Below are 58698 nucleotides of genomic sequence, written 5' to 3' on the forward strand. Positions count from 1 at the left end.
CAAATAGGACGAAACGCACGTCCTGGATTCTATTGTTCTCCATTAACCAACTTGAATAGAAACTTGTGATCAAATGGCAATATCGGGGCGATTCACTAACGATACACATATAACACAAAAGACTGTTCAATTGTAATCTCTAACATCAGTAACAGGAATATACAAGCTTCTACACATATAGATGTGTTGTTAAGGCGTTGAAAGCAGTATATAGGGAACCGTAGATCTATGTTTCGTGCTATTTCGCACTCGTCAGCAAGGTTTGTCTGTAATTTTAGTGAAGGCGATGTCGAGCCACTTGGACCAACAGGCACATTGCAATTTGATTGATAGAATTCGATCAACGCTAAGAAGGATTTGAAAAACATGACAATATTCACCACCCATTGATTAATCAGCTGTAAATACAAATATGTTTTCTGAAGTAAATCACGAAGATTCATGCTCTATATGATGTAATATCGCTTATTATTATGTAAAATAGAAATATCTCTTTAAATGACCATATCATAATAAGTGGAAAGTCAGGTAATTTCACTTCCATGGGCGTAATAGACATCAAGTTTTAGCCCAATGATATATTTTGGTGCTTAATCTAAAAACTGAAGACAGTGAGAATTTTATTAGTTGAATTCATGAAACTGTATAAACTAGACCACCATCGAAAAGCTGGAAGCACTGGACGGCCCTTTCGTACTTGTATGTCCCTCGGCAACAGTACCCACGATCTCGTACATGGTACTCAAACCCAGGACCTTCGGTTTTGCGCGTGAGAAATGTTGGATTTATTAGTTATTAGATGTTTTAGAAACTTCACTGAAAGACCAGATCACTTGTTACTGTTTACTATTAAAAATGGAGAACTGAATGGATATTCGGGAAAAGTGTTTTGTATCCATAATTTATTCACACAATAAAGTGGAATGTACGAGTTTTCGCACTGATTTTGCTAGAGGATAGGATTCAGCTTTAAAAGAGCGGATTGAAGTGAACGAATCAGAAATGAGTAAACATAAATTAATATGGGAAAGTAGAATGATTCATTATAGACAACTGAAATCGTACCATGGTTAAACTAAGAGATTTAACATGATTAGAAAACGATGTATTTTTAATATGCTAATGAGCAGAAATTGAATTAGCTTGGTTACATAACTTCAAGAACTCACTTTCCTACTTATTAAGGTATTACAAATGTATTATTATCGTTGAGAGATTATTCGAGCAATCACTTAATACATTTGAAAGATGAGCGAGACTCGAATTTATGGACGAGTCAATCAGAGGCGTTTTAGAGGTTTCAGGGTTACGGCGCCAACTTCAGTGCTTAATGCTAACGTGCGATCGGTTCACAGGGAATTTTGTACAAAACGAGATAACTGAGTGGCTATAACAAATAAAACGGTTGAGACTATAATTTGTGGACGAACCAATCAGGTATAAGATAATAGATCTCGGATTTTAACGCGAAAGCCTTTCCATTTGGCCAAATAAATTTCTGGTATTATAGCTGATATCAGTTCGTGATGAAAACCCCACTTATAATTTCTAACTAAGGCAAATTATAACAATTATTGCGAACTGGATAATAAAAGCACCAGTAACACTGGCTGCAGCCAGGTACTACAATATATACGGATGTTTGGAGAACATACAGATTCCTATATAGGCTTGGTTATGTGCATCGTGTCGTTATCCACGAGTAGCATTATGTGCACTCAACAACCGGAGTGCACATAAACAATATTGAAGCTATATGGTCGAGGCTGAAAGAGTTTTTGAGACTTTATCATCGCTCCAGAGGCCGACTGTTCTGTAGCCGTGTGGATGATTTCCTCTACTGTATGCATTACAATTTTAGAACCTCTGAACTTCTTTCTAACCTTGACAAGTTTCTGAACCACGTATAAGAAGTGTGTCCACTTTATTTCCTTGGTTTTGTATAACATATTTTTACTCTATACTTTCTGTTTGCTGATTGACTAATATTTCTCAAGATCACTTAAGATTCTTTCAAAGGTCGTCCATAAACTAGAGTCTCGCCGAAAAATGTCTTTAAAAGATTACAACTGTATGTCTTTTTTTTTATCTAGGTCGATGTTTTCTGGTTCCACATTCTTTGATTTCAATGATTACATAATGAAATTCTCTTTCCAGACATAATTCACTTAGATTTCTTTGAGAATTTAATTACCAGAATTTCTTTTCAAAATGAATTAAACGAAGTAATCTGTTACATTTTTCCATAAAAAAATATATTAATTGATCACGTATTTCTATTCCAGATACTATTTATATTAATACAACCAATCATTGTTCAAGAAATGAACCACTGAACTATGGAAAAATCACTATTATTTCAATAGTATTAACTTATTTCAAAACTGTTCAAGTCGGTAATGTGATAATTACTATTTGTTTTATTGTTAAACAGATATTTCACTGGTTGAAATCATGAGTCAATTAAAGCTAGACCACCATGGAAAACTTGGAAGCACTGGACGGCCGTTTCGTCCTATTGTGGGACTCCTAAACTGATAATTACCATGTGCTCACTAGTGACTAGCTTCGTGAGAAAATTCTCGGAGTTCTGGTGAGAAGCCGTGACCAGTAGAGCTAATCCGCGTCGGGTAGGAACAGGTGTCTACCTCAGTACAATGGAAGATGGTTGCGCAACTTCGTGGATTGGTTGAGGTTAGACATTAACACCACTGGATGTCGGCTCAGTGGTCCGATAAGTTAAGCGTCCGCGAGCGAGACTGAAGGCCTTGGGTCCGAATCCCGCGAGCGAGGTCGTGGGTGGGTACTTCTAGGGAGTCCCACAATAGGACGAAACGGCTATCCAGTGCTTCCAGGTTTTCAATGGTGGTCTAACATCAATCGGTTCATGATCTCAAGTAATTTAATAGTTGAATTCATGAGTCCTGGGTTCGAATCTTGCGAGGTGTGATCGTGGTTGCTTACTGCTGAGGAGTCTCATACTAGGATGAAACGGTCGTCCAATGCTTCCAGGTTTTCATGATGGTCTAGATTCAATTGACTCATGAATTCTGCTATTAAATGACAATTAAACAAAATATAATTCATTCATTCAAACCCATTTGTTAGTGGGAATTAGGACATGTTAAATGTATTCAGTTTATCAGAATGGAGTTTTTATGGAGATTTTAGTAATTTAATAGTTGAATTCATGAGTTAACTGAATCTAGACCATCATGGAAAACCTGGAAGCAATGTTACTGAACATCAATAATAACGGCAAGATATTCCATTGGTCACTTTTCATGATAATACGTAGTCTTAATGATTTTACTTATACGATTATTGTAAATGTTTTTACGTTTCGGAAAACTGATATTCAAATCTAATTATAATCTGAATTGAATTAGTTCACAAGTTCCTGTAAATTGATAATCATCATCTTCAGTGTGGTATAAGCAAAGGAAACGACAATAGATATATTTCCCTTATGATCACAATTCTATCTGTATTTAATTTTGAAAATTACAGAAAAGTTATTGAAGAATATTTTGTTATGTGTTTAGAAGTAGTTGATAGGAAACCCTGTTAGACCTAGACTTCGTGCTAGTTGGTATTCGTCAACAAGGCGTACCTGGAATCATGAGGGAACTGAGGCTTATCAACAAAACTATTGGCTACATTGCGAATCGATCGTTAGGATTCAACCAACAATAAAGAAATAGACAAATATGGTGTCAATTGGCATTCAGTGATCTATCAGTTCTATTTTACTGTTTATCTAAATATATTTTCTGATTATTTGTATTTTGAACCTAATATCTCTTCTGTTAGTCCATTGAGAAAGCTATCTTCAAAATTTACAAACTATCGAAGTTGGTATTTAGGTTTAAATTTTAATTTAAACAACTGAGGGATATTCACTTGATATTGTTTCACTTGAATCTTCCCATTGATATTTAAGACTGAAATTGATCAGTGGATAACGCGATGGCGTTTGAAGCGACCGGTACTGGGTTCGAGTCCCAGAGTGAACATCAACTCTGAGATGCAGGTATATCCAGCTGACGAGTCCGAAATAAGACGAAACGCTCGTCCTGGATTCCACTGCTAACCACTATCCATCTTTGCTTATAACTGGAGGATATGTTGTTGTGCTAAGTATGTGCAAAGCACTTACATTTAACTAATGTTCATTGACTTTTTACACTATGTATAACTTTTGTCCTAATTGAGATACTTCACTTGAAAAATTCCAGCATAAACTATATACATTGTGTTTTACCAGTTATATTTAATTCTACATTCAAATCTGATTGATTGTTTTGTGAGAAACATTAAACTTTCAACAATTGTCATAAACTACTGATAAGTAGTGTGATGGCGTACAAAAATGTTTTAAAGAACATTTTAACCACAGTAGTGTGCAAGTTGAACAGAAATTCTCATACACAAAATGTAACAACGAACTAAGATGGAAGTGTATTCGATAGAGACTCAGATGAGATATCATTTTAAATGGAAAATCTGTATTGTAATTTCAGATTTGCAACTGCCCCCCAAGTTATCTTTTTTGCGTAGGAGGTATTTATGAATTTTCAAATCTGAATTATATTCCATGAGTTAATAACTGTGATATTCTGTCGTAAATAAAACGCCTGACAATTCAACATAAAAATTCATTTAGGTGTACGATTAGAAAACATAGTATTACAATTAGTACAATGTACATTTATTACATAAATTAGACATCATTCAAGTGTATCATCAATTAGAGGCTTATACTTTTAGGAATGAATCACCTCTTTTGTATTATTTTGAATCAGAAGTTAATTTAACCAATATATTTTGTCTTGGTATTCAATGATAGAACTCTATTAGTTAGTTACATCATAGTTCATAAAAGACATTTGAATCATTGTCTAAAATATAAATGATTTTCAAGATGTACAATACACACATGTTAGTGTACTTCTAAAAAAAAACCGTACAATTAAACCAATAACAGTGTACAAACATCATGGACATTAATTGGTCTTCCAACTTTACAAAGTAGTTGTTTATCCTCCTTCTTCTTCTTAGCGTTTCTCTAACGAGTTAGTTTTTTTTCGGGATGGGGTCGCCAACTCCATGCCCAACCCTCCTCCTTTATCCGGGCTTGGGACCGGCAGTAGCCCCCGGAGGAATTCCAGGCGGAGTTAGTTGTCTATTACTTAGCTTAATATTATCTTCATTGATAATGTGATTGTTGGAATTCAATCAATACTGAAGAATACTTGATATAATATTTCTCTTCATTCAATAGACAACCAGTTTGTTTGATCAAATACTTGAGAAAGTTAATAGTTAACCCAATAATTGAAATGATAACATAACAAAAACTGGTTTACTTATAAAAATCTTATTTAGCATGAATCATCTAAATATATTTTCATCCTTTCGTAAAATGACCAGTTTCATGGAGTTTGTAATGGTATTGGTCCTAACCACAATTCTCAAAGCTGAACATGAAATAACTGAGAAAATAGACTTCCAACGTGTAACACTAAGAGAGGGTCAATAATGGTGAACATTCATTCGAAATTCAATCAATTGGATGGCATGGTTCAGCCTTGCAGACGTGGTCATTCTTATTTAACTTATCATTTTTATTCATATTAAGTATATTATTCCATATCCACCTGGAGACCCTCTGGGGCTACGGTCGGTCCCAAGCCCGGATAAAGGAGGAGGGTTGGGCATGGAGTTAGCGACCCCATCCCGTAGAAAACCAACTCGGTAAGAAACGCTAACCAGAAAAAAATTATTCGAACCACTTTAGAAGCTTAAATGTGTTTTGCATCATATTATAGGTGATTGTTACTATACGATGAGTCAGTGTAGACAATGATGTGACTTTCACGTAAGATTTTATAGATTAAGCAGTTACATCATAACAAATCTACAATTTTAGGATTAGGTCTATTATTCTAATAGTACTAATAACGAAGTAGACCATAATTCAACAAGTTAACAGTGAAAAAAGACATTAGGTCTAATGATTTCTACAGATTGAACTTAATCATTATGTAATATAATTAGTATGTAATAAGATATAAAGTCAGTCAACTATAAGTTGACATTATAATTTGATCGATATTACTGATTAAATTAAAACACCGATCATCTATCAAAGATCAATTATTTCTATAGTTAATTACTAAAGAAGTGAAATTTCTTTTCTCTGAAAATCATCATTTATATTTTGTGTCTATTCCGTAAGTGCTAAATTACAAAGAAATCTTTTCTTTTTCTTTACAGTAAAGACTAATTAATCAATCACCTATAATTGAATGCAGACAACCAAGGTGGTATTTTAATCCATCCTACTTTCTATAAGGTATTTCTATAAGGAAATAATCATCAGAAGAAATTTATTGTCTTTATTTTGTTTAAATGTTTAGAAATTTTATTTATTCATACTTTACTACAATCACTACTAATATGGCCCCCAAATGCCCTGGTACGGCCGAGAGTAGGGAGAGTCCGCTCTCCCTCTCGAAATGCTCTCACATGGCCACGCGTATATAGCCTCTGACAGGGAAGACCTACTCACTGCCTTTTCGTGGAGGGGGTGTTGTTTACCAAATTGAGAGGACAAAAAGCGAATGTCCGACGCTTTAACCTGGTTGGTGGACATGTAGAGTCCACCTAGGCGAGTTGAAAAACCTTCATTCCAAACCAATGGTGCACATAGACTCCAGTATCCTGAAGGAACAAATGGCGTATGAACCAATTGTTGGTGACCGGCTACCATGGGAATGCATCTCCTTACGTTGCTCCACTGCCTTGTGAATCAGACTTTCATATCGAAGGCTCCGGGTGTGGCCCCCTAAGAAAACCACCTGATTCGGTTTGAGCACCCTGGCAGTATCACAGCCCTCTCACATATCAAATGAGACCTGTGTGGCGTATATGTATTTGGTGCCTCCTTGTACCAATATCTATGTGTTAAAATAAATAAATAAACTACTAATGTGAATAATAGTGATAATATTAATCAATTAGTAGTAATTACTCGTTTGTCAGGACATCCTCTGAACTATTTCAATTAACATGATCTTTAGATGTAAACCGATATTTATATATTGTCTATCTCTATGTGAATACATCCTAAGTGTATAAATGTTCTGATGTATTAACCTGTGTTTTTATTTGTTTAAATTTGATGAGACTATCATTTATGGACGATCTTTTTTGAACGACACTAAAGTAACTTTGAGAATATTCATCTACTAATTAGGATTAAATGAAAATTATAAAGTAATGTGAAGAATTGGTATTATGATTTCCAGTTATTGGTTAGAGTTAAGAACAAGATTTCAGGTTTTCATCATGAACTGATAACATCTAAAATGATAAAACACTCTTTAGCCAAATGAAGGAATGAATGAATTTCGCGCCAAAATTCAAGACCTTTTATCTTATATCTGATTGGTTCATCCACTAATTATAGTCTCGTCTTAAACGAAAAAAATTTTTAAACAGTATAATACATTTCAGGAATGTAATTTTCGGTGTACTAGAAAGATATCTTTATATGTTTCTTTCTTTTTCTTTGTGCTCTTGAAGAAAAATCCCTGTGAATAATTAATCTTGTTCAGTTTTCATCATTTTTTTTTTGAATATTGTTAGTTACTTAATCATTTTCCTTGTCGGTATGTTTTAGTTCAAGATCATAGACTAAACTTCTGTAAGAAGAATTTCATGGAGATTTTTACGTATATTACTTGAAATTTAGTTCACATAACAACTAATCAATATGAACGGATTCATTCCTACATACAACTTAGTGTGTACGTATATATATATATATATATATATATATATATATATATATATATGTATGAAGATGACTTTTCATTATCACTTTACTGATCTCGGAAAATTGAAAACTAACAGTATGATATTATATATAAGCTTTAGTCGTTTTATATAATACATTGTTCATACAACAAATACACGAACTATGGTCATTAAAACTTTATTTTATACAAATTTAAGGTGTATTAATTTTAATACATTTTAATGTATATTCCCCCTATCTGTGGCAATATAATTGACACATCTTACTTGGAGACATTTTAGCCTTGTTATCTTTTTATATTTTGTCGTAACTAGCACGATAAGACATTCATGTTCAGTGTTTTCATCTATACAGTTCGATTGTTATTGGTGGTTGTATTATCTTTTTACTTTTTTTCATACATCTAATTCTAAAGGAATTACTGTAAGGGGTTTGTGGAAATTGTTATATTCAATAGTTTACATAGCAAGCTAATGTTAATTACTAAACCACCGAAAATCTGGAAATATTTAACAGCCATTTCGTCTTAGTATGAGACTCCTCTGTGGTGGTAAGTATCTAGGACCTCACTGGGGATCAAACCAAGGAACTTCTTGTCCCAATGCGAGCGATTCACCTTTATGCCATTGAATCACCATTCAGTGGTGTACATCACTACTCTCAATTAATTCACGATATTTTATGGCCATTTCTGATTGTCTTTGATAAGTAGCTACATCATACTCGACACGTTTGAACTCCATTGGTCACGGCTTTCCACTAGAATTCCAGAACTACTTCCTGAAATGATCATTAATGAGGACATAGATGTTCTGAGTCAAGTTCCTAGTGAGGTCGTTGATGTCCATTTTTCGGCGTCTTGTAAAAGGACGAAACAGATGATTATTGGTTGCTGGTTTACCGAATTAAATATGGTTTGTGATGTCAACTGTAGAATAAGAATTAATTTAGATGCATTTCATTGAGAATTTCTGAGAAAAAGAATTCAATTTTTAAACCGTTTTCCAAGTTAACTATACAGATGTTAACGCTGAGATAAAGGTATATCCAAGTGATTCAACTGTAAGTCAATCTAATAACAGCGCTGAATATTTACAAACTGTTATATCCCGATAAGAATAATGAGTGGAAAACTTTTGGGATCCATTTATGAACCAATACTATGCGTATATTTTTTATCGTATAACTGTCAAGTGACTAAATTATTCATATTCATGTCCATCTTATTATGAGCTTTATTTTGACCTATAAACTATTATTATACGATTTATCATTCTTGAGTTATGCCCTGTCTACAAATCACTATCTCCCTTATTCACAGCCACTTTTTGGCTAAATCTTGTACAAATGTTGTTTCCTATTTTATGGTACGATGTGGTCTGCTTGATTGGTATATAAACCCCGTATGTTTAAAATAAATGATTCATATCGCAGAGGCTGAGATTGGTGTTATGGACTTAACTGGCTAGGCTAGGCAGGAAGCAGGACAGATAAGAGCTCTAGACTACTCGCACGGGTTTTATGCGTCATTCGTTCGATCGATAATTCACTGCTCTCTAATTGGCAGTATTATCACGTTATACATTAACATGGCACACTGGCTACAAGTTATAACACAAACGATGATGAGAAAATATATTGATTAACTTATTTCAACTAAGCAATACTGAAGTTGGACACATTTATCACCATTCGGTTGACCAGTCAAATAGGAAGTATAAATTCGCCTCACCAACCTATACAATTTTACATTTATAATTAAATTTTAATTATCTTAAATGATACATCTTCAAATTCATAAAAATCTTATAAAGCTCATTACTTACCTACGCCTGTTACTCTCAATGGAACATAGGCCGCCGACCAGCATTATACAGCTTATTACCTATTTGAATAAATTACATTTTATTACACTAGTTTTTTTGTCATAATTGAAGAAAACGTTAATTTACTGAGTTCTCAGAGTAACTATGATGTGTTTCAGTAGTGTATAACAGTTTGAGTCCTTCAGAACACTACCCTTTTAATCATAATAATAATAATAATAATAATAATAATAATAATAATATTGATTATTTATGGATTTATCTATCATAGAATCTTAACACACACACAACACCTAGATCTATGCTTCATGAATAAGAATGTATCGTAATTCTGTTTACTTTTTTAAAAAAACCTGTTATTATGTGTAAATACGTAGTGAACAAAACACGGGTGGGGACAGTAGAATTAGAGCATCTCAATAAAATCTGAGAACCATATATTAAATCGTTAATTTGCAAAATGTCCACCCATTATCTCAAAATGCCTCAAACTTCATTGTCCTTGCATTTTCATACAAATTGCATTCTATTCCCACTCTTGCTTTCTTGATCTTCGCCCATCTTCTGCTGCCGGACATTACATTCCTGACTCGCGTCATATACTACTTATATCAATATAAGTAGCACGCACCACACATACACACACATTTATATGGATAAATGAGATATTGTTTCGTCAGTTTATGTTTTCGTTTTACTTTTTTAAAACAAATAAATCATTTGGCAATTAACTTCTTTAATATAAATGACATGAAAACTAAATCTCTATTATTATTATTATTATTATTACTGATACTACTGTTATTGTCCGGCTTCTTCAGTTTTGTGTATCAGTATGTACTTCATGTTTCTTCTTCTTCTTCTCTTCTTTTTTTTTCTTCTTCAAAACATCCCAATGTTTATTTGATGAATTTCCCTCTTTTCACCTTTTTCTTCCTAAGTTTTACAATAATTTTCACATGTACAATTGTATTTTCTTTTTTTTGTTGTTGTCCATAGTAAAGGTGGTAATAAGAAGAATTATAACAAAGAATTTGGTTAATATGTTATTCATTTTGTCAATGATTATGTATATGTATTTCTTTTTTTTACATTGTGGTTAAATGATAGATGATTAAAATCCTACCTAATTGTCTTTATTCTGTCTACACCAATTATAACAATTGATGTTATCATTACTATTGTCACTATTACTACTACCACCACCACTACTACTACCACTACTACTACTACTACTGCTACTACTACTACTACTACTAGTAGTAGTAGTAGTAGTAGTAGTAGTAGTAGTAGTAGTATTGTTATAATTAATGTTGGTGAGATTTTGTGATTTTCATTGCAGACTGTCATAGCCACCTTTTTCCCCTTCATATTTCCTGATTAGTTGATAAGTCAAACAATGAAAAACCACAAATGTTGAATACAATTAATATATACCATGATTATTATTATTATGATAAGTGTGAATGTCAACGAATAACACAACTATTTAGTCAGGTATTCATAGTGTGGTAGATTTTGCTTTTGTTGTTGTTGTGTTTTTTTTTGTCCAGCGTTTACATTTACACAATTTTAGACAAATTACGATATTCTACTAACATTTTATTAGTTGACATAAACAAGATTATCCTGTCATGATTATCATTGCTTTTATTGTTAGTAGTATAGTTAGTACCATATATGCATAGCTATATGTTCATTTCAATCATATCAGTTAAAAAGTAGTTGAAAGTTGTGAGTAGTTATTATTATTTTAATAATAATAAAGTATACTTCTCACCACCCACCTAACACCATCATCGAATTTTCGTCAGTTTTCATTATTTTATATCAACACCCGCCATACTTCATTAATATCATATTTATCATAACCATCATCATCATCATTACTAATTTCAGTATAAATGATTATCACTATAATACACAAATATTCATGTCATCATAGATATCCTTTCCCATCAAAGCGACAATAGTAACACTGTTCAGTTAACCCTATATATATTAGGATTAATTACCTACATAAGTATATATATATATATATACATACATTCAAACTGTCATACATACTTATTATTCAACTACATGAAAAGCTAATTTAAAAATAATCTCCCTGTTTTCTAATTTATACTTTGACATAATAAAATTTACACAACTTTTTAACACAACCATTTGTAATGCGCGCGTGAAAAAATTTTTTCAAAAAAAATATTGAATTTCACACATATTTAAACATGAACTAGTAGATAATTGGACAACCAACCAGCCAAACAACACAAACGAACGAGTGAATGTAATTTAAAGACAGAATTATTTTATAATTAGTTAGACATTTAATATTCAAATTATGCATAGAATAAATGCATCAATTTCTTATTCCTCTTTTCTTGGAAAAGAAGTTGACTTTCTTACTTACTTACTTTCTTTCTTTCTTTCAAAAATAGAAAAGAATGAAAACAAGATTTTCTCAGGAAAGCCTGCTGAGCTATATATAATATGATTAGATTGGTTATGATATGTAACAAGCAATCGGCACAACAGATTCTTGCTGTCATTAAAAAAAAAATCAAATCTACCTAGGACAGCAACAATTACAACAGTGGTGATAATAATAATAGCATCAATTTCCTTTTGGCTTTCATTATGAAAACATAATTAATGAAAGGTGTTGTAGTAAATTTCAATATTCAGTAATTTGTGTTTTCCATTTTTTTTTTTAAAAAAAAACACAGTTTACATAGTCATGTAAACTCATTTGACATACATACATGTTGAAATGTGTGAATGTACTGTATAGAAGTGGTATTTAAAAATAAGGAGGGGAGGGGTTAGTGGATAGGTGAAGTCATAGAGACAAGATAACAAAATGAATAATTAGAATACTGCTAATCATAACGTCAGCAACAGAGTGAAACAAAAAGTAAATCTATTTATTACAATTAATTCCTAAGACGAAAGTATTAAAGAGTTTACATATATGTAAATGGGTAGACAGTAATTTTCGAAATAATTAGTTATGTTTTCTCTATTTTGTCTGGTTAGTTATATTGAAAAAATATTAGGTGATATATATATATAGAGAGAGAGAAGGAGGAGGAGGGGGAAGAGGAAGCAGAAAAAAAAAGTCAACTACATTGAACAATAATATTGTCTACAACTTCATTATCATTATAATCAATATCTCATCCAATTGTAATACATGTTGTTCAAGATAATTTCTCAGCTGTTTCAACAAATTTTAGTGAAAAAAAAATTAAAACTGCTGACATAGTAATTACAAGATTATCATCGTCTCTTCATAGTGACCGGTATGTGATTTGTCTTAGTAATATAGGATGTATGATAGCCATATAGCACACACATATATATATCTGTATATTTAAAAGAAGAAACTGAAATACAGTCAGAAAATACAAACTATTTAACACTAATTTGTTAACTAAACAGAAAGAACGGTATTGAAAAGTTAATTCTTTTCATTTTAAAGACAAAACCTAATCTCACCCGCTCTCTCTCTATTTCATTCACTCTCTCCATATGGTTGTATTTAAGGGATAATTTCGAAAAGTAATTATTGATAAGTATAATATATCGTATACTGATATTGTGATAACAGTAGTATTTATAGTGATAGATTATAATCAGTAAGAGTTATTTTGTGTTGTTTTTCTTTCCAAGTGTTTATTCTCAATGTTTATATATAGAGAGTTCGCTTGTGTGTGTGTGTGCATATGACAACGACAGAGATATAAGAAGAAACAATGTTAGTGAATATTTATATGATGGAAATCAGTTAAAATTATATCTTGTCAATATAAATTCTAGTTAATTATCATTGTAGTTAATCAAAAGATAATTTTAAGAATACAAGATAGAAAGATCTATATAAAGTGAATAATTGAAAGTAATTGTATGTAATTTATGTATTTACATAAGTAGGAGGGATAGTTAGTCGTTTATTTTTTAAGAATCCTGTTAATTGATTGTAAATATCTCATCATTAGTTTGCTATGCAAGCATGTTCGGGATGCGATTCTTCCCCTCGAAATGTAAAATGTTGCTTCAGGATTGAGTTGCATTGACACCCGAACTAATGATAGGGAGTGAAGTAATTGAACGTGTCGATCGCTTCACTTATCTTGGAAGTCTCATCAGCCCTTGTGGTCTGGTGTGTGACGAAGTCTCAGCACGGATACAGATGGCTCAACTAGCTTTTGCCAACTTGCGTCATTTGTGGCGTAGGCGAGATATCCGTCTACCAACCAAAGGACGGGTTTACTGCACAGCAGTTCGTTCCGTCCTACTTTATGGCAGTGAAACATGGCTGGTAAAAGTAGAGGATATTCGTAGGTTACTAGTATTTGATCATAGGTGTCTTCGAAACAGTGCTCGTATATCCTGAGACCATCGAGTAAGTAACGCAGTTGTCAGGAAACGGGTACTAGGTAAGGATGGCAAATCGACTGATGAAGTAGTGAAACTCCATCAGTTGAGATGGCTGGGACATGTGTTACGTATGCCCAACCACCGACTGACTGCCTCGACGTGCTATGTTCAGTGGTATAGGAGTAGGTTGGAAGAAAGCTAGGGGCGGCCAGACCAAAACATGGCACAAGTCCATGAAGTCACTGACAAGTGGGCTGAGCCATGTTGGTAGGTGTAGACTATCTGGTTGGGGACCGGGAGATGATAGCAACCGATGGTTAGAGACCCTGAATGACATGGCTAAAAATCGTTTGCAATGGCGCAGGTGCATACACTCTTTGTGTTCTCCCAAATTCTAATCTCCTGATTCCTCCTTGTCTCTTTTTTTATCTTTCCAAATTTGTTTCACTGGATTATACTCTTTAAATAACATCTTCAAGCCCTAATGCTTCCGATTACTTCTTATACTCTTACTACCTCTACCACTACGGGACTTGAATCAACAACTGAATCTCTGTGCTAATGTGGTATGGCAACTCGAACTGATGTACGTACGTATGAAGTTCTAAGTTATTACTGACGGACATCATTAGTTTGACTAACTTGTTTACCAATTGCCATCCTAATACATTTGTATTGTATCAGCTTATTGAAAACTAGCTTGGATTGAGGAGTAGTTTTGTCCTAGTTGGAAACTTATACAAAAAAACACTCACCTGAAGTTGCTTATTAGATCTAATCCATTAATTTGAATTTCAGCTATTTACAATAATAGCGAATTCAGTGTATCCATAATATGATAGATACAATGATCATAACATCCTACCGATGAACTGTATCTCGACGTTGATGCTACTGAGCTCCCCCCGATCATGAAACCTTTTTAGAATTTCAATAGAACACTGACAAAAAAGATCCTGAAATTAAATAGAAAGTGTATTCTGAAATCATTTTTCTCCGGTCTTTACTAATAATTTTTTCTTGTAAGATCGTCTTTTTGAATAGTCAAATTTAGAAAGAGGAGAATGAATTACAGTATAGAGGGACATAGACTTTCATATTAATCAGAAACGGATAATATATCTCTCCACTGAGGAGGACAATAAAATTGATTCATATTTACAAATTTGAAGAGAGTGAAAAGATTAATTTGTGTCAATCTTCATTGAATCACTCATCCATGAAATCATTATCAATAATCAATATTAATCAGTTAGAAAAGTCTAATTTGACTTCTGATGATTGTAGGTAATTGGTAAGTAGTTATGATCCAAGGTTTTTTCATATTAAGATTAATATCTTTTGGACTTTTCTCAGCCACTATGATAACTCACAGCTGTCATCATCATCATCAAATCTAGAAGCGCTAAACGACTGTTTCGTCTCACTAGCATGGGACTCCTCGATTTCCGTGTATGCGATCGTGAATGTGCACTACTGAGGGGTTCCATACTAGGACGAAATGTCAATCAAGTGCTACCACCTTTTCATTATTGGTCTAGTTTAGATTGACTCATGAACTCAACTATTAAACTTACCGCAATCTTCAAAAATTCTCATTCTGATAAAAGAAAACTGACAAATTCAACGCTTACTTGTATTTGTTTTTCAAGGTTAAATGATATCTAGAAGCTGAAAGAAACTATCGATTTTTATGATACGATTCTAGTTACCGGAGCAAGTTAACGAATTATTAAGCTTTGAATATTTCATTGTGAAACAATGTTATTTGTTGAATGATTGGAATTCGAGATTAACTGGATAAATATCCCATTTCTTTTAAATTTACATTAGGAACTTCGTGTATCTAGACATTAAAAATCAGGAAAGACTGAAGAGATATTTGATCTAGCATGTAACTGGCATACTCATTTCTCGTTAAAGGAAAGCTACTCTATGCTGACAACATTGCACGACTAATGAAAATTAAGCTCTCCGATGCATGAATCTCAAACTCTGTTGCAGATAGCTTGTTGCTGAAACTCATGATTTTTATCATATTTTGCACTATGAAAAAATTGGATGACGATTTTCTCGTAGAACGAACTGTTAAGGTTCAAAACGTTAACGTTAAGACTGTTAAAATTAGGAAAACCAAGTTTAGAAGTTAGGGTTTTGGGGTGTTAAAGTTAGAAGTACCAAAGTTAAAGCAAGTATTTAAAACTATTAGGTTTAGGAGTTTGAATTAAGAAGATTTAAGGTTAGAGTCTAGGGTTGAGGAGTTGTAGGATTAGGAGTTAAGTTTTAAATGATGTGAGGCTAGAAATTAGTATTTATCATGGTTACAGAGTTTTGGACTAAGGCTTAAGTTATCGTTATTTAGCATTAATAAGTTCAATAATAGTGTTAAAACTCATAATCCTCTGTACTTTTATCATTTTTCTATATTTTTGAGCTCTTATACTAAAGCCGGATCCAGACTGTTTTGATGGGTTAATACTAAAGTCATCCTTAAAATTGTTTAAAGTCGTCGGTATAGCATATTTTCACTCTGATTAATCTCATACCAAGACAAAACGGTTGTTCAATACCTCCTAGTTCCCAATGGTTTCTCATCTACATGTAAACTACAATATTCTGAAATGTTCATTAAACATCCTAATATAAATCTTTCGTTTTATTTTCAAGCTTGTCATAAGTATTTATCCTAGATATTAAAAGTAAATCAACTCAATAATTTCAAACTTCGTTATGAGAAACCTGAAAATTAAGGATGTAGAAGATTTGTAGCTCAGGTGGATGATTTTGATGGAGTTTTGTTCTCTGAGATGGATAGTTTGGTCATGGAGCTTTCATCGTTTTTCTGAACGACATCATCATCACAAAATTCAGATAGAAGTGAAGTGTTCGAATTTCTCCATATGCGTTTCACAGCTTGTTCTGTGAAGTAAACAATGGCAAATTTAAGGTCAATAAGAACCAATCAACGTCGAGGTGTACAGAACAAGCTGTGAAACGCATATGGAGAAACTCGAACACTTCACTTCTATCTGAAGTTTGTGCTGATGATGTCGTTCAGAATAACAATGAAAGCTCCACGACCAAACCATCCAGCCCAGAGAACAAAACTCCATCGAAAATTAAGGATAAAAAAATAAGGTCATAGTCTGTTATTTTGTCAATAACTCTCTAGTTGTTTTTATTTCATGACCAGCATTCTCTTCAATATACACTATAAACTATTCATTTATTAATCAATAATTCATGTTAACAGTCTAACACAGTGATTGTCATTGAAAATATGTTGATTCTGTATAACCAGTGAAGTTCAATCTGTATCGGGTAGAGACAAGTATTTACCTCAGATAATCGATGAATGATCGCACAATCATTCACGGATCAACAGAAGTTAGACAATTAATATTATTGGATATCTAGAGACCCAAGGTCCTGGTTTCGAGTCCCGTATGTTCTATCATTGTGACTGTTTATCATATCCACCATTACACTTAAATCAATTCATTTAATGATCAGTAGAAAAATGCATAAAAGTTTATAAACAAATTGTTGCTTTATGATTTCATGAATTATATTTGAGTTTGTTCACATTTTTACAAATAATTGTTGTTTATCTAAATTCGTTGAATAATCATTGTTTCCACAGCAACAACAAAAAAGAGAATTTAATATAAAAAAACGGAGTTAAAAGAAAAGAAAAAAAGAAAAAGAAGGTTTATTTAACTAATCTCTTGTTCTAATTCTAAGGCAGGGCACCAAATTTTCTGACATTTCTTAAAAGATCTACCCTTATTTATTCCATCATTACTGTTCTTCCTATCATTATTATTATTAGGATTATTGCAGTAGTTGTTTATATGATGATTTAATAAGTGACATTGTTGTTCACTTAAATCCTTATTTCTTTTTAAACATTTCTCATTTAATAGTTTATCACTTATGAATGATTCATTAGTGAATTCATTGAATGGATTAATAAACAAATTCATATTCAATGTTTCATGTGTATTCAATGTTGGTGATGTAAAATGTTTCAATGAAGATATTGAAGGGGATTGTGTTAAATATTGAATTTTATGTGAATTCTCTTCTTTTTCTTTTTGTTCTTGTTCTTCTTGTTCTTCATCATCATCATCATCATCATCGTCGTCGTTGTCGTGGTTATCTCCTTGTTCATCTTCATTATTGATATCTATTTCATCATGATTATGATCAGATAATGAAAGACAAGTAAATTTTTGTTGTTTTTGTTTTTTTAATGCCATTACATCACGTTCAAGTTCTTCAGCTTCTCTTTTTAATTTAGCTCGACGATTTTGAAACCATGTAATAACCTATTTGAAATAGAGAATAATAATAATAATAAACAATATAGTAATTGGGATTTCATAGTTTTTAATAATATTAGGAAAAGTTAAACAGATTACCTGTTAATACAAGGAGATATGTTAAACGTCCGTTGGTTCACTATAAAATCTGTAAATTATTCATTTACCCAAGATATTTGTCTAAATGATTTGAGAATAATAACTTATCTTTTTAGTCTTTTATTTAACATAACCACCTCATCATCTATTAGAACGAATATATTATCTGATTGAATTGTATTTTAAAACATAATAGTCTTATAATAGTAAATTATATTATGTATGATGAATTTAATTGGTTAGTTGACAATTAACGCACCATATTACTTATATTGATTTCAATAGTTGAGATCATGAGTTAGTTGAAGCTAGATCACTATGAAAAATCTGAAAGCACTGGAAGAACCTGAGGAGTCCCACATTGGGACGAAACGGCCGTCCAGTGCTTCCAGGTTTTCCATGGTTGTCTAGCTTCAATTGACTCATGATCTCAACTGTTGAAAAAAATAATAATATAAAGTGCACGAAAACAATGTGATTACCACTCTGGATAATAAATCAGTATTACCAGGTTAGGTAAAGTGTAAGGACAAATTGTTTTTGAACACATAAAGGGGGTTTCAATTTCCGTATAGTCAAGCCTTCAATAAACCTTAGTATACGTCCTTGAAGGCTTTTGTATAACACTACAAATGCTGACTTGATGTCAACCTTATGACCAGTCTCGATCAAATGTTTCTCAATTAAGGATGATGTCTGTCTATCCTGTGATCTTATTAGACAATTGAAATTCATTTGTTTCTGATGATAATATATTTTTGGATAAAAGACTATGCTAACCTTATTATTTATTGAGCTTGTGTTTACTATAATGATATGACTAATTAATATTAACTGGATAATTGTTAAAATATTGGAGAAGGATTAAGCAGTTTTTGGTGAGACTATAATTTATAGACGACCTTTAAGCGACGCCAAAGTGACTTTGAGAGTGTCTACCTACTTACTAAGACTAAATGAGGGTTATAAAACAGTTTTAAGAATAAGGATTATGATTCACAGTTGATGGTTAGGGTTAGGAATTAGATTTACCGTTTTTCATCATGAACTGTCATCAGCTAAAATATCAAGAAGCTATTTGACCAAATGGGTGAGTGATTTTCGCATCAGAATCAGAGACCTATTATTCTAAATGTGATTGGTTCGTCCACAAATTATAGTCTCACCATTCAGATCTTCAACAAGGACAAAACATGACAGTTGTAGACCAGTAAGTTTAAGTTTAGTGTTTCATATTGTCAAATTTAGTTAGTTTGTGCTTCAATAAGATTTGTACACTTACATAATCTCACAACTAAAATGACACTACTTATTGCGTTTTTAAGGCCACTTATCATCATGTGATTTATTCGTCAATCGAAATACAACTTATTCAATCTTAATACTGTGCTAAATCAATGACGTTCGACCGGTATGAGCAGCCTAGCGTCCTTACTGATCCTTTACCCTCCTAGCCCTACCAGTTGAGTCCACACCAGCTTCCACCATACAAATCATTTATTTCAAGCATACCTAGTTTGTATACCAGCCAAACGGACCATATCACGTCATAAAATAGGAAATAACATTTGTACGAGATCTAGCCAGTAAGTGGCTGTGAACGTGGGAGACTTTAATTAATAAACTTGGCATAACTTAAGGACAATAAGTCGTATTCTAATAATCTATAGGGTAAAATGAAGCTTATAATAAGTGGAATATAGATATATATAGTCTAGTTACTGAATAGTTATACAACGAGAATATATATATGTAATATTAGTTCATTATTAGTTCTCAGAAGTTATTCGTAATTTAATCTTCACTAGAATACAACACTACTCATTTATACTGAATCAAATTGATCTCATTCTTTCCTTACATCCATACATACTACATACATACGTACGTACATACATACAATCATTTAAACACTGACTGTCTAGTTAATCCTTTAATATTTTAATCATTAATTCATAAAACTAACAACGATCCATATATGACCATCAAAGGATATGAATATGTAGATGTCTATTGAATTAAGTAATAAATAATAATGGGTATTTTCCTTTCAGTCTCTTTCTCTCCCTCCCTCTCTCTTTAATTTTTCATGGAAAATTTATGATCATCTCTTGCTTTTACTTTTAGCTAAATTATGTCTTAGTGATAAACATTGAAAATAACCTACAAATGAATATCATTCATCATATTAACATTGTTTCATTCAGTTAATCATTATTATTATTATTATTATTATTATTATTATCATCTATGTGATGAATTACAAGATGATGTATATAATAGTTATAACCATTGTGTGATAATGACCAGAAATAATAATATTTTATGACAATAATAATAATAATAAGGATTCGATCACCCAAGTTGGCATTCGAAACAATATGATGATAAAAATTTGATAAATAATTAGTAACTTAATCAACTACTTATAACATTGTTATTAGTATTATAGATCATTTAGTTTCCGCTTTCATTGCAATATTTATTTATTTATTTATTTATCAACTAGTTTACAATTATTTTACTTGAAAGAAAAAATTGGAGGAAACCAGTTAATCTTATCATTTTGATGTTGATCTACATGTACTGTCTTGTATTTTATTATTATTATTATTTTATCTGGATTCTTCCCTTCTACCTCCTACCTTTCTACAGCACTATACATATATACACACTTATACGATGAGAAAATTTGCTTAACTCTTGTAACTAGTTTGAAGTAATCATAATAAACTAACTAAATAACTAAATAACTAATCGACTAACTAACTAAGTAGCTTATTTAGATAACTAAGTTTGTCACACTGGCACAATGAATGGCGCCACATATATATCTTTATGTAACTAATAATGTTGATATTCGGAAATTTAGAAGATTCGTAGATTTGATGTATTTACATCATCACTATACAATATATATATATATATATATATATATATATATATATATATATATATATATATATATATATATATATACACTTTCTGATATAGAAGTATAGAATGTGTTGCTTCGAATGTTGCAATTGTATACCATACATCTCAGTCCTACAGGAGGTCGGTCGCGGCTCGGATAGCTCAGTGATAACGTCTCTGACTGTGAAGCTGGGTGGCACGAGATCGAATCCGCCAGGGATCACCAGTTCCCTCAAGATTACAGGTACACCTTGCTGACGAGTGCCAAGTAGCACGAAACCCGGGTCCAAGGTTTTCTGTCGACTACCTCCAACCACCATCTAATTGTATACCATATTTCTATGTTAATCAAACAGTGAATATCATATTCATACAATATAGTTCACACAAAAAAAATTACCTGTGTATTAGTTAATCCTAAATGTTTAGCAATTCGATCACGATCAGTTGGTGTTAAATAACGTTGACGATTGAAATTATTTTCTAATTCATTTAATTGACAATTAGAAAATGTTGTACGTGTTTTACGACGTTTACGTGTTTGTGAAACTTTATTATAAAATTGAATTGTAGATGATTCATTTAATTCATCTAAATGATGAATAAAAAGATATATAGAAGATAGATATATAGAGAAAGAGTTGTTTTATAGTGAATATCAGACTTTAATTAACAATGATTATTTAACAGTTGAATTGATGAATTGATCTAAGCTAGACTACCATGGAAAACCTCGGAGTACTGAATAGCTGTTTCATCTTGGTATGGGTCTCATGAAATTTTAAACATACTTCAATTTCTAAAAATCCCCATTCTGATAATAATCATGTACTCATTAGTAACTGGCTTCAAGATGATTTCCGAGAGTTCTTGTGAGAAACCGTAACCAATGGAGTTTAATAATATGCGTTGGGTGGAGGTAGTTATCCGCCTCGGAAAATGAATGAAGTGTTGTGCAAAATGACGGATCAATTAAAGTTAAACATTGACACCTTTGGATGCCGGTTTAGTAGTCTAGGGGTTATGCGTTCGCCTGTGAAACTGAAGGTTTAGGGTTTGAGTTTCATGTGTGGGATTATGGATGTGCACTATTAAGGAGTCTCATACTAGGATGAAACGGCCTCTCAGTGCTTCCAGGTTTTCCATACTGGTCTATCTTATATTAACACATGAATTCAATCATTGAAATTACTACAATCCCCACAAATCCCCATTCTGATAATAATTTTTTTTTAATGTTTAGTAATGTTTGTTAATTCGGACTTAATAATGTTTCCATAAAGTTGAATAAATTAAGACCAATGTAAACTGTATGTAGTTTTTAGTAAAATTAACATCAAATAAGATATACTACAGTGTTGAGTCGGTTAGTCTAGTCGTCATATCTTACGATCTCAATAACTTGAAGGTAGAATATTTAACTTTTACTTAATAATTCGTTTATCTATCCATTTTAATTAATGAACAGTTTAATAGTTTCACAGGTAACTTTGGACATCCTAGTGAGTTGTTTACTTTACAGCTATTAAATAACTACCTAATTGTTGACATATGCTTCTGAATAATGTCAGGAAGTACTTATCTTTATCCCATAAGTCTTGTACAATGTATATTTAAATCAATTTCCTTTCTTTTTGCCGTGATAAATCTTCACCTTTAAGTGAACTACAAATTGTTTTACCATGTTATTTCAGTTTAAACAATGTTTCATTGTCAATCTATTTAGATTAATTATAAAATAGGATGGGAATTTTTTGATAAAACAAACTCAATCTATGGTAAAGTATTGATAATTCTATTTTGTACTTCAATCATTGATCACTTGCACTATCGCAAATAATCTATTGTTTTAGCTATATCTTGATGAGTAGGAAAATTTTTAATACAGTGGTTTCGTAACTTAATTTAAGCAACTTCTTCAGACCATATATATGTTGCTAACAATCGACTCAATGTTCAATTTATTTAAAACTATCAAGTTTATACCTTCTGGATGTTTCTACAGTACTTTAGTTTAAGAAAAAAAATTCTTAGTGAATTGTACACTGTTGTAATTATGGAAGCAAGTCATTATTTGATGTACCCAACGATCATGTTTCATAATTTTAAACAAATTTAATCTGTAACTCCTTAACAAATTATAACTAACTTATTGATAATTTACTAAGTGTTGTCAAACAAGTAAGGCGTATTAGTACAAAACTGATTATGCTCAGACAGATTTATCTTTTGTATGTACGAGTATTAGAATAGCTTAGTTACATGATCTTATTCAACTGATAGTTATCCAGAAACACTTCACTGATTGAAATCATGAGTCAATTGAAGCTAGACCACCATGGAAAACCTGGAAGTACTGGACGGCTGTTTCGTCCTAGTATGGGACCCCTCAGCAGTGCGCATCTAGAATCCCGTCTGGCGAGATTAGAACCCAGGACATATCGATTTCGCACGTGTACACTTAACCTCTAAACCACTGAGCTGACATCCAATAATATTGATGTCTAAATTGATTTAATTCACGAAATTGAATGACACATCCACCATTGTCTTCAGTGAGTTACTATCTCAGAACAGAGGAGTCCCACAATAGGACGAAACGGCAATCCAGTGTTTCGAGGTTTTCCATGGTGGTGTAGCTTCAATTGATTCATGATATTAACCATTGAAATATAAATTACTGTTTAAATTTTTAAGATGATGAAAGTGATACAGTATCCAGACGACTTAGAGTTAAAAATCTAAGCAACTATAAAACATATACAGTGGTTAGTAAACGTAATAATAATAAGTTAACTCATTCATCAGATACTTTTTTATGAACCATACTCTAAGTATGAGGGCTAATGATACGATCATTCAAACATATGTAGGTGGAGTGGAGTTCATAGTTGGGACTTAGAGATTGAAAGTCAAACCTATAAACCGCTAAGTCACAACTTCATGAAAATTTTTTTACTCTGACAAATTAAGAATGAAATCTAATGTTTATTGATTTGGAGAAACTATTCATTCATTTTGATCAGTTAATTATTAGTCAGGATATAGTGAAATTCCTCAACGTATTCGGTAATGACTACTTCACTACTGATATGATTCTAGTTTATCAGTCATTACACTACATTAAAAGTTTAGGAACCTAACATATCGTAGATCAACTATCAATGCATGAATATAGTTTAATTTAGTGGTATGTAGAAATTAGTTTAATATGTTAAAAGTATTTATCATAGATTAATATCATTTGACGTACCATCGAAAACCATATATAACTAGATAGCTATTCCGTCCTACTACAAGAGTGAGCTATCTTCATACCATTGAGTTGGTCTATGTTCTTAACTTCTATCAATTCATTGTATAAATTTTGATATGAATAATTACTCAGAAAAGAAAATAATTTCGATAATGTAATAAGATGAAGATTATCAGAACTATGTGATGATATAATAGCGCAATACATTTCAAACAATCTGATCACACATAATATACTTGTTAAGAACATTTATGTATAAAAATAGAACGTCAACTAGACTAGAAATGTAGGGTGTTATACCGAAGTGTAAAACAGCGTATACTAAGGTTTATTAAAGTCTTAGCCATACAAAAATGCAATCCCCCTCCGTGTTTTCAAAAACAGTTTGTTCTCCCATTAAACCTACCCTGGTAATATTAGCTTATTATCCAGAGTGATAAGGTTTCAAATTGTTTCCACATTATTCCCTTTATTATCCTTGTCTCCTCTTACCCTCCGTTTATAGTCAAGTTGACCTTTTGATTTTATAGATAAATGTTCTTAACAAGTATATTGTGTGTGATCAGATTGTTCGAAATGTATTGCGCTATTATATCATCATATAGTTCTGATGATCTTCGTCTTCTTATTACACTAACAAAATGTATCAAAGGGACTAATCGCTTTAATATAATTAATATCTAATCATGTCATAGAATTCAATTCGGTAGGATTATAATTATAATGGACAAACTAATGAAATGAAGGATAATAAGTTTTGAATTTTAGCTTTAGATTCATTCATCCACTTAGCATTATAGCTGATGTTAATTCATGATGAAAACTTTTCCTTTAATACATAATCTTTAATTCCAGCTCTAAATCAACCCTACTCTTAATTCTTTATATTAACTTGTAACTTTCTTTTGACAATCACTAGTAAATAGGCGAATTGTCTCAAAGTCATTCTGATGGAAATTAAATTTCCTTTATATAAATCGAATATGTTTACTGTGTAAAATAGTTAATTATCAAGAAGTGGTTTTGTGAATATTACAGTAATTTGATAATTGACTTCATGAGTCAATTGAAGCTAGACCATCAAAGAAAACCTGGAAGCATTTGAACAGCTGTTTCGTCCCAATGTAGGACTCCTCAACAATGCAACAATCCAACTATTCATTATCCTTTTCATATTAAAGGTTTTGCAAAACGAACAAACTAGATCAGTTTCAAATAGTGTAAGATACTTCTTAACTGAAAACTTATCTCTTTACATTAAAGTTTCATTTCTGTACACAACCACAATGTGAAATGATTATATTTAAAGTAGTGAACTAAAAGTAATTATTATCATAGTTTATTCAATGTATTCAATAATGTGTAAATATTTCATTCTTATCACCAATCATACATTAAATATGTTTGTTTATATAAATACATTTTAGAAAAAGCCAATTGTTGTTATGAAAGGAAAATGGAAATCATCCATAGTAAACAGTTGTTTACTTATTTCGTTTTGTAATGATAAGATGAGGTAAAGTCGTAAATTTCCATACCATATATATATATATATATATATATATTCAACTTCAGCAAGCTACTTTCATACCTACATCAATGAAGTCAATATGTATATGTATATACTAGAAATGATAGTTATGTAAATTTAAAGACATATTATTATCATCATCAATGAAACGTATACTACTTGTAAATATCGAAATTATATCCATTTTAGTAAACGTATATGACTAATTAAACCACCACACATTTTATAAAACGTAAGCTATTCCATTTAGTTTAAAGTTAATAGATATTTTTCCTGAAAATAGAAGATTGTGGAGATTATAGTAATTTAATAGTTGAATTCATAGGTCTATTAAAGCTAGACTATCATAGAAAACCTGGTGCCAATGGACGACCGTTTCATCCTAGTATGAGACTCCTCAGCAGTGTGCATCCACATTAATACTACTGGATGCCAGCTCATTGACCTAGGGATTAAGTGTTCTCGCGTGAAACCGAAAGTCTTCGGTTCGAGTCCTGTGTGCGGTATCATGGATGTGCATTGCTCAGTAGTCCGATACTAGGACGAAACAGTCATCCAATGCTTTCAAATTTTCAATAGTGGTCTAGCTTTAATAAACTCATGAATTCAATTATTAGGTATTTATCCATTAGAAATACGTTGTTCAACAAATTGTGTTATGTTCTTCCTTTTCATTATGTCATATATATATATATATATATATATATATATGCTCAGTGATTGCTTATTCGATATAAGAGTGTTTTATCAATTCATTTCACTGATTACTGAATATTGACTTGAATATTGAATTTTCTACCAATATTATTGTTACTACAAGTGCATTAGCTTCATATTTTTTATTCATTTTTGAATATGCTACTATTCTGTTTATCAGTAGCACATCTACTTAAAGTAACATGCATATATATATTGAATAGATAACTGTTTTGTTTAAATGAACACTGACATTTTCAAATGGAGGATTCAAATGTCAGGTTAGTTGGTTAGAAAGTAAAACATTTCCTTTTAAAAAGTATACTTTCTAACATTTTGCAATAAGATGTTGTGTTAATTAGAAATGTTTATATTAAGTTGAAAAATATTGATATTGATGACAGTTAATGAACTTTTGTTCATTCATAAAGAGGTAAGGGTAATTTTACTAGTGAAGTTTAATCTTTTCAGATGTGAAAAAGTCACCCACAAAAGATAATGGTAGGTGGTGGAGCAATATCATGGAATGATCGAAATTAGACGTGTATGTCATTTGATTCCGGTTCAGAGATCCAAAGGTTAGTGTTTGTGTGCAAGACGTAGTGTCCTGGGATCGATTCCTTTTTCATGGGTTCCTGGGCATGCTCCACTGAAGAGCCTTATACTTTGACGGAATGGACGTCCACTGACCCCAGGTACTCAATGGTTGTCTAGGTTTGATCGGCTTGTAATTTCAGTTACAGTTAAGAAACACTACCGATGATGATTACGTTTACGCCTGTGATAGCAGAAAGATACTATGAGTTATTTCATTAGCATCGGCTATGTGTAGTAAGCTATATTTTTGCAAATTAAATGTTTTACTATTGGAGTTGTCAGACTAATTTAATTTCAATATTTTGCTCAATATCTATTAAGCAAATAATTTGTCAACTTTCAAACTACTGAATTCCATTTAAGTGACTGGTGTTATTCATGGACGACAATTTGGACTATATGATAGTTTAATTCTATACAAAATAGTATTTCCAACTTAAAAATCTGTGAACAACGGTTGATAAATAAAGAATATGAATTTTGTTTTAAAAGTTCCCAATGACATCTACGATCATTTGGTGAGATTATCAAGAATGGAGGAACATAATATGGACTATTCTTCGTTACACTCATCTAGCAGATATGAGATGATATCAACATTGACTAGATATCAATAATTTCGTACTTAAAATTTGTCTGAATGAAGGCCAGAATGCAGATTAATTAGAATCATTACTTTTAATAGTTATATTGTATATTTACTTTGAAAGTGTGAATCATGTAGAATCATAATCAGTATAGAATAAAAGAGTTTCATCTAAGCCCTCGTATTATGTTGTCGGGATTTCTACAAAAAATTTTGGATATCATCATCATTAACAGTACGACCACAATCTATCTGTAGATTATTGTTCAGTCAAACATTTCATAATACTTCGAAGATGTGCTACTTAGTCTTGCTTTCTATTACAATGAATTTCCAATGTCATGTATATTTCACTTAATAAAAACAATAGAAAATGACTTTAATACATAATCTATTGAATAGATACACAGTTTGTTATCCAAAGATCATAGTTTTATAAAATGTTGATCACATCAATTTTATCCATTTAAGAAAACTTTTTATCTATGGTTAAATGTTTAATTCATCTTAGTATTTATTGTTTCAGATGGAGAAGCTCTGGAACAGGCGGAAACCTTCATGTACTTGCGAAGCCTCATCAAAGAACAAGCAAGATCAGATGTAGACAAAAAGTCAAGGATTCGTAAAGAAAGGAAAGCATTTTTATAATTGAAGAACATATGCAACTCAAAACAACTGTCGACTAACATCAAAGTTACAATCTTCAATACGAATGTCAAGACAATTCTACTATAGGGTGATGAAACTTGGAAAACTACTACAACCATCATCAAAAAGACACAAGTATTATTAAAAAAATGTCTACGCAAGATACTCAATGTCCGTCGACAGAATATCATCAGCAACAACCTACTATGGGAGGAAACAAGCCAACTTCGAGATGAAGAGTAAATTAGGAAAAGACACGGGAGATGCATAAGACATACATTGTGGAAATCACCAAACTGCATCACGAGGCAAGCCCAAACTTGGAATCCTGAAGTTAAATGCAAAAGTGGAAGTCCAAGGACACACTATGTCGAGAAGTGGAAGCAGAAATGAAAAGGATGAATAGTAATTGGAAACAACTGGAAAGGATTGTCCAAAATCGAGTTGAATTTTGAATGTTAGTGGGTGGCCTACTCTTTTCCACGAGGGGTAATGGGCATAAGTAAGTAAACATTTGTTGTTTCAAATATCTCTAAAAATCTATGTAGGTAAAAATTTATCAGGATGCAGATTTGCGGAGATTGTTGTAATTCTAATAATTAAATTCATGAGTCGATCTAAGCTAGACTAACATTGAAAACCCAGAAACGCAAAATCAAATGTCCCAGATTAGAGTCCCGTGTGCAGAATCGGGGTTGCGTACCATATTAGTGAAACGAAACGGCCTTCCAGTGCTTCCAGGTTTTCAATAGTGTTCTAATTTAAATCGACTCATGAATTTAACCATTAAAACTGTTCAGTTGTTTCTTCATTGCTGATCTCTAATCATTATTTTGTATTTCCGGAACAAAACAAAATCATAGAAGGTGAAATCATATTTTTTTAATAGAGGAAATCATTTAACGTTTTGATCGAATTACCTTATATTTTCGTAAAATAACATTTTTCTGTATTTATATGATAAACTTAACCTATCGACATTACTATAGTTTATATTCTAACTTGGCGTTAGAATCAGAGACCTATTATTCTAAATGTGATTGGTTCGTCCACAAATTATAGTCTCACCATTCAGATCTTCAACAAGGACAAAACATGACAGTTGTAGACCAGTAAGTTTAAGTTTAGTGTTTCATATTGTCAAATTTAGTTAGTTTGTGCTTCAATAAGATTTGTACACTTACATAATCTCACAACTAAAATGACACTACTTATTGCGTTTTTAAGGCCACTTATCATCATGTGATTTATTCGTCAATCGAAATACAACTTATTCAATCTTAATACTGTGCTAAATCAATGACGTTCGACCGGTATGAGCAGCCTAGCGTCCTTACTGATCCTTTACCCTCCTAGCCCTACCAGTTGAGTCCACACCAGCTTCCACCATACAAATCATTTATTTCAAGCATACCTAGTTTGTATACCAGCCAAACGGACCATATCACGTCATAAAATAGGAAATAACATTTGTACGAGATCTAGCCAGTAAGTGGCTGTGAACGTGGGAGACTTTAATTAATAAACTTGGCATAACTTAAGGACAATAAGTCGTATTCTAATAATCTATAGGGTAAAATGAAGCTTATAATAAGTGGAATATAGATATATATAGTCTAGTTACTGAATAGTTATACAACGAGAATATATATATGTAATATTAGTTCATTATTAGTTCTCAGAAGTTATTCGTAATTTAATCTTCACTAGGATATAACATTGCTACTACGACATTACTATAGCTGATATTCTAACCCTTAATTATTTCACAATTAATATCATATATACAATACTTTACTAAAATAGTCCACATTTTTATTAGAATATCTACTCTACATTTATAGATATAATGTGGTGTGTACTACTTACATCGACATAAGTAGTATATGACACAAGTCAGGTATAGAATATGTAACAGTGGAAGATTAAGAAAATCAAGAAAGGAAGAACATAAACAAAAAGCAATTGATATAGAAATTCAGCAATAAAGATGTCTGAGACAATGAATGAACTTTTTTTTGCAAATGAAGTATTACACTATGGTTTTTTCCTATTTTATCAAGTAACTTTGTAATCTTTGTATTCAATATACTCAGTTATTCTCACTTGTATTGCCCTACACTATTAGAAGAGTAATTATTCTAATCAATAATAACATTTATATAACCTAATTGACTTAATTTGTATTCAAAGAAAAGGGGAGAAGAAACAACAACAAGAAAAAAAACAAGTGAAAACTGAACAACTGTTATTACAGTGTAGGTTTATTTTCTTTCTTTCTTTCTTCTTCCTCTTCTTCTTCTTCTTCTTCTTTTATTATGATAAATTTCTTAAATCTATCAACATTATACATAATACGGTGATAGCAAATTAAACTATTACCATAGTTTCTATTTAATGTTTATTAATTTTTTTTGTACAAAATTCTGAACGGATCTCTAATTCTTTAACAGTTTAAATAGAAAAAAGAGAAAAAAGAAAAAGAAAAAGAAAAAAGAAAATAAATGAAAAATCATTTTTAAACACACACACACACAAAAGAAATAATTATCATTTTATTAGTTAAAATGATACTTTATACATATTTCGTGCATATACATTAACTATATACCTTAACTAATAATAAGTATTAAATCTGAATTCAAATATATTTCAATACTTGAATCTATGTGTATATAGATAATTTTACAGTAAGAAAAAGAAAAAGGAGAAAAAGAATAGAGAGAGGGAGAGAGAGAGAGAGAAGAAAATCTATTATTACCAAACAACTGTTTTCAAATTAGAAATGAATAGATACCATTATGATCGTTTGTTCAAGTTTATAACACTTGTGAATGTTTTAAGTTAGTCAATCAGTAAGTAAGTAAGTAACTAAGCAAGTCAGTAAGTAAGTAACTAATAATTAATAATCTCCCTAGAATAAAGCCAAATTTTTTAGGCTATTCTTAAATTATTGTAAAATGTCACATAGTGTGATACAATTATATTCCTATTATTTTTCTTTAGTTTATAAATGGTTTTAACTTGAAAAAAATGGAATAAAATAGTAGATGAATGAAATATAACCAATTGAAGTTTAAAATGAGAATGTAGAGAAAAAAACTTAAAACGATTAAGTCGAAAAAGAAGAAGGTGGTGGTGGTGGTGGTTATGGTGATTGTGGTTGGTGGTGGTATGGTAACTGAAAATACCTTCACCATGTTTAACAATAATTAATTCATAAAATTTTAACAGAAATATTTTTGTTTCTAGTTGAATACTTTTATTCGTAAAATAGCTTTTCTCCTTTTTCTTCTTTTTTTAAAAAAAAAGAAAAGAAACAAAATGAACCGGTTTGTTTGTAGTTTATACTAATAGAATATGAAATAATTTCAAGTTTTACACTTTATATAATATTAATGTTTGTATTAATGGTAAAAGGTTAGCGTTTTTTTTTCCCAAATCCCAGTGGAGGAAGAAATCAGGAAGAAGAGCTGGAAGTGTACAGGACACACATTGAGGAAAGCACATAACTGTGTCACAAGACAAGCCCTCACATGGAATCCTCAAGGCCAAAGAAACAGAGGAAGACCAAAGAACACATTACGCCGGGAAATGGGGACAGACATGAGAAAATGAACAAGAATTGGATGGAACTAGAAAAGAAGGCCCAGGACAGAATGGGTTGGAGAATGTTGGTCAGCGGCCTATGCTCCATTAGGAGTAACAGGCGTAAGTAAGCAAGTAAGTAATTGATGATAAAGCTTAGACACTTATTTACCGATACATAATATCACACACAGTCTTTGTGATTTTGTAAACTGATCAATGTTAGACAAGTAAACTATAAAATGTTTAAATAATTCGTGAAGACCAAGATTTGTAAAATAATATGAGTGAATATCAACTCTGGGATGCAGGTAAATCGAGCTGGCGAGTTCGAAATAGGACGAAACACGTGTCCTGGATTCCCCTGCTAGCCACCATCCATCCATCTTTGCTTATTATGTTTGTGATTTAAAGCAAAATCGATGTAGAATGCATATAGATGTCAATAAGTAACTGATCAATTATAGTCTTAAACGTCAATGGGAAGACTTAAATAACCAATACAAAAAATGAATTCTAACATGAATTTATTATATTTTCAGGCTTCGTATCAGCTACAAACGACCTAGATTTACACTAGTAATATTATTATGAAAATCGTTTATTATATACCATAATTAATCAAAGGTTAGCTCGAAACAACTTAAGAAACAAGAAAAGAAAACCACATATCTAACATAATAATAGTTAAGATTGATTAGTATTTATATACGGAAGATAAAATCAATAAATAAGAGAAGGGGGGATCAAGTTGTGAATGATAATCAAGAGACAATCAATAAAAACAAACTATTAACAAATGCCAATATAGGGGTTGTGGAGATTGTTAATTTTTTGATTGAGATCATGAACCGATTTATGTTAGACCACCATTGGAAACCTGGAAGCACTGGACGGCCGTTTCGCCCTATTGTGAGACTCATCAGCGGTGTCTATCCAAGATTCCGCTCGCAGGATTCGAACCCAGGGCCTTCGGTCTCGCTCGCGAACGCTTAACTTATTGGACCACTGAGCTGGCATCCAATCGTGTTAATATCTAACCTCAACTAATCCACGAAGTTGCCTGACCACCTTCAATTGTACTGAGGTAGACACCTGTTTCTACCCGACACGGATTAGCTCCACTGGTCACGGCTTCTCACTAGAACTACGAGAATTTTCCCACGAAGCTAATCACTAGTGAGCACAAATGAGTGATAATCAAGGCACCTATTTAACATAAAAAATTAAACTAACATCTTGAATGAATGAGAATAGGATTTCTTTTTACTTTAAGTTAGAAACCATATTAAAGAGATAATGTAACTGAAAAGCATCACCATGACAATGACAAGTTTACCACACTTTCATTCTGTATATAAAAGTCAAGTCAAAAAGACTTGATGGCACTAGTATTTGTAAAACAGAGTAAAAATGGTATTTATTGCTTGTCAATTAATTTGAATACCTTTGTTATGTCCAAGTTGTGTACATTATTCATTGAATGTCTCGTGATCTTACTTGTGAATGCTATACTTTCGTTAAAACAGCTTTCAGGGAATATGTGTAAATGTTCTTATTTCAATGCTTCCTGTGTACTTGCTTCTACAAGTACATGTAAATTAATTTATACATTTGGAGGTGACTTCAGAAAGGTATTGATATACTTTTGATTAGTTTAAAGAATACCAGGTATTATATACCAAAAACTATTTTTTTGGCTCTGCTTTAATCTTTAGATCACTTCTACCTGAAATCTCTTCACATGTGAATGCAAGATGGACAAATAATGGTTTATCGCCAACAGTTGTTCATTTAGGACTTTCCAAAAATATTATTTTCCATGGATATCCACATTTTATAAGATGTATGATATTTCTTCATGAATTTTATCTACAAAACAAAATCCTCAAACCCTGTTCATTGGGGTATTCGTTGGAATCATGAACTGATCTAAATTAGACAACCATTAGAAACTTGGATGGGCTGGACGTCACTTTCGCCTTAGTATGGGGCTCCTCAGCAATGCATATCCATGATCCCGCACCCAGGAGCTGAACCCAACAACTTCGGTTTCACATGCGGGCACAGCGCAGTGGTCTATGGGTTAGAGGCGTAAGACCGAAGGTCCTCGATTCGAGTTCAGAGTGCTGAGCCGTAGGTACTCACTATTGAGGAGTCTTATACAATAAAGAAGCAGTCGTCCAGTGCTATTAGGTTTTCCATAGTTGTCTAACTCCCATTAGTTCACGTTTTAGATGAAATTTACTAATCCCCACAACTCCATTTTTAAAATAGGGTTTTGAATATGCAACGTCAGTAACTTACAATACAACAACTATTATGATTTAAATATTGTCCCACTCACGTTTGCCTACTAAATAAGGTCTTCTCAGTTGTTTTATTGTTCAGGTGTTCAGATCCAAACAGTGTAGTTGGTGATTATATTCATACTTTATAGTCAACTTGATGTTCATATGTGTTTTATTGAACTAGTAAGTTAACCGTGCTATATGATTCCTATTATTACAAATAATAAGATCTACAATTCCATAACCCCATGGTAACATGATCTGTAGATGGGGGGAGTATTTCACCACCATTTTTTGAATTATAAAATAGACATTCTGACGTTTAAATTTATGAACGAGATCAATCTTTAAACCAAATAGATTGTTAAAATTCATTTAAGTAAATAATACTATGAAAAATGTTAGTCTGTGAAATTATTTCAGACTACTTATAAGTAGGTATAGCTAAAGTTAATCATAAGTAAAGCTCTGGTCACATAAGGCCGTACGATTGGTATAGAATATAATCAATATTCATTATCCAGTGGGTTTTTTTACACGTTTAATCAATAATAGTAATAACATTCATCAAATGGCAATCAATATTACCTTTAAATTGATTAGACAATTTTGATGTATAAGTGATTTTTTGTTGAAAGTCAGATACCAATCTACATGGAAGAGAACTTGAAGTCTTTTTTACCCGGTCACTTGCCAAATCTTTTTAATTATTTCTGAAGCATTTAATATAATGGATATTTTATTAAAAGATCATTTCAAAAGTGATTTCAAAAATATCAATATTTTTCTTTAAAATTATGAGACTCAATAGTGTTCTATGTTCCAGTGAATGATAGAATTATGTATAATTACTACTGAGTAGCAAAAATGGATAATGGTTAATAATGAAATCCAGGACGTGCGTTTCATCCTATTTGGGACTCGTCAACTGGATATACCTGCATCCTGGAGTTGATATTTACTCTGAGACGAGAACCTAGCACCATTTACTTCAACATCTCGTTATCCACTTAGCTATTGAGCTCTGATAGCTACTAATTTGTGCAATGAGGTGACTACTAAGTAGTCCTATATTTAGAAAAATGTTATCAATTCATTTCTGATTAATTTCAGTTATTATTTTGTCAATATTACTATTTGATAATAAAATATGGTTGTATAATGATAATTAAAACAATTTGTAACTCATTCTATACAGTAATGAAATATAAATTATTGAATATGTTTAGTAACCAAGACTAATGAGACAAAGCGCTAAAACAGTCAAAGTGTTTCCCTTCAAAATATCTTATGAGGTTGTGTTATATTTCAATTCAAGTAAATTACATTCATGAAATGGAAAAAAAGCAAACAAATCATCTTAACTCTTGATTAGCGTAATATTCATTCATGTGTATGATTGTATTGCATACATACATATGGGTAGATAGATAGATAGATAGATAGATAGATGAATCGAAGCTTCACTCTGCATGAAATTGAATATGTTAGAATAGATTTACAATAGGTAATTTATTCGAATGAATTGACAACCAATAATCTTAACTACCGACAATCTAGGAATTATAAAGAATAACTGTATTGTTCACTAACAAAATAGACAGGTGAATAACTATAAAGAGGAATTTCCTGTTAGTTGAAGATATTCAATACATTATACACATTATCTAGATTTAATGACATACTGAAAATTTACTTTAATGATTAGGAGTGTATGAAATACATGTTATTCTAAAATAGAATACTGTTCTGTTTATGCATTGATTAGAGATTTGATTAGTGAACTGGAAACTGCCTATAAGCCCTTTTAACATATACTATACAGGATTATATATCACCTATTTAAGTAATGACAGTACATAAATAAAACATTAAACCACACAAAATAACTTTTAGGATTTAAGTGGTAGGCTGATCTAAGTTAAACAACCGTTAGAAAGCAGGAAGCACAAGAAAGATGGATTTTAGTATTAGGTCCTTTCGTAGTGGATGCTAGCAACCACACTGAAGGTCGAACCAAAGATTTTTCAGGTTTTGAATAACTTGTAATTTATTATACAATGGTTTTCATTTCTAATTTGAATAAATTCTATTTTTCACTACTGTTTATACGTAACCGCCGTAATCCCGATGTGGTTAAACTCTGATAATTATGTCATCTCACTGCGACAACTAAATGTCCTGGATTTGACTACAGTCCCATCACGCATCCACACAGTTATCTAGGTCTCTTTAGCTTTAGAAGATACCTCAAATGAATACAGTCGGTGGAGACCTCCACAAAACCCTTTCAAATGAAGTAATAATTGACATTTGCCTATACTGAACATAGATTCCTTACAGTAAGCAAACAGTGAGCTAATTAAACACAATACTAAACATTAGTTAATTCAATATTTCTGTTAGAAAACTTAAATTATGAATTAGATGGAGTAATATATCATTTGAATCAAATTATAGAATAAATAAATTTAGCATAATTTAAATTATAATAGTCATCTTGATGAGTTCGAATGAATGTAAATTAGAATCTTAGAGTAAAACAAATTTCAAAAGTTCATATATAAGGTGTCAGCAAATAATATAGTAGTTAGTAAGAGATTATAAAAATCACTCCTGTTCAGTGATCAAATTAGTTATTTAATCAATGGTATAGAACAGAAAATTCGTCTGGAGCCTTTCAATGGTTAATTGAGATCCCAAGACTGGACGAGTGACGGTTTCCAAGTGGTATATCCTGGAGTTTTAGTAAGAAGAAGTGACCAGTGGAGTTCAACCGGGTCTTTTGTGAGATAGTAACTCACTGAAGACAATGGTGGACAGTGGCGCAATTTCGTGGATTGGTTGAAGTTAGACATTAACACCGTTCGACACCGGCTCGTTGGTCTAGAGGTTAGGCATTCGCACGTGACCCCGAGGACCCTGGGTTCGAATTTCACGAGGAGGGATCGTGGATGCTCAGTACTGAGGAGTTCCGTACTAGGACGAAATAGCCTTCCAGTGCTTGCAGGTTTTCCATGGTGGTCTAGCTTCAACTGACTCGTGATTTCAACTAGTAACACATAATAAGGGATTATTTGTTTAGACACTTAAATTGAGATTAAAATAAGACCTGGTAAATTTCTCATGAACTGATAAGTTAGTCATCTTATGGTTTTTGCTATATATATATATAATTTTTATTTATTTTAACAAGTAAACGTTGGTTTGAGGAGGCACCAAATATATATACATCACACAAAACATTTGATATGTATGAGATCTGGAATATTGTTCGGGTGCCCCAACTGACAGAGGTGGTTATCTTAAAAGGCCACTCCTGTAGCCTTTGACCTAGAGGTCTAATTCACACGGCAGTGGAACAGAGTTAAGAGATACAGTCCCATTGTAACCGGTGACGAACAGTATGTTCATACGCCATTTATCCCCTCAGGATCCTGGAGCCTATGTGCTCCCTTAGGTTAATTAGTTACTTACTTATTGACACCTGTTACTCCTCGTGGAGAAGCATAGATCGCTCATCAAACTCCCTCAGGTGGATTCTCTATATCCATCAACTCTGTTAGGGCGCCCAATATTCACTTTTCGTCCCCTCAATTTCATAAACAATACCCTCACCAGGAAAAGGCAGTGAGTAGGACTTCCTCGACAGTGACAGTATATACGTTAACATTTCAGAAGGCAGGGTTGGATGTCCCCACCCTCAGCTGTACCAGGTCATTTGGGGGTTGTATCTAACTATGTGTATACGATTAGAAATGTTTATCACTGTCTTTCTAACAATCATTACTCATGATTAAATAAAAGATAAATGAGAATTTACAAAGATTTCTAATTAACATGTTACATCAAATTGGTATGAATGTAGCTATCTTCATTAGAACTTGATATTTTCTATACAGATGATATTTACATCACTATTGATGATTGATCATAGACTAAAAACTCACATCATATCTACTTATTATTCATCAGACATTGAAATTTTAATGACAAATTAATCTTTAGATAAATGTAACGACTAAATATTCATATACAGTACGTCGTAATCAATTGTATATTTAATTTAATTAGCCGAATGTTGCCAAAAAGAAGTAATTTTAGTCACCAACCTAAGTAATCATTAAAAATCAAAGTTCACTTAATTAGTAGTATCATACTAGATAATAGAACTTCACCTATCATTCATACATACAACTCTTATACATATAATTTGCGATAAGTAAATACTACTGTAATGGTAAGAAATGCATCATTATACAAGTGATTGAATACTGATAGTTTGTCGATATCAATATTAAAGTTGGATTTGATATTTTCAAATGAAGTAAGTATTAAATGAAAATTTAATAATAAAATAAATGATATACTTATCAGATTCCAATAAGTAGAAATGTGAAATTCTGACATTTTATGACTTAATATAAGCCAATTATCAAAATGGGGATTTGTGGAGATTGTAGTAATTTTAATAAATGAATTCATGAGTCGATCTAAGCTAGACCAATATTGAAAACCTAAAAGCACTGAATGATCGTTTGGTTTCAGTATGAGACTATTAAGCAATGCTCATCCATGATTTCTCACATTGGACTCGAACCCAGGATCCTCGGTCTCACGAGCGAACACTTAACCTCTAGATCACTGAGCTGGCACCCAACGATGTCAATGTCTATTTGATGAAAAAGTCTATGCTAGGATGAAATGGTCGTCCAGTGCTTCCATGTTTTCAATAGTGGTCTAGTTTAGATCAACTCATGTATTTAACTATTAAAGATAGGCCAATTCTTCAGATGATTGAATCTTACAAAAATAGATAATCATGTTAATATTATGTTTATCTAATCCTTTAGCACTGATCAAATTGTATTAATCAATATATAGTGTTATCTCTAGTCTATCTGACTTAACATTTCATGGAATATATTTCCATGTTAGTCGGTTGGATACAATACATCATCTAGAATTCGTACTATTTTATATTCTTCAATAAGATATATCTATAATTTGAATATAATATTATAATTCAATGATTATTTATAATGAAAAAAAAAGATAATTAATTTAAATAATAACCTGAGAAATCACCATCATGTTTTAATTGTTGCATTGTAGACGTGGTCATATGAATTAAAGCATCTAAGGCAGAATTTGAAGGTATCGATAAATTATGAATATTACTTGTATCACTCATATCACTATTAACAATATGATTATGATTATTATTGTTAATCGCACTATCATTACTACTATCATTACTATTATGAGTAGTATTAGTAGTCATTGTATTATTATTTACAATATTGTTACTTTTCAATGAATCATTTTCATTCATTTTTAAATGTTCCACATTTTGACAATAATTTTTGATGAAATAATTCGTTTTATATAAATGATATAATTTTTGTTGTGTATTAAAACAATTTAATGAATTAAACCATAATTGATAAGTTTTTATTTTATCAATTTTTGTAAAAGATTTAAAATGACCATGATTTAAATTTAATAGTTTTGAATCTCCCTCTTGACAACTATTTTGTTCTTGTTTTTCTTCTCTTTTTTGTGGTTTATTTTTAGAATCCATTTCATCGGTGCTGCTATTATTATGATGATGATGATCGGTATTGAGAATTGAATTCTCCGTTTGTTTTAAATGATCCATTGTATGGCGGCAATATTGTTCATATGATTTTGTCAAGAATAATTTGAATTTATTTTGATAATTTAATTGTTGTTCATTATAATCTGTTGTAGAATGATTGTCTATTTCCTTAAGATCATTATTATTATTTAGTGATCTTTCTAGAAATAATCGCCAAATTTCCTGAGATAATTGTTTCAATGAATGAATATCATTTGAATTGGTAGTAGATTTAAGTTCAATACTTTCATTTAATTGTTTATATTGTTGTGATAATTCAAATGGTAGATATTGAAATGTTTCTTGAGTTGTTTGTATTTTCTCTTTATAAAAATTAGAAAATTCATTTTGTGACATTTGTGTTAATGATAACAAAGATTCTAATTGTTTTATATTTAATGTTGAATTAGTCAATAATGATTCAAATAATATTTGCCATATATGAATATTGTCAGTATTAGCATGAAGATCATTATTATTATTATTATTATTATTGTCATGATAATCGGTAAATAATTTCATTGATATATCATTATCATACTGAAACTGTTTAACATTTTCGTTGTCATACTGTTGTCGATTTTGTCTTTGTACTGAAATCATTTCATCAGTAGACTGATTATCATTTGTTAAATGTATAATTTCATTAATACAATTATTTGAAGCTAAAATATCTGTAATTAAAAATGATGATGATGAATATGATGATGATGATGATGAATTCAATTTGTCTGTTGTTGTTGTTGTTGTTGATGATGATGATGATGATAATGATGATGATGATGTTGTAGATAGATTACTGTCGATTTCTGATAGATTACATGAAATATTTGTTAAATAATTAGCTGTTTGCATTTATTAACTTTTAATTATAATAATTACATGAATAAATAAACAAAATGTTTGTTATTTTATTTCTTATTAAATATTATTCATTAAACTGTTCTCATGGTAAATATATATGTTTATACACTCACTCACTCAAACGCACGCACACACACACACTTTAGATTAATAATTTAATTACTGTATACACACATTCTATCTGGTATTTATCGATAAACATATTTATTATAATTTACAGGAAAAATAAACGGAACTATAGTAGATTAACCAATCAAATTTCAGTCAATCAACGGTCTGTTTGCTGATTGGTTAATCATGGTATTTGTTTATTCATTACATAAATAGGGAAATAATTTAGCTTTGAGAGTGATCATATCAAACACTTATATCGTATGTATATTTATGGAACAAAATGCAACTCAAATTTTTAATTACAGCGGTATATTAGATTTAGATTTTTTTAATTGTCATTTATCACCAGATAATTGAGAGCAAAATCAAAATTGAATTCGTCAATGAAGTTTGAGTGAAATTAAACTTAGTTTAGTAAATATCAGTATTCGTATATTGAATCAGTTTAGAACTATGAGTACTCATGCTTAAATCACTGATTCTATACATTTATATTTAAGTTTGTGTATAAGAAGTATTGGAAGGAAAACTTTTAAACGGATTTCTGTACATGTTCCTCATAAATGTTGGCTTGCAATAGGTTAAGCTCTTTATAGTAACTAACTACGAGACCTGAAGGTTATGGGTTCAATCATATCAGTGAGGACGTGGCTTCATGATGTTTTGGAGTTCCATACCTGAATGAAACAGCGTACCAGTGCTTCCTGGTTTTCAATGGTTGTCCCACCAAGGTCAGTCCGTAATACAAACTATGAAATAAATATTCGTTGACATTCAGAATAGGAGAATGAACGATTATTTGTAAATCACGTGAAATCAAACTGTAGACTGTGTTCAGTGGTTAATTTATTGTTGGTGATTATAAAATTTCCTTTGAAGTATTATGTTGTTTGATAAGATAAAAACCAGTTGTCTCAGTCATATTCAAGTCAAATTTCATACGACGAACTGCTCGAAAATAACTTATTCCACTTCCTCTGTTATCGAGTGTTTATTGAGTGAGCAGGTTTAAAGTTCCCAACTTTCCCACTTTTTTCGTTTGCTTAACTATCAAGAATGCATTTATAAATTCACGTTGCAATTGACCGATCCATCGGTGCAAGCATCAAACTCGGACGTAGAAACACTTAGCTGACAAGTGTCATATAGGAATAAACGTATATACTGGGTTCCACTGCTATCCATTTATTAAATATACTGTAAAGAATGAAGATTAGAAATTTGAAAGTAAACTTCTTTAATTATGTATTCGTTTTAACCAACATTCAGAATAATAGTTGAAATATTAAATTGTACTCCCTTTGACACTCATCAGTAAGGGGTACCTTTAATCTTGAGAGAACTGGTGCTCCCTGTAATACGCTAACTCAGTTCATGTTTTCTTGCCGATTATTTCCAGACACTCGGCATCTTCAGATAGTCCACCAGATGTTTAACTATTTAAACTAGTTACCATATCGTTGCTTGATACATAGGATCCAACCGACACTAAGGACCAAGTAAACATTATAGTTGTCTTTATTCAGTGATCGTTTAGTCTATGCTGATATTTGTACCGCTAATGTGGATGCTGCTGAGAGTGATGACCTACTATTTCGTGATTAAGGAATACTATTTTCTGTGAAATATAACAGTAGACATTAAGAGATCTTAGTGGATTCACCAAAGTAAACATGTTCCAATATAGAATTTATCAAGTATGGGTATTGTGGAAACTGTTAAACTTTATTGAAATTACGAATCAGTTCAGCTTTATTTATTTATTTGAACACAAACATTGATATAAAGGGGGGATCGAATACATATGCACCACACAAGTCACTTGATATATGTGTGGTTTGTGATACTAAGCTAGTGTCCAGACCGAATCGGGTGGTTTTCGTGGGAGGCCATACTCGTAGCCTCCAACCTAAAGGTCTGATCCACAAGGCAGTAGGGCAACGTCAGGTGATGCATTCCCATGGTAGCTAGTCACCAATGATTGGTTCATACGCCATTTTCCCTCAGGATACTGGAGCCTATGTGCACCATTGATTTGGAATCAGGGTCTTTCAACTCTCCCAGGTGGACTCACCGTGTCCACCAACCCGGTTAATGCGCTGGACATTCGCTTTTCGTCCCCTCAATTTCGTAAACAACACTCACGCCACGGCAAGGTAGTGAGTAGGACTTCCTTGATAATGACTGTATACATGTGGCCATGTGAGAGCATTTCGAGAGGAAGAGTAGACTGTTCTCAACTTCGGCCGTACTAAGGCATTTGGGGGTAATCAATGAAAGAACTGGATGGCCGTCTTGTAGTAGTAGTAGTAGTAGTAGTAGTAGTAGTAGTAGTAGTAGTATGAGAATCCTCAGTGGTACGCATGCATAAACTCGTCACTCAAAACCGGACCCAAAACGTTTTGTGTTGCACGTGAACGCTTACCCTCTAAATTACTGTGCCGTTATTCAGCGGTATAAAAGTCAAAATTCAGTCAATCCAAGATATTGTGTAATCATCATACATTATCTTCGATGGTTACCTACCTCTTTTTTTTAAAAAAATATTATCTTAATCAGATTGATCATAATAGGTTAAATTATAACTAAGATAGTTTTAAACTTGTTTCATTTAACTGTATAAATTCAAATATAATTAATTAATTAATGAAAATATTGATTACAGACTTCACTTAATTCTTATCAAAACAATCATATCCATTCGAAATCATATTGAATAATCTTCTATTAATGTAATGACTAAGTAAAGCAATAAGAATCATCTATTGTCATCTAAAAAGGGATTTGATTTTGATTTATGAGGAAACTGCATTATTGTTTTGTTTTCTTTTCTATTATGAAAGTGAGGAACAGAGAAAAGAAAACATAAACTGTTTATGATATTATATTATCCAATTTGAAAGGTATTTATAAATGGTTGGATATTTTGGATAAATGTGAATAAATTATGTCGGATTAATTATTTATGATTGTTTAATATTAGAAATATATACACATCAATTCACTTGGTATTGTTTATATGAATCTTTCAATTAATGTTTAAGAGTGTAATTGATCAGTCTCTTATTTGTATATATGCATACTTTGTGTAATGTCTTGATATTGCTTTCATTCACATGCATGATAAGCAAAGATGAAGTTAGTAGCTATATGAATAACATGATGGAGTTTGTAGTGAACGGTACTGAATTCAAGTTACAGAGTGAACATCAACTCTTAGATGTAGATAGATCCAGCTGATGAGTTCTAAATAGGATGAAATGTACATTTTGGATTCCACTGCTAGACATTATTCCATCATTGTATATACATATATACACATACTTTTTTTCTTCCTATAAAGTAAATTGAACTTAGTTGATCATGACCTAATAGTTCAGATGATAAATTTTAATGTAAAAGAAAATTGAATAAATAAATGAAAACAGGTAGATATATAAATATTTACATTATTATTATTATTATTATTATTTTATTATTATTATTATTATTATTATTATTATTATTATTAATGTCCCCTATTCCCATGTATGATGTATCATTTTAATTTATTGTCATTCCTTATTGGTTTATACATCTACACATAAATCACTTTATTTGATCATGGAAATTAACTGGTATGCACATAAATTTCCCGTGTTATCAATATTATTATTATTGTTATTGTTTTAATGGGGTATGATTTGTTGAATCCACTTGAAATTTCCATCTAAACTAATACATATTCCTGCCAAATTGCATACAAACAACAGCTAAACAGGTACAAACGTATATACATGTGCATACGTGGACATACAATCCACTTACATATATACATGTACACAATCTAACTATCATGATGATGTGAAAATTATCCTTTAATTAAATTGAAGTTTAAGTAATTAGATAATTTTGTAAATAAGTGGAATTCTTTCAAGAAAATGTAACCTTATTATTTGTATAACATATATTTCTTTCACAGGTTGAAATCATGAGTCAATTGAAGCTAGACCACCTTAGAAAACCTGGAAGCACTGGACGTCCGTTTCGTCCTAGTATGGGGCTCCTCAGCAGTGCGCATCCACGATTCCGCACCCCACGGGATTTGAACCCAGGACCTCCTGCTTTCGCGCGCGAGCACTTAACCATCAGACCGCTGAGCGGGCATTAAACGGTGTTAATTTCTAACTTCAACCAATCCACGAAGTTACGCCACCGTACACTATTGTCTTCAGTGAGCTGATATCTCACAACAGAACTAGTTGAACTCCACTGGTAACGGCGAAACGGCCGTCCAGTGCTTCCAGGTTTTGCATGGTGGTCTAGCTTCAATTGACTCATGATTTCAACCTGTGAAATTTCTAAAAATCTCCACAAAACCCATTCTGATATATTTCTTTAATGGTATTTTCGATGTTATGATTTATATTACGATATGACATTAGTTAAACAAATATTAAAAACCAGAAAGTCATATATAGAAGTTTCATCTTTGCATGGTGTGTGCCATTTATATCAATATGAGTAGTATATAACCCATAGTGAGGATTAGAATGTCTGACAGTAAATGATCAAGAAGGAAAGAAACGGAACAGCAATCAATTGGTATGAGAATGAAAAAACAATGAAGTTTGAGACGATTGATTGATATTTGCAAAAGATACTGTCAAGTTTGTGACAATTGATTGATGTTTCGCAAATTAAGTATTTACTCACAATTGATTGATCACTGGGTGGTGATCAATGTCATGCTTGTCTAGTCCTTATTAGTGCAGATCGAATGCTATCGATCATGTTGCAATGTGGCCACCAGTCTAGGTGACTCGACACTGCGGGCACTATGTATTGAGATTAGATGGTGGTTGGAGGTAGTCAACAGGAAACCCTGGACCCGGGTTTCGTGCTACTTGGCACTCGTCAGCAAGGTGTACATGTAATCTTGAGGGAACTGTCGCTCCCTGGCGGATTCGTTCTCGTGTCACCCAGCTTCACAGTCAGAGACGTTACCACTGAGCTATCCGAGCCGTGACTAACCTCCTGTAGGACTGAGATGTAATCACAATTGATTGATCCGCCAGGGAGCACCAGTTCCCTCAAGATTACAGGTACACCTTGCTGACGAGTGCCAAGTAGCACGAAACCCGGGTCCAGGGTTTCCTGTTGACTACCTCCAACCACCATCTAGTCTTAAGTATTTACTGTATGATTCTCAGATTTTACTAAGATGTTCTGTAATTCTGTCTTCAAATACATTCGATTACCCCCATTTGTGTTCTCGTTCACTACATTTGTATGGAACTCCTTATTAGTAAACATTCATGACCCATCAGATCGAACCCAGGAAATTGAAGTTTCATAGTAAAGTTTCAACATTTGAATCACTTAATTCATACAGAATAATTTACATTTCTAATCTCAATTAATTTACAATGCTGTGTAATTATTAACCAAAGCCATTAGTAAGTGACTCATTTCAACCATGGTTGAGCTCCGCTGAAAACGGCTTCTCATTCAAAATGTGTGAATCTCCTTTCGAATGCATTCATTAAATCAGTTCAGTTCGAGATGTAAACCTGGAAGTTCAATAATCTCTACAAATGCCTTACATTTATTTAGATCCGTTGATATTGTTAAGAGATTAATTATCAGTAAATCAGTAATATATACAATTTTAAAATAGTCTGATATCAAATAACTATGATATATCGAAAAGGTACGGAACTCAAAGTATCTTATTAATTTATCCATATAAACTGTCTTATTGAAAAAAACTAGTGCTGACTAATGTTTATTTATATTATGGATAATCTTTATACATTTAGGCACATACTACTCATATTACTTAATATGTTATTTCAACTACATTAAGCAAGTTGGCAAACTAAAGGTAACTAAACAATCCACTTAGAAAAGTCTCTTGTTATCCCACTCTCTCCCTCTCTCTCTCTCTGTGTGTGTGTGGCTTATCCTATCGAATGAATGTTCAAAAATATATTCCATTTTTCATGTTAATATACTGACTAATTAATTTGTGCTCTGATAGTGTCGTTTGCTATCTCCTACTTTTAAATATGATTGTTTATATATATATTGCAGAGAACATTATCTCCCGGTGAGAAACATTGAAATACAGACCACATGTGAATATCATTTCAACAATTATACTTGTGTGCAAATATATGCACTCATAAATATAAACATATGTAAATGTAAGTAGTCAGACAGCTGTTTATACATATAATTTGATGTACGATGACATTAATGGCCAAATAATCTGTTAATTGTGATGTATGAAATTGCTTAGATAAATGAACAATCATAAAAGACAATTAGATTCTAAAAAAAAAGATTTTATCATTGATAGTTAATGTTAGCAACCATTTCAACTGAATTACCTGAAAGTAATATATTATGATTTCATTTTTATCTAAATGAATTTTTATACTTTAATTGCTATACAGTTTAAATTTGAAAAAAAAATGAATCAGATTTTGTTTATCAGTTTGTTGGTTTGTTTATAAATATTTCCAAGTTTCATTAAGTTACTACTTATAAGTAGGTGTGTTATGTATTTTAACAAAAGTGACTAATATCATTTTTCTGGTTATCGTTTTTTTAGCGAGTTAGTTTTCTACGGGATGGGGTCGCTAACCCCATGCCCAACCCTCCTCCTTTATCCAGGCTTGGGACCGGCAGTAGCCCCCGGAGAGACTGTAGGCGGAATCCTCAAGGCCAAAGGAAAAGAGGAAGACCAAAGAACACATTACGCCTGGAAATGGAGACAGACATGAGAAAAATGAACAAGAATTGGATGGAATTAGAAAAGAAGGCCCAGGACAAAGTGGGTTGGAGAATGCTCGTGGGTGGCCTATGCTCCATTAGGAGTAACAGGCGTAAGTTAGTGGTTGAACGAAACATCAAAAGAAGATGTATACATAAGTTCTCGTTATTGTTTGACATTTGTTAGTTTATATAAAATTATTTATTGAAGTAATCGTGGACAACTTAGTTGATAGAATCCGACCAGTACGAACTATTCAACAATATGATATGATCACTACCGATTATCAATGAATTAATGATAATGACTATATGGTGTACAAAAGATGAAAATGACATATTTAAACACTAAACACACTTAATTATTTCAAATCATCCAATAATCAACCGTTTATTATTATTTTTTATATATGTAGCTACATGTGACTGACTAGTCAGACTTAAGTCACAGTTAATGATAATTCATAAACTGTAAACTAACGGTTGAAAGCAATGGATATTACTTTCTAATCAATTATAAATTGCTTGACAACTGAACAGAAATGTGTATTGAGTTCCAGGTTTATTGATTTTGCACTCTTTTGCATATAATTTTATTGTAGAATTATCTGACATCAGCATAATAAAAGGATACAATATTGGTATTTCAAAATCCTTCAAAGTAATCATTCGATGAACAGTTCTGAACTTATCACAGTTGCATTCATAAGTCAATTTAAGCTAAACCAACATTGAAAACGTGGAGGCGCTGGACGGTCGATTTTTCCTAGTATGGGACTTCTCAGCAGTGAGCATCAACGAACTGGCATGTGGAACTCGGACCCAGGACCTTCGGTCTCCCAGGCGAATGAAATGACTATCAAATAGAAGCCAGAGATTATTGACAGAATGGGCTCCATCTTTAATTACGTCTTTATAAACACTGGCTAGGGTATTAGGAAATGATGGTAAATCGGTTGATGAAGTTATAAGTTTTCATCGACTGAGATGGTTGGGCCACGTGCTGCGTATGCCCGAACACTGATTACCACGACGCGCAACGTTGACTAGTGTTGGGGGTGGTTGGAAGAAAGTTAGGACAGGCCAAACCAATAAGTGGCATCAGTTCTTGAAGTTACTAACTTCTAGTCTGTGCCATGTCGGTAGATGCAAACTACTAGGTTGGGTTCCGCGCGACTATCTTAACTAATGATTGGAGACTCTTGATGACATGGCTCAGAATCGATCACGATTGCGTCTGTGTATACACTTTTATCTTCATTTAAACCATAAAATTTAATTTGCTTTATATCTTTCTTTCTACTAACTAATACTTTCTCCCTGTATCATATCCTTATGTGTCATCTTTTTTATATATTACTACCAATAAAGTGACTACTTCTGTGAATTTGGTGTTCAGCTTGTTATGCTAATGAGGTGTGGCAACTTGGACCGTTGCATATGTGTGTCTGGTCCTAAGTTGTAGCTGACTGACTGACTGAAACACTAACTAGTCGATAAACGCCATAATCTATCTTCGCTTATATTGGTTGATAAGGATAATTATGAACAGATTTTCGACTGGAAAGTGTTGAATTTTTGGATAGAGGGAATATATAGAAGACTAGGGACTTGGGTCAATCAGCAATCAATAAACGAATCGAAATCGACCCAAGTTATTAGAAAAATCATGAATCAAGTCAAAGAGGAAGAATACGAAAACGAATATTCAGAAAACAACAGACTAACGGTAGAAAATAACCACTTAAAATCAAGGTCAACAAGACGAGCTGTTAGTTAATATGTAAAGAAATTCTAATGCCCCATTTCTAACTGAAGTTTGTGCTGATGATGTGGTTTGGGGGAGCAATGAAAGTTCTAAGATTAAAACATAAACTCTTATATGCAGCTAATCAAAGTCTTAAAGAAAACGGACGAATGATATACTTTAGTTACTACTCATCAATAAGATACAAGAAGTTAATTAACAGACCGAAAGAATAAAGTATGAAATAATTCCAGTCGAAACTGCTATATAACTCTATGTAAACATTTCATAGTAATAAAGAAACAAATATGAGTTACGAATAATATTGTTAGAGAATCATGTAATCAAACCTGATTAATAAGAAGACATTAACTAATTGGTTAGAATTCTTCAATAAGAAACTATTAATTAGTAGAAGAAGTACCCATTCTGAATGATAACTCCATATTATAAATATATGGCTTTGTGTTGTTTATCTGTTAAAAGTTTTAATATATTTCAATCATAGGTAGCAGTGAAATGAAGGGTTGGCATTTTGAAAACAAGAAATAACATCATTGTTTGTTATGAATAATCATCATATTCATTGAACAGATAAGTGACTATCTTTATTTAATGGCTTAATGAATAGTGCGTTGACTTTCGGATCGATATATACAATGTTCAAATCTCTACACGAAAATCAACACTCTGATAGAGATACATTCAATTGACGCTTTCACAATATTACAAACGATCTGATTCTGTATTCTACGAGTTTCCAGTTAAAATGAATTTACATGAGATTTAAAAACAAAGGAACAAACAACCAAGCAACAACAACTGCATAGCAGAAATGCACTAGTTTTTAGTACGTGTATACACCCTTTATTGTTATAGCAAATATCTATATGAATACAATCACTATTTTGTTGTTGTTGTTTTTTTTAATCATAAATAATTTTCACAGTAGCTGTGGATAAATTTTCTTTCTCAGATTTATTTATTCACTTTAACAGTCTGTTATTCAATTCAATTCATAAATAAACAAATTCAATTTTCTACATTCTACAATTGTTTCCTATAAACAAGAATACCTTTTCTGTACTACAGAAAAGACTATATACATATATATATATATATATATATATCATAGACTTTGTTTTAAATAAACCATTCTCTTCAACATTCAACATATGCTCTCTTCAATTAAATCATCTATCTATAAAACCATCAGGATTGTTTTTATTAGATTAAGATTTGAATACTTTTTCGTTTCCCTCTCTCTCTCTCGCGCGCGCTTTTTATTCATCCATTTATTTCAATTTAAAATTACCTGTGATTTAATGAATACTTCATGTTTATTTGTTTAAATGTATCAATATTGTTTGTTTATTTGCTTGTTTTTCTCTTAAATGTACACTTGAATGATAATTTACATGTTACAATTTGTTTATTTCTTTTCATGACCTAAGGAGGTGGTGATGGTGGTGGTGGTGGTGTGGAGGGGGCGGAAATAGCCACTGATACGAATAAAAATGATACTATACTTTTCTTAATATAAATTATTGGAAATTGTCGAAAGTTGATTAGTTTTTTCTTCGAATTTCTTTGTTTTTAATTAAAAAAAACCCCGTTTACAATGATCCATTTTATATGGAGCATCATTTAAAAGTTAAAATAGATACACAGTCAACAACAAACAAGAAAAGTGTAAAATAATTTATGATTTTACTAAAAAATTTAACCATGAAATTAAAATTTACGATTATTGTTATTACAATTCTGTTTGAGATTATTTTCTTTTTTCACTTAACGTTGCCATTTATATAATAAACTATGGATACTAATTATACTACTGATATTAGTATTAGAGCCTCCTACCCCCCACATTTCTAAATATGGTATATAATGAAATTTCTGTTTCTATGCTTATCTTCTTTGATTTAAAATTGAAATTTATAGTTTAAATATTCGGTATTTGTTTTTTTATATTTTTTATTTGACCATATGTTTACTACTAATTATTGTTTAGAATAATTCCATTATGTATTAGATAAATGAAGATGATTGATAAGAATCATTATTTATCATTAGTAAGGTAATATAACCATAATATCGTAAGTGATATATGATTTGACATTATTCTATTCAAAGTTGTAATTCTTTGGAGAGATCAGTGAAATCTCAGTACAAGGGGGAAATGCTTTATTATTATTTTTTTTCGTCAGCTTAACATTTTATCTGTTAAATGCTTATTAGTTAGTATCATACATAATGATTATAACCTGTGATGAGATAACTTATGACAAATTGTAAATTCTACGGTAAGCTATTTCCAATCATTTGTATGTTTTGCTTTAATGATAAGTGATAAGTCTTGCGAATTGAATGTTATATTCGTCTCCTAAGCTATTCTGCAGCCCCCAAGCTAGAACTATACAGCGACCCGAACAACGAGAGAGAAGACTCAAAGTATGCGAGAAGTACTTTACTCCTAGGTTCATTTTAACACAGAAAATATAGGGTTTTTATAATATTTTTAAATGTCCCTGGATTGCTCGAATATTCTGGAATGCTACTAAACATAATAGCAGTGTAGCAATCAGCCAATCAGAACCTCTACATCTGAAGTTTCACTTCCTTGATATTTTTGGCTAAAACTTCAACTGAACGCTTTGTCTTTTGCAAGAAATTTTCTGGATCACTCCAACAATAAGCTTACCAGCTTTCATATAAACTTATTTCAATATATATATTTATCGCTTTAACACTAGTGAGAACCTTTGAGTTACTACTATCATTCTATGTGTAATAGATTTTAATGTTTAGAATGTACACTTTTAAATGATAAAAACATTTACTTCATATAATCTAATCAAAATTTTGACTAGTAAATTATGAAGAATCATCTTTTGAGCCATGTGGTAAGTGATAATCTGTATGTCATAAAATTTAATTGTAAAATCTTACAAGATTAGATTTTATAATGATAATCAGTGTGAATATGAGAACTAGGTAAGAAAAAACACAATGAACTATCAATAATATCCCTACTAACCAGTTTGAGTAGTATTTAACTACAAACTTATTTCGCTATTAGACATTTTTAATTTTCAATTCCAGATGTATCCTACTTATATTGACAGATATAAGTAGCATGTGGCGCCAATCGGAAGTGGAATACCTGCAAGCCGAAGATTGAGAAGATTAAAATGAAGAAAAAGGGAGAAGAAAAATTGAAAGTAATCAAGATGACAACAGGAATGAAAGAACAATGAAGTTTGTAAGAGACAATTGATGGAAAATATGCAAATGAAGCGTTTAATATATGGTTTTCATATTTTATGAAGACACTATGTAATTTTACATTTAACAATGAATTGGTTCCCTCACCTGAATGTTCGTTCACCATATTATCACTAGATAATTACAATAACAGATAGGTAAACTGATGGACTTGTCTCATTATTTTATTCTTACTAACCTACTTATATGACAAAATAATGCCTACTGTATCATCAATTATCATCTAATTAACACTTTTTATTCTTTTTTCATTTAACAATATTCATTTCACACAGTATATGTGAATGATACCGATAACTATTTTACAGTAATATGATTAGAAACTAGATCAAATTTGTGATCACATAGTCTTCATTCTGTAAATAATGAAAGATGAATCCAAGTAACATTTATACAGAAGGCTTAAAACGTAATAATAATAATAATAATAACATCCACACTATTATTGTGGACAGTTTATTCAATTAAGAGAACAATCAGACACAATAAATAGTAATTTTGATTGTGTATCAATAATTAATCATCTTTCTTCATTAATTCTAAGGTTTCTCTCTGTTTTATTCCATGTGGAAACCAATGATTAGTGTGACAGGGGAAAAAGTAGTAAAAGGCATAAATATATATTATCCATATTTAAGTATTTTGCACCAACTATTCATAGAATTAATATAAATGTATAATTAATAATTATGTCAATGAATAATGATTTTAATGAATAAAACAGTTATTTAACAATAAAGATCTATTAATCAAGTAATATCAATAGTTTAATAATTGAATCCATGAGTCAACTGAAGCCATATCAGCATGGAAAACCTGGAAGCACTGGACGGCCATTTTATCCTAGTATGGGATTTCTTAGCATTGCTCGTGAGCGGACTCTTAACCTCTAGACTACTGAGCCAGTATCCAAAGGTATTAATGTCTAATTTTAACTAATCCACGAAATTGCGCCACCGTCCACCATTGTCTTCAGTGATTTACTATCTCACAACAGACCCGGTTGAACTCCACTGGTCACGGATTCTTATTAGAACTTTAAGAAATAACTGTTGGATACAATCACTAATGAGCATATGATGATTATATTATAATATAAATAGACTAAATGCTGGTTGTTTTGTCCAGAGTATGTTATATATTGACAAATTGTCACAATAAAATAACAAATAATAATGTATTAATATTGAAAGAAGTAAAAAAAGAGTTTGTATGGTGTTTGAATGAAATAATGATACATTTGTACTTGTTGAATGCTTGATTTAGAATTCTAAATACAGTACATTCGTTTGTGGTTATCTAGTAGTTCTTGATCCGATTACGTTATTGCTGGGATTCCTAGTTCATACGATAATTCAAATACTTATAAACATTACAGTTTGTTCAATTTTGAATTCATTCTGGTAATCATCTGGTTTTTGTTAAAGATACTGGAAAAGTTTAAATTAAAGTAGAAATCTCATTGATGGATTAATTATAAAATGATGGAGATAGAAAATGTTCCCCAGTAAATAGTTACTTACTTACTTACGCCTGTTACTCTTCGTGAAGGAACATAGGCCGCTCACCAGCATTCGCCATCCAACCCTGTCCTGGGCAATCCTTTCCAGCTCTTACCACTTGTTATTCATCCTTTTCATATCTGCTTTTATTTCCCGACGTAATGTGTTTTTTGGCATTCCTCTTTTCCGCTTCCCTTCAGGATTCCAAGTTAGGGCTTGTCACGTGATGCAGTTTGACGATTTGCGTAGTGTATGTCCTATCCATTTCCATTGTCTTTTCCTAATTTCTTCTTCAGCTGGAAGCCAATTTGTTCTCCCACAAAGGGCTGTTGCTGATGGTATCCGTCCAATGGATGTTGAATATCTTACGTAGACAGCTATTTATAAATACTTGTACCTTCTTGATGATGATTGTTGTAGTTCACCAAGTTTCAGCTCCGAAGTAAATAGTTATACAGTGATAAAAAGGACAATAAACAAATGTGAAGTAAATCTTAATCTTGGTATTTATTCATTCAATGAAACAAGTTTTACATAAATCAATGTTTAATATCAATTGAATGAAAGGAAGAAAGAAAAAACCCTGGCTGTTTAGTGCTTTTAAGTTTTTAATGGTTTCCTAATATGGATCAAATAGTGATTTCAATGAAATTGAACAATCTCTATAATGCTATACTAACAAAAGTCTAAATTTTTGCTATATATAAAAGTTTAGATTGATGTATATAACGAATGAACAGTAGATAAACTTTAATTAGTCTTATATTCCAATAGGTTAAATGCATTTATATTACAGATTCATTTGAAGAAACATAATTGTATTTCTCCAAAGATTATTATTTCCTATAATATCTTGCATTACACTTTTTCTTTTTTTCGTTTCCATTTCAAAACTTCAACCTTCTTGTTCAATTTTTACCAAAGTTTATATAATCGATGTCAAATATAAACAAAAAAATATTGTATATAACTGTAGTAATGTGGTGCGTGCTACTTATATTGATATAAGTAGTATATGACGCGAATCAGGAATGTAATGTCTGGCAGCAGATGGGGGAAGATCAAGAAAACAAGAGCGGAAATAGAATGCAGTTTGTATGAAAATGCAAGGACAATGAAGTCTGAAGCATTTTGAAACAATTGGTGAACATTTTGCAAATTAACGATTTGATATATGGTTCTCAGATTTTATTGAGATGCTCTGTAATTTCATTTGGTCCTGAATGGGTTCTGTTAATTCAACTACAGTGTGATTACAAGTCCAGATAATTAAATGCGGTAAAGCATTATGATTGAGGTTAGATAATTAAAGGTGATTTGAAAGAAACCTTTGATTTGATTTTTTTGTTAATATTAGATTGTTTGTGCTAGGTTTGAAGCGGTTACGAATTCACTTAGACTGCGAACGGAACAAAGACCTGTGACCAAAGATCAATAAACTAGATATTCTATTGGGTCCCAGCCCCGCTAATTAGAGAGGGAAGTCGAAGTCCGAACGGGGAAGTATATTCAGCAAAAAGCCAGAAGCACGAGCGACAACAACAAACACAAATCAAAACGTATATATACAGCACAAAACCGTCCTTGTGAAGCGTTACAAAATAGCATACTAAAAGACACAACGGACCAATAGCGTTTAAGATTCTCCCAAGTGGGAAATACGGCGTGAAGGTGAAAACAACGCTTTTGGCGCAAAAACAAAGAAACTCAATTCTCCTAATTGAAATTACAACATTAGGTCCTTTTTGAAGTGAGTTCTGTGGATCTAACGTCCTCAAAAGTTTGTTTTTGGTTACTTAATTGAGTATCAGCGAATTTAAATATGTCTTTTCTTTTTCTTTGGTCATTCAGAAGTGCTTATTACCTTTTCTTCGTTCACTCAAAATACAAGTTTCTAGTATATAATAAACCATCAACTATTCACATTAAGATTTCTGTTTATTATATATGAGTTTTTGGTGGGGCTTTTTATTTTGTCATCATTTAGATTGGACAATGTTGTCGACGGGCTCTCCACTTGAGTGGCCTGAGTTCTGATTCTAATTTGATCGTATGAATGATTGTTATATATGTCGCCTATCCTCGTATATAATCGTCGACTTTAATCGCGTTAGTCGACAACGGAATCAAATAAGTCAAATAGCGAGAATGTACTTTCGAATAGATATATTTTGTATATGAAGCGAATGGAACAGAGAGAAGCGAAACGATGCCCAGTGGAGATGGCGGGTAAGTCAACTCTCATTTGACCAATCGTTAATCAATATTTATAGTCACACAAAAATAAATTACAGACATGTGATGAGTAATGAGATAATAAATGTACACACATATGCGCTCATGTAAAAACAGTCAAGATTGATAAGTGAATAATTAACAAGGTCAAAATAAGACTCAAGTAGAATGAATAGATTGGCCTATCCGAAAGCTATAATAAGGCATATGGGCTTAACATAGTAACCGACACTACAAGTTGATTATCTATTAATCAATAAATAAGAAAATGATCTTTTCAATGAATTCCATTTATTCTACATAAACTTGTGTCATGATGAACATAATAAGGCAATCTTCAAAGGATACATATATGTTCATGAAGACTGATAAAATTTCAGTCAAAATATCAACAATAAGATAATTCTAAACTATTACAGATTAAATTGAATGACCTACATAGTTTTGTGGAGAAAGAAAGAGTTAGTAATGTTAGGAATAAATTAAAAAAGTTGTTTTACGCTAATGTTAGTGTTAAACACTATATCAGCGCATAGCTTTATATCGTCTCAAACTTATGATATATTATCTTGTGTTAAACAGATTGATCTTTGGCCACTTAATCTAAATTCCATAAAATAATTCAATTACATTTCATCACCATTAATAGGAATCCTATCGATAACTTAGTATGTTTACTAGTCATGTGGTGTGTGCTACTTATATCTACATAAGTAGTATATGACGTTAGTCGTGAACAGAATGTCAGGCAGCAAGGAGACAAGAGGATCGAACAGTAAAGAATGGAAACAGAATGCAATTTGTATGAAAATGCAAGAACAATGAAGTCTGAGTCATTTTAAGACAACTGATGGACATTTTGCAAATTAAGCATTTACTTTATGATTGTTAGATTTTATTAACAAGTTCTGTAATTTCCTGTCAACTGCATTCGATTGTTCCCCACTGATGTTCTGTTCACCATAGTAATTCTGTTGTGGAAGGGAATAATGTGAGAACTACATTCCTGAATTTCTCGTTAATCTTTAGTTTCAGAAGAAAATAATTAAAAGAAATACACATCTATTTAATCTACAGTAGTTTGAGAACCCAGACACAATTAGTTTATACGCATTAATATCGGGATGTGGCACGTAAATTTCAAAAAGTGGATTCTGCATGGGTTAGACTGCTCATAAAATAACTAATGATGTATACGTACTATCCTAATGAGTAAAAAAAAACTAAATTTTTGACTTTCCGTAATTTAGTATTTTATTTATTCTCTGAAGAAGCGATTTATTGGAGACGTTGAAAGCCTAATTTAAGAGTTCACGCGCTAGACCGAAGATCCTGGGTTCGAGACTCACGTGAGGGATCGTGGATGTGTACTGCTGAGGAATCCCACACTAGGAAGAAACGGTCGTCCAGTGATTTCAGGCTTTCCCCGGTGGTCTAACATTGATCTATTCATGATATCAATCTAAACTCAACAATCTCTTCAACTGTATACTCATTGGGATATCACAAATATATGGTTATATATGTTTTTTATTAAGTAGATATAAATATTAGGTTACAAACAATTTATATTTATTCTTCTGTGAAGTTAAATTGATGGTAATATCTTGCGAGATAATAAGGTGTTCTTCAACCTACACAAGGGATGGTAGGTTTACAAAATATCATCCACATTATAATGGAATAGGACTTTTTTATATGTACAACTCGATTGAAGAAAATACACAACTATTTCCCCTTTCTTTCTTGATAACTTTGTCTAAATATAAAACATATTAGTGATAGTTGTTTTATTACCACAGTAATGAGTATTGATCATTTAAATGGAATAAGGTGATCTGTAATAATGGATGAGTAAAAGTAAGCTTAAGAAAACCGGAATGTATTTCAGAGAAACTAACTATTCAATTCCCATTTATCATTATCATTGTAATTTCAAATAGATTGGGTTATCTTCTCTACGGCAGATCCTAAAATCTTA

General features: G+C 31.8%; 1 protein-coding gene across 1 annotated transcript; it reads right to left on the minus strand.

The window, feature by feature from the left end:
• Window positions 1-17408: 17408 nt before the first annotated feature.
• Window positions 17409-41265, minus strand: SMOX5 (Homeobox protein SMOX-5). The gene is made up of 3 exons (XM_051213010.1): window positions 39644-41265; window positions 21775-21965; window positions 17409-18365 (listed from the first exon to the last, which is right to left on the minus strand). Exons 1-3 carry the CDS (start codon window positions 41061-41063, stop codon window positions 17751-17753), a joined length of 2226 nt encoding a protein of 741 aa, XP_051068944.1. The 5' UTR covers window positions 41064-41265; the 3' UTR covers window positions 17409-17750.
• Between the last annotated feature and the right edge of the window lie 17433 nt (window positions 41266-58698).

The sequence above is a fragment of the Schistosoma haematobium genome, chromosome 3 (assembly GCF_000699445.3).
Source record: "Schistosoma haematobium chromosome 3, whole genome shotgun sequence".
Classification (NCBI taxonomy): domain Eukaryota; kingdom Metazoa; phylum Platyhelminthes; class Trematoda; order Strigeidida; family Schistosomatidae; genus Schistosoma; species Schistosoma haematobium.

Excerpts from the sequence above, each read along its gene's own strand:
- SMOX5 (XM_051213010.1), bottom strand. The coding sequence starts at position 41,063 with ATGCAAACAGCTAATTATTTAACAAATATTTCATGTAATCTATCAGAA. Across the intron at positions 21,966-39,643 it reads ACATGATGGTGATTTCTCAG|ATGAATTAAATGAATCATCT; the intron begins GTTATTATTTAA and ends TTCATCATTTAG. Across the intron at positions 18,366-21,774 it reads TAGGATTAACTAATACACAG|GTTATTACATGGTTTCAAAA; the intron begins GTAATTTTTTTT and ends TATTTCAAATAG.